The following is a 72,089-nucleotide window of genomic DNA, read 5'->3' on the forward strand; positions in this document are numbered from 1 at the left end:
CAGCCTCACCAAAAGTCACAGGACATGGGCAAAATGCAGACAACTTCTCAGCCAGAACATAATATGAATCACCTCTAGTCCAATTACCAATAGTGTCCTCCTTTTCCATTAAACCCTCTTGAGCCCTCTTTTTACTGTCCTTGGCCCTATTGGCATTCTGGTCTTCTGAGCTCCCACCAGAATTGGCCATTAATCTCTGCTTACAACAATCTAAAGCATTTCCAACTTGTACTGCTAAGCATTGTTGAGAACGGGGTGCCATCCGTGCAGCCCTCTTGTATAAACAAGCTATTTCATGACCTGGCCCCCAGGAAAAGGGCGTGCAAGCACCTAGGATCCAGCAGCCGCAGCGGCACCTTCGAGGGCCAATACAGGTCAAATGGGATGTGCTGGGCCCCAGGTTTATCAAGGCTGTTCAGAGATTTCTATCTGAGGAATGTGCAGCTGTCCGGAGACCCCATCTATCAAGGACAGGGGAACCTAGCCCTAACCCCTCTCCTTCATAATTCACTCCTTCCCTCCTCTCTGCTCCCTCCAGGACCGTTCAGTTTTGGCGGGACCCAATAAGATTCAAATAAGTGGAGGGACCAAACCAAAAGAGGACAAATATTTAGCTATCTGAATTTTAACCAATAATGTACAGGTCCTTGTGTATGAATGCTGAAAAAGCTCTTAAATAGAGCGCTTTCTCGCCACTTGGGGCTGCTCCCCCCCCCCCCCCCCGCAGTGATTGTGACGATCTGAGGGGCTGGGTGCGGTCCAGGCTCGAGCTTGCTTTAATAAAACCTCGTTGTGTGATTTGCATTACTGTGTGTTCACTTTGACTCTTCGGGGATTAGTCGGATGGGGACCCTAACAGCATCTCAAAATTCCTCCCATCAATTCCAAAAAGTTCACAAAGTTTCTGAACCACATGGTCAGCTTAGTCACAGTGAGGACCCCACCTCATGATACCAATGTCTGTTTTAGTTAGCCTTTTTTGCTACTGTAACTAAAGGACCCAACGAGCACAATTGTAGAGGAGGAAAGGTTTATTTTGGGCTCACAGTTTCAGAGGTCTCATAGATAGCGGACTCCATTCCTCAGGGCTCAGGTGAGGCAGGACATCATGGTGGAAGAGTGTGGCACACAGAAGCAGTTCACATGGTGATCAGAAAGGAGAGAGAGAAACTCCACTGGCCAGATACAAATATGTACCCCAAAGTCATGCCCCAATTCCCACATTTCTAGCCACATCCAACCCCTTCAGTTACCACTCAGTTAATCCCTATCAGAGCATTAATCCACTGATAGGATTAAGGCTCTTAATCCAATCATTTCTCCTCTGAACCTTCTTGAATTGTCTCACAGGTGAGCTTTTGGGGGACACCTCACATCCAAACCATAAGACATTGTCTCTCAAATTGAGTTTTGGGGGACATCTCACATCCAAATCATACATATGTCAATTCAGAGCATACACAGACTTTGGTGAACTTTTCCTAAAACCTATAAAGTATTGTCATCTAAAAACTAGTGTTCCTATGTCTTCCAAAAGCTGTTACACCATTCTGTCAAGCCAGCTACCTCAGCATCATGATAAAAATGGTAAGATCAATATAAGCAGGAGCCCATTGATATACTTCTTTGTCCATAAAGCAAATTTCTTCATCAAAAGCAATGCTAAATGGAATATCATGACAATGCATAAGATATTTTTAAGTCCGCACATAATAGTATTGATAGATGTATCAAATACAGAGGATAATTCTTATCCTAAGTAAATATTTATTGCAATAAGAATAAAATATTTCCCCTTTCATAAAGGAAATCATCTAATTTAATGATCCCTTAGGTAACTGGCTGATAATGCCAGAGAATAATCCCATATTGGGACTAAGTGTTGGTCTCTGCTGCTATTAGTTTAGGCACTCAGCAGTGTGCCTGTGTCTGGCACAATGCTATGGCCAAACTAAGCTCATATTTGGTGAGTTGAAACTGCACTGTAAAGTCCATGCACAGGCTCCATCTCTGCCACCATGTCTACTTTATTCATGAAGCAATTAGATGATTACATAGATAACTGGGGAAACTGGCTAATTGTTACCCACAGAATGGATCACCTATTTATTAGATTATTAAATTTCTCCTTTGCTGAGGTCTTTCTTTCATGAATATTCACATTGGGCACAAATGTCTCCATTTCCCTTGACCATTCAGAGATGGCCACCTGCCTCACTCTTTTCCAAACTTTTTGCAACTAACTTTTCTATTATTGTTTTTCAAAGCTTGGCCTTTCAGACAAACCACTTGTTTTTTCCTTTCAGAAAAGGAAGGTATTATTCAGTGTCTATTAAAACACTGACAATGCTGGGCATGGTGGCACATGCCTATAATTCTGACAATTCGGGAGGCTGAGTCAGAAAGATCGCAAGTTCAAGGACAGTCTCAGCAAGATTCTAAGTAACTTAGTGAGATCCTGTCTCAAAATTAAAAGAAAAAATTAATAAAAAAGGGCTGGGGATGCAACTCAGTGGTAAATGCTTCTGGGTTCAATCTCCATTTAAAAAAAAAAACAAAAAAGAAATAAAGCATTGACAGCAAGCCATGCTTTTCTAGTTACTTGTATATTACTTAATCCAGTTCATATGATACCTAAAACCAACCATCTCATACTTAAAACAAACCATCTCACTATGGGTTGATTTTCATTTCTCATTCAATTAAGTAAAAGTTTTTCAATTAAATCAGGGATATTTCAGATATTTTATTGTATACTTTGGATTCAATTTAAATGTTATACTTTTGAAACTAAGCACACATTGTATACTTTTAGAGAAAAGGTTTTGCCTAATTTGTGGGCTATTCTTCCAGTGTAACTTTAGTTTTCACACTCATAGATGTATTTGCGTCTGCTTCATATATGTGCTATTCAGAGTCCACTGAAAATGTGGGTGAAATCCAAAATTGTGATTTTTTTTTTAAATCAAACTTTTGGAATATTAAAACTGGTGAACTTCACATCTGGTTCTTTAAGGGGTTTTCCAAGAAATTCTCATCCTGGCTTTCGATAACTCTTTTCTTGAGGTTTCTCCTCCCTCCCTTTGTCCTTTCACTCTGTCATTTGGAGGGAAAGAGGTATTTCCTTCCAGTGCCAAGCTGGGATGGGAATCGAGTCTCTCCAGATTGCCTTCACTAACAAAAAGCTGTTTAGAAATTGAAATCTCTGAGTCATCTACTGTCTTCAGTTGGGGCCATAAATGGAGCTCCCTTTTTGGTCTCCACAAGTTCATTCAGTTAGAAAATAAGTCAATTACTTAGGCCTTCATATGCTTCGCTGGGTAGGATGTGGGAGTTGGGGTTATTTGATTATTCCTTTATTATAGTGTTAATAGAAAAAGATCTTGCTTTCCCAGTCCTACCTGCTGAATAATCTTTGTCTTTTAAAGATATATATTGAGGTATCTATAGATGGTATGATTATAATGACTAGGATTTGTTTTAAAAACCAGTGCCTAGTTTATAGGAAATAAGACTGAGTAAGAACAGATAATTGTTGAGGATAAAGAATGAATATGCTGATGTCTCTCATGCTATTCTATTTTTGTATGTCTGAGTTTATATATAAGCAAAAGATTTTTAAAAAGTCATTAGATCAAAATTGTGATTTGATAGCTGTTTGATTGTTTTAAATTATAGGCTAATATAGGAATAACTATTTGAAAGGATTAATTATTGATTCTCCTCAGATCAATTTTTCAGAATAAAAATTTCACTCTGATGATGAAAATAACAATTAACTCACACAGGAATATATATACATATGTGTATGTGTATGTGTATATATGTGTATATATATATATATATATATACACATAAATATTTAGATGTAGTTTTTTTTAATTCTGATGTTATAAAGAAAAAATCCTCAAACTAATTTGTTTCCACTGTAATCTCAAAGCATTATGCTGATACCCAATGTGTGGGTTTTTTTCAACCACCACTGAGCAAGCAATGTAGCAGCAGACACCAGTTAGGTGTCCTCTAATTTAATCCAACTCTGACATTATCAACCTGGAGATACCATCTGATCTAACATGTTGGGGGCTCAGTCCTCAAGACATCTCTCCTTCAAATATCAATTTTAAGCCCCAGGTTTTTTATTTGTACTTCTTATTGGCTGCTTATAAATTGCTATGAAGTGTGACTCCCATAAACTCCACCTTGGGTTATTTAATTTCCTAAATCTGCTGTCAGAATTCAGGGAAATACTTAGTCCATTTAAAGGGCAATACAAAGAATAAGAGCAAATACTAGATGAAGTCATTAGCCAAGGGATGTGTAGTGAGTTGCAGCTTTAATGCTCTCTCTGGGTGCTCTATCCTCCAGGAACCTCTACATATTCAGTTATTTAGAAGCTCTTTAAATCCTGTCCCTTTTGAATCTTATGGAAACTTCATTGATTAAACTACTGGTCATCAGCTATGCTAAGAAAAGTGAATGAAGATCAACTGCTTCACAATATCACATCACAGACACTTAATGGCACTTATTTCTAAATTCCCCAATCAATAATTTATGAATCTGAAAAAACTGTCATTGAAGGAAGTTCATGGAGTTCCCAGAGAGGATATGTTCTACTCAAGACAAGTGGGATTTTTGAAAAATTTTATAGACATGAATTTAAGGACATATCATTTAGAAATATAGAAATGTATATAATAAAGCAAGGATGATTTTTGGTGGTTCAGCATTTCTCAGTATCTTAGGCTGACATGGTCTCTATAATCAGTACATAACATTTGAAAGTACCCTGTTTTATTGGTTTCTTAAAATATCCTATCTCCCTTTGCTTAATCTGTTTATTACACAGGCTAATTAACAGTGTAAAAAGTAACCTATATAAGTGAGGGAATGTGTGATAACTCTAAGATTTGCAGGTTTATCAGAAATTTGGAAGTGGCAGATCTTGGAGTAAGCTGACTTGGGGAGTAACCGACCTGGGAGAGAGAAGCGGTTTGGAAAAAGAAGATAGGAGAAACTTTAGTACAATGATCTTATATTAAAGTTAGATTTTCCTTATCCTTTCTTATGTCTCCTTACTACTTACCTTTTATTTCTTAAGTTCTATATCACTATGGCTACATGAGTAAATATATATATATATATTTTTTTATTTTTTTACGTTTACATAGGGTAATGATGTTTATTTTATTTTTCCCCTCCCCCCCACCCCTCCCACCCCTCCCACCCCTCCCACCCCTCTTTTCCCTCTACACAGTCCTTCTTTCCTTCATTCTTACCGCTCTCCTTAGCCTAACTCTAAACCTAATCCTAAACCTAATGCTAGCCCGTCCCACCCCCCATTATATGTCCTCATCCGCTTATCAGCGAGATCATTCGTCCTTTAGTTTTTTGAGATTGGCTTATCTCACTTAGCATGATATCTCCAATTTCGACCATTTGCCTACAAATGCCATAATTTTATCATTCTTCATTGCGGAGTAATATTCCATTGTATAAATATGCCACAGTTTCTTTATCCATTCATCACTGAAGGGCATCTAGGTTGGTTCCACAATCTGGCTATGGTGAATTGAGCAGCAATGAACATTGATGTGGCTGTATCTCTGTAGTATGCTGATTTTAAGTCCTTTGGGTATAGGCCAAGGAGTGGGATAGCTGGGTCAAATGGTGTTTCCATTCCAAGCTTTCTGAGGAATCTCCACACTGCTTTCCAGAGTGGCTGCACTAATTTGAAACCCCACCAGCAATGTATGAGTGTTCCTTTTTCACCACATCCTCGCCAACACCTATTGTTGCTTGTATTCTTGATAATCGCCATTCTAATTGGGGTGAGATGAAATCTTAGGGTAGTTTTGATTTGCATTTCCCTTATTACTAGGGATGTTGAACATTTCTTCATATATCTATTGATTACTTGTACATCTTCTTCTGTGAAGTGTCTGCTCATTTCCTTAGCCCATTTGTTGATTGGATTATTTGTATTCTTCGTGTAGAGTTTTTTGAGTTCTTTATAGATTCTGGAAATTAGCGCTCTATCTGAGGTATGGTTGGCAAAGATATTCTCCCACTCTGTAGGCTCTCTCTTCACATTTCTGATAGTTTCCTTTGCTGAGAGAAAGCTTTTAAGTTTGAATCTATCCCAGTTGTTGATTCTTGCTTTTATTTCTTGTGCTATGGGAGTCCTGTTAAGGAAATCTGATCCTGAGCCAACAAGTTGAAGATTTGGACCTACTTTTTCTTCTATAAGATGCAGGGTCTCTGGTCTGATTCCAAGGTCCTTGATCCATTTTGAGTTGAGTTTTGTGTAGGGTGAGAGATAGGGGTTTAATTTCATTCTATTGCATATGGTTTTCCAGTTTTCCCAGCACCATTTGTTGAAGAGGCTATCGTTTCTCCATTGCATATTGTTGGAACCTTTGTCTAGTATGAGAAAATTGTATTTATTTGGGTTTGTGTCCATGTCCTCTATTCTGTACCATTGATCTACCTGTCTATTTTGGTACCAATACCATGCCGTTTTTGTTACTATTGCTTGTAGTAGAGTTGAAGATCTGGTATTGCAATACCCCCTGCTTCGCTCTTGCTACTGAGGATTGCTTTAGCTATTCTAGGTTTTTTATTCTTCCAGATGAATTTCATAATTGCTGGCTCTATTTCTGCAAGGTACATCATTGGGATTTTAATTGGAATTGCATTGAATCTGTATAGCACTTTAGGTAGTATAGCCATTTTGACGATATTAATTCTGCCTATCCAGGAACATGGGAGATCTTTCCATCTTCTAAGGTTTTCTTGAATTTCTTTCTTTAGTGTTCTGTAGTTCTCATTGTAGAGGTCTTTCACCTCTTTTGTGAGATTGATTCCCAAGTATTTTATTTTTTTCGATGCTATTGTGAATGGGGTAGTTTTCCTAATTTCTCTTTCTGAAGATTCATCACTTATGTATAAAAATGCATTGGATTTATGAGCATTGATCTTGTAACCTGCTACTTTACTGAATTCACTTATGAGTTCTAAAAGTTTTCTGGTGGAATTTCCAGGTTCCTCTAAATATATAATCATGTCATCAGCGAACAGGGATAGTTTGAGCTCTTCTTTTCCTATTCGTATCCCTTTAATTTCTTTGGTTTGTCTGATTGCTCTGGCTAGAGTCTCAAGGACGATGTTGAATAGAAGCGGTGAAAGAGGGCATCCCTGCCTTGTTCCAGTTTTTAGGGGGAACGCTTTTAGTTTTTCACCATTTAGAATGATATTAGCCATGGGCTTAGCGTAGATTGCCTTTATAATGTTTAGGAATGTTCCCACTACCCCAATTTTTTCTAGTGTTTGAGCATGAAGGGATGCTGTATTTTATCAAATGCTTTTTCTGCATCTATTGAAATAATCATGTGATTCTTAACTTTAAGTCTGTTGATATGGTGAATGACATTTATTGATTTCCGAATGTTGAACCAACCTTGCATCCCTGGGATAAAACCCACTTGTTCGTGGTGCACTATCTTTTTAATATATATTTGTATGCGATTTGCTAAAATTTTGTTGAGAATTTTTGCATCGATATTCATTAAGGATATTGGTCTGAAATTTTCTTTCCTCGATGTGTCTCTGTCTGGTTTAGGTATCAGGGTGATATTGGCTTCATAGAACGAGTTTGGTAGGGTTCCCTCCTCTTCTATTTCATGGAATAGTTTGAGAAGTATTGGAATGAGCTCTTCTTTAAAGGTTTGTAGAACTCGGCTGAGAACCCATCTGGTCCTGGACTTTTCTTTGTTGGTAGGCTTTTGATGACCTCTTCTATTTCATTGCTTGAAATTGGTTTATTTAAGTTGTGTATGTCCTCCTCGTTCAGTTTAGGTAGTTCATATGTCTCTAGAAATTTGTTGATGTCTTCGAGGTTTCTGTTTTGTTGGAGTATAGATTTCGAAATAGCTTCTAATTATGTTTTGTATTTCACTCGTGTCTGTTGTGATGTTTCCTTGTTCATTCCGAATTTTAGTAATTTGAGTTTTCTCCCTCTTTCTCTTTGTTAGTGTGGCTAAGGGTTTATCAATTTTATTTATTTTTTCAAAGAACCAACTATTTATTTTGTTAATTTTTCCAATTGTTTCTTTTGTTTCGATTTCGTTGATTTCGGCTCTGATTTTAACTATGTCCTGTCTTCTACTACTTTTGGTATTGGTCTGCTCTTCTTTTTCTAGTGCTTTGAGCTGTAGTGTTAAGTCGTTTATTTGTTGATTTCTACTTCTTTTTTTGAATGCACCCCATGAAATAAATCTTCCTCTAAGTACTGCTTTCATAGTGTCCCAGAGATTTTGATATGATGTGTCTTTGTTCTCGTTTACTTCTAAGAATTTTTTTATTTCCCTCCTGATGTCTTCTGTTATCCATTCATCATATAATAGTGTATATTTAGTCTCCAGGTATTGGAGAAGTTTTCTGTTTTTTATTCTGTCATTTATTCTAATTTCAATCCATTATGATCTGATAGAGTACAAGGTAGTATCTCTATCTTCTTGTATTTGCTAACAGTAGCTTTGTGGCATAAAATATCGTCTATTTTAGAGAAGGATCCATGTGCTGCTGAGAAGAAAGTGTATTCATTCTTTGTTGGATGGTATATTCTATATATGTCCGTTAAGTCTAAATTGCTGATTGTGTTGTTGAGATCTATAGTTTCTTTATTCAATTTTTGTTTGGACGATCTATCCAGTGGTGAGAGAGGTGTGTTAAAATCGCCTAGTATTATTGTGTTGTGGTCTATTTGATTTCTGGAATTGAGAAGGATTTGTTTGACGTACATGGATGAGCCAATGTTCGGGGCATAGATATTTATGATTGTTATGTCTTGCTGATTATGCTTCCCTTAAGCAGCATGTAATGTCCTTCTTTATCCCTTCTGACTAGTTTTGGTTTGAAGTCCACATTATCTGAGATGAGGATGGATACTCCAGCTTTTTTGCTGTGTCCGTGTGCATGGTATGTTTTTCCCCATCCTTTCACCTTTAGTCTATGGGTGTCTCTTCTATGAGATGAGTCTCTTGCAGGCAGCATATTGTTGGATTTTTCTTTTTAATCCAATCTGCCAGTCTGTGTCTTTTGATTGATGAATTCAGGCCATTAACATTCAGGGTTATTATTGTGATATGATTTGTATTCCCAGTCAATTGACTCATATTTGTTTTTGACATGATTTGGTTTCTCCTTTATTTGGCTATTCCTTTAGGCTAGCGCCTCCTGTTGCTGATTTGCATCGTTGTTTTTCATCTCTTCCTCATGGAATATTTTGCTGAGAATGTTCTGTAATGCTGGCTTTCTTTTTGTAAATTCCTTTAGCTTTTGTTTATCATGGAAGGATCTTATTTCATCGTCAAATTTGAAGGTAAGTTTTGCTGGGTATAAGATTCTTGGTTGGCATCCATTTTCTTTCAGGGCTTGGTATATGTTGTTCCAGGCCCTTCTAGCTTTTAGGGTCTGGATTGAAAAATCTGCTGATATTCTTATTGGTTTCCCTCTGAATGTAATTTGATTCTTTTCTCTCGCGGCCTTTAAAATTCTGTCTTTATTTTGTATGTTAGGTATTTCATAATAATGTGCCTTGGTGTGGGTCTGTTGTAATTTTGTATGTTTGGAGTTCTATAAGCCTCTTGTACTTGGTTTTCCATTTCATTCTTCAGATTTGGGAAATTTTCTGTTATTATTTCATTGAATAGATTGTTCATTCCTTTGGTTTGTTTCTCTAAGCCTTCCTCAATCCCAATAATTCTCAATTTGGCCTTTTCATGATATCCCATAGTTCTTGGAGATTCTGTTCATGATTTCTTACCATCTTCTCTGTTTGTTCAACTTTGTTTTCAAGGTTAAATATTTTGTCTTCAATGTCTGAGGTTCTGTCTTCCAGGTGTTCTATCCTATTGGTTATGCTTTCTATGGAGTTTTTAATTTGGTTTATTGTTTCCTTCATTTCAAGGATTTCAGTTTGGTTTTTTTTCAGTATCTCTAACTCTTTATTGAAATGATCTCTTGCTTCCCGTATTTGGTCTTTTAACTGTTGATTGGTGTGATCATTTAATGCCTGCATTTGCTCTTTCATCTCCTCCTTCAATGCCTGCATTTGCTCTTTCATCTCCTCATTAGCTTCCCAGATCATTTTAATTACGTACATTCTGAACTCCCTTTCTGACATTTCTTCTGCTGTGCTGTCATTGGGTTTTATTGATGTAGTATCTAGGTTTGTTTGGGACATTTTCTTCCCTTGTTTTCTCATAATGGTCAGTTGTCAGTGGGACCCTGAGATATTGCAGTTTTCCACTATTGGCTTATAGTGTTCCAGTCGATTTCCAGTGTATCACCTCCCAGCCTTCAGTAGCCTGATGTCTTGGAGGAATCTGATAAAGCAGCTCATTCGAAGAATACTGCCCCTAGCCCCCTACTGGTTCCACGTTTTGGAACTGGCTCTGTGCGGAAATGCTCTCACTGTGGGCCTGCACCGTGCAGCTGGCCGTGTGGGAAGAGCCCACTGCCGGAGTGTGGAAGACTACCTTGGGAAGACTCAAGCTGCCCTGCCCGGCTCCGCTAAGCCACCTCTGTCTGGGCCTGCCATCCGGGCTGAGCTTTACCCAGTGGGCAGACTCACCCGTGGCTCTATTTCAGTCCGAGTCTCTCTATGCCTCCCCCTCTTAGCTCCTGGGTTCTGGAGCGACCGGGGGTGCAGTCTCCCTCTAGGCCGCCATCTTGGATCTCCCCGTGAAGAGAGCCCGCAGCCGGAGTGGGCAGAGCCGCCTGAAGAGGTCTCCGGCTGCCCTGCCCTTATCCCTGAGGCTGCTTGCAGATCGAGGCTCTCCACTGGTTCTTTGCAGGAGTACACTGCGCTGCAGCGGCTCCGGGACTCGGAGCCTGCTCTGTTCAGAAAGGCACTCACTAGCGGGCCAGTTCCGTTCCGAGAACCTGGAGAAGCTGGCTGTGTGGGCGGGGCCCACCGCCGGAGTGCGCAGGACTGCCTGTGGATGACTCTAGCTGCCCTGCCTGGCTCCGATAAGCCACCTCTAACTGGGCCTGCCACCCGGGCCGAGCTTTACCCAGTGGGCAGACTCACCCATGGCTCCACTTCAGTCCGAGTCTCTCAATGCCTCCCCTTCTTAACTCCTGGGTTCTGGAGCGACTGGGGGTGCAGTCTCCCTCTAGGCCGCCATCTTGGATCGCCCCGAGTAAATATATTATATCACAAATTTATTACCTCACAGTTCTGTAGGTCATACATATACTATAATCTCACCAGGCTAACATAAACATGTTAACAAGGCTGCATTTCTTATTGAAGATTCCAAGGAAGGATCCACTTCCAGGATCATATATGGTGTTTACAGGATATTTTTTCCATGTGGTTTAGGTCTTTGGTACCTGTTACCCTTTCCAGATGCCACCTTTGGATCATTGTAAGCTTTAGAGGCCACCCACATTCCTTGAATTCCTTTCCTCATCCTCAAAATCAAGGTTGTACCAGGTGCAGTGGCATATGATTATAATCCCAGTGGCTCCAGAGGCTGAAGCAAGAGGTTCACAAGTTCAAGATCAGCCTCAGCAACTTAGAGGCTCTAGTCAATTCAGTGATATCCTGCCTCAAAGTAAAATCAATAAATAAAAATAAATTTTATAAAGGGATATGGATAATATAGCTTAGTGGTAGAGTGATCCTGGGGGTTCTAGGACACACAAAAAAAAAAAGAAAGAAAGAAAGAAAAGAAAAAAAGAAAATCAATGTTGTGCACAAAATTCTTTTCAACCAAGATTGTACTTTACTTTTAGAGAAGAGACCCTTGGGATTGAAATAGGCCTACTCTAATACTCTAGTGTAATGTTGCTATCTCAGCATCCTGAATATGTCACCTGCAAAGACCTTTTCCATGTAAATTAATATAATTACATATTCCATGGATTAATATATGGAAATATTCAGGTGGGTATCATTTTGTCTACCACAGAAAACAAATTAATATTTATTAAATATCACAATTGGCATTGTGTTAGATGTTTTCCACAATTTTAGCTTCTTTAGCCAATTTGTAAAATATATATTACTTTTTATGCTTTAAACATGAGGAAAATTAGATTTACAAAACAGCTATCTTCTATTCCAGTGGTCTTCCTTCTTTCATTTTATTTTTGAAATTTGTACATTATAGTTATATAGAGGATATAAGTTGTTGTGATGTATTCATACAAGCACGTAGCTTAGTTTGGTCAATCTTGTTATGAAGGGGAGGAAGTGATGGGAGGAGAGGAAGGAAAGAAATAGTACTAGAGATTGAAAAGAAGCTAATTATGTTATATGTATTTGTGAGTATGTCAAAATAAATGACACAATATTGTATAACTAATATACTAATAAAAATTAATACATTTTTCAAAGAGAAAAGATATAATTATCTTTCTTAAGTCCACAAAGTTAATATCAAACCAGGATTTGAATTACTTGAGTACCCATGAATTTGTTCTTATACAACTATCTTTCAAAAGAAGCAAAATAAATAAAAGTGATTGATAGATTAATGGAACAAATGAGAGAGAAAATGAAGAAATAAAGAATAAATTGAGAATGTAGAGGAAAACAAAGCAAGTAAATCTGCTTGAGTATTAATATTGTCTGTGTAAACAAGTTAGTTCTGATAGCTATTGGGCAGGAGGCCTGAGTAGAGTGGATGAATCCCTTCAAGAGCACTATTTCTACAGAACAATTTCTTCAGAGCATTAGACCTTTTCTAAAATTTATTTTTAATTAATTAATTAATTAATTTGTTACTAGAGATTGAACCTAGGGATATTTAATCACTGAGTCACATCTCTGGCCTTTTTTAAAATTTTTTTTGATACAGGGTCTCAGTAAGTTGCTTAGGGCCTTGCTAATTGCTGAGGTGGTTTTGAACTCTCTATCCTACTGCCTCAGCCTCCCAAGAGGCTGGGATTACACTGACACTGCAGTGGGCAGACCTTGCCTTTTTTTTTTTTTTTAATTGTAAATATTCTTTTCTTTCTTTTTACTTTTTTATACCCTTAATGAAAGTCTTCTCATTTTGAAAATAAACAAATCTATTCAGCAACAAAGGTGGTAGAGGAGAGATTTCTCTAACTTCTCAGTGAATTTTATAATGTTACAGTGGCCTCCATAAAGCACCAATTAAGAAAGACAAAAAAGCTACATTTCTTTTAAAATAATTGAAAATACGTTCAATTTTCCTTCTGCAAATTTTGCTTTAATGTGATATACTGATTTGATATATATATATACCACTGAAGTTGAAAAGCATGTCTGAGGAGCAATTACAGTTTAGGGGTAGAGTTGAAATGGGTGGATTCATTTTATGAGCTTAAGAAGCAAAAACAGATTTCATACATAAAAGTGTTAACAAATCCACGGAAAGGCCTTGACTCCTTATGTCAGACTTTCTACTGGTGTTATGGTTTGAATCTTGAATTGTCCCCCAGAACAGCTCATGTTTTTAAAGCATGGTTCACAACAAGCAAGGTTCAAAGATAGGGCTCTTGTAAAAATATTGGGTGATGAGAGCTGTCACCTCAGTGGATTAATCCATTGAGAGATTAATGTACTACTGGATGGTAACTTTAGGCAAGTGGGCATGGTAGGAGAAAGTAGGTCTCTGGAGGGTGTGACATTGAACTACATCTGTTCCTGGCTCCTTCTGTTTCTCTCTGCTTCCTATCTGACATGAGATTAGAAGCTTTCTTCCAACATGCCATTCTGCTGTGATGTTCTGACTAACATCAGGTCTGGAGTAATGGGATCAGTTGACCAAGGACAGAGAGAGACCCCTGAAACCATAAACCAAAATGAACATTTTATCCTCTAAGTTGTTCTTGTGGGTAGTTTTTTCACAGCAGTGGAAAGCTGACTAGCACAACTTGTGCTCAATGCGTCAGACGTTCCTTTCTGCTTTCACAAACACTGAAATTCTTGAGGGCTTGCCAAATATCAGTCTCTGTGAACAAATATTGCTTGCTTTCTCTTGACTGTGCTAACTCCATAGCAGTCTCCATGACAGAAAAAAAAATGGGCACAGGCCTGTAGATGTGTCAATGTAAAGGTAACACCAATACCAACAATAACTACAGCATTAACTGGGGATGCAGTGAATGACAAACTCACACTTTTCCTGTGATACAAAGTCCTCTTGCTTTTGGAAATTTTCCTTATTTCATCCCTGCTGTGTATCTTCCTGTCAACCTAATCAGGATTACTGATCATGACAGCATGACTGACAATGCTGGCATTGATTAATATCTCAACTGGAGCAAAAACCAATGTGCCCACCTGCCAAAAATTTTATGTTACAGGTCAACAGTTTATTCCTCAGAACGTGCCACCAGAGAGTTTTTATGTAATTATGATAGAAATTCTTATTAAAACATGTCCTTCAGTGATATATGACAATGAATATGGTAAATACTTCCGTGCATCTATCTTTTGTACATTCAGTACAAAAAGAAATGACTTATAGCAAAACCAATATTTTAAAATCTATGTTAGGCACTAATTTCACATTAATGCAATTTTCATCCATGGTGTTATTACTCAGAGTTCAAGTTCTCCTTTTTAATGTATTCACTGCTTATATTTTAGAAAGATAAAAATTTGTAATCAATATATCATTGTGATTTGTGCATGACTTAGAGTCATGGAGTTTTAGACTTCTGCTAAGCATAAGTGGCATCTGCATTATTGTGTTATGCAATATTTTCAATAAAGCTGAGACTTGTAGTTATGTCACTGAAAACTGAGTAAAGCAACATGGACAGATTTTATGGAATTTTTATAGTCCAGTTTGTTTTTAAAGGCATATTTAATTTATTTAACTTACAATAGATAAAAAGATACCTTAATGATTTGTACATTTTATCTAATCCAAATTGTAAGGAAAAAACTATTGTCTCTGTTCTGGCATTTATCAGTTTTAATTGCAGTGATTCTTTGTCAACATTACCTCTAAATAGAAGAGATCAGACATAATTTTAAAAAATTATATCTGGTACATTATTTAATACATGGAATAACAACTCAATTAGAGAAGTCAGAGTTTTTGGAGTATGGTTGAATGTATAAGCATTTTTTGTTGTTGTTGTTGTCTTTAGGTATTTTGGATTTAATCCTTATTACCAGCAAAGAGTCAGCAGGATTTCACTCATAATATTATGAATTGAAGAAGAAAATATTCTTTGGTTGGTAATTTGCAAAGAAATTTACATACAAATTTTTTATATTCAAATAGCTTTCTATATAAAACTAACTCTATATTACAACTACATTGAATGAAGTTTCATAGTCAGTTTTCTGTTACCATAATAAAGTACCAAAGACTAGGTGACCTATAAAGAAAAGAAGTTTTATTTGTGTTACACTTCTGGAGGTCCAAGGACATGGTGATGACATCTGCTCAGCTTCTGGTGAGGATCTCATGAATGAATGGCATTGAGCAATTGCAGAGGAGATGAATACATGGTAGAATCTGAGAGTAGGTACTATTTTTACTTCATAAAAGTCAATTTTTGCAACATTAATTTGCATATATTCAGCATAAATCCCATGCTGAACTTTTGTCAATGAGAGATTTCCTTGGCAATTCATTTTTAAAATTCCTTCTTAATTTACAGCTTCGCTTGGAGTGCTTACAGTTAATATATTCTTGCTTAATTTCTGAAGGTTCTGTTGTACTGAATGCCCCTTGCTTCACTTACTGATTATTGATATGAATTAGTCAATCTTCAAGTGATGTTTAGCCCCATTTCCCATCATACACCAAGCATAACTGTTTGTTTTTTGTTTCTGTGACACTGGGGATGGAACCAAGGGCCTCCTCCACTCTGCCACTGAGCTACTGCCCCCCACTCCCCTCTTCTTTTTGTAAACTTTCAGATGCTGTGTCATTAAGTTGCCTATGCTGACCTTGAACTTGTAATCTTCTTGCCTAAACCTTTCAGCTAGCTTTGACTATAGATATGTGCCACCAGGTCACAAATTTAGTTTTTATTGACACACAAACCACACAATAGCACAGCTTAAAAATAGATATATGATGAACCTGTAATGGTGAATATATGTCATTAAACAGTGTGTAAACCCATAGGGTGTACAACACTATGAGTGAACCTTACTGTTAAGATATGTACTTTAGTTAATAATATACCAACACTTGTTCATGAATTATAAAAAAATTACTACACTAATCTGTAAATAACTGGAGAAACTTTGGGGAAAAGAGGGATATATATGGAAATAGTGTGTACTTTTTGATAAATTCTTCTGTTACCTGAAACTGTTCTAAAGAATAGACTACAAAATCAAGCAAAAAATAGGGGTGAGAAACATAACTCAGTGGTAGAGTTCTTGCCTCACATGTTCAAGGCCCTGAGTTCAATCTCCAGTACCACAAAAATAAAAGCCATAAAATAGTATCCAATCACCTGATAAGAAAATTAGTCAATGTTTTAAAATATTTACTATATTTATCCATGTGACTTCAGGACTCTAAATCATAGGATACTGCCAATATATTGTTCGTCAAAATGTATTTCTAATAATAAGACATTCATAAATTTTTTCCAATAAATTAATCAATTATATTGATATATTCTTTGCTTAAAAAGAGTTTTATCATTTTAGGAATGTCTTTAGAATATGGATTCATTAACACATTCTAGGGCTATTTTCACCCTAATCCATGAAAGACAACTATTACTGTTTATGAAAAATCACTAATTATATGCTTCTTGAGGTTAGGGACTATGTTTTATTCAACACCACACACACAGATTAAAAAGAAACCCCATCTAGTACTTGGTTATGATAAAAAGTAGGCAATGGATGAATTTGCATTCTCCAGTTCTAATTCAGAGGCAAACAGCAGTTTCTCAAAATGCCAAGATAATCAGTGAAGATATATTTCCCCACTGAAAAAGTTACCTACACATGCTGAAGACTAGATCGAATGTCCAAAGACATAACAAGAATACCAAAAAAGAAAAACAAAACAAAACAAAAAGACCCCACAGAAAATTCCTTGCAATTTAATTCATGTTATCTCATCAAAATTAATAAAAAGGTATTAACTGGGTGGTAGCCAAAGGCAGACAGGGTGTGGTTGAAGGAGGTAGGTCACTGTGCCTGTGCCTTAGGGGATTATATTTTGTTCCTGATGAGTAGATCATTCTTTCTCTTCCTTTTTGCCATGTCCTGAGCTGCTTTCCCCCTGCCATGCCCTTTTGCCACAATGTTCTCTGGGGCCAAGAGCTAAAAAGTCAGTCATCATTGCACTGAGACATCTGAAACTGTGAGCCAAAATAAACTTTTCCTCTTCTACATTGTCCTTATCAGGTCCTTTGGTCACAGTTACGAAACGCTGACTAAAACACTTCGGAAAGACAGAGAGTAGATGATTTTCTTTGGAAAATACAACAAATAAAAATAAAACATTCTATGGTGGACCCATATTTTTTTCTTTCCTTTAGTACCAAAAAAAAAGAAAAAAGAATCAAATATGCATGACCTCATTCTTAAGTAGCTCGAGGAGGTGATCAATTGCTGAATAGTCAATTTTTTAAGTAGAATATTTTTTAAAATTTATTTTTATTGTAAACAAATGGGATACATCTTGTTTCTCTGTTTGTACATGAAGTAAAGGCATGCCATTTGTGTAATCACACATTTACATAGGGTAATGGTATTTGATTCATTCTGTTATTTTTTCCTTCCCCCCACCCCTCCCACCCCTCTTTTCCCTCTATACAGTCCCTCCCTACATTCTTGCATTTTTGCCCTCCTCCCGTCCCCTACTATGTGTCATCATCCGCTTATCAGTGAGATCATTTGATCTTTGGTTTTTTGAGATTGGCTAATCTCACTTAGCATGCTATTCTCCAATTTCATCCATTTGCCTGCAAATGTCATAATTTTATTATTATTTATGGCTGAGTAATATTCTATTGTGTATATATACCACAGTTTCTTTTTCCATTCATCAATTGAAGGGCATCTAGGTTGGTTCCACAATCTGGCTATTGTGAATTGAGCAGCTATGAACATTGATGTGGCTGCATCACTGTAGTATGCTGATTTTAAGTCCTTTGGGTATAGGCCAAGGAGTGGGATAGCTGGGTCAAATGGTGGTTCCATTCCAAGTTTTCTGAGGAATCTCCACACTACTTTCCAGAGTGACTGCACTAATTTGCAACCCCACCAGCAATGTATGAGTGTACCTTTGCCCCCACATCCTCGCCAACAACTATTGTTGCTTGTATTCTTGATAATCGCCATTTTAATTGGGGTGAGATGGAATCTTAGGGTAGTTTTGATTTGCATTTCTCTTATTACTAGAGATGTTAAACATTTTTTCATATATCTGTTGATTGCTTGTACACCTTCTTCTGTGAAGTGTCTGTTCAATTTCATGGATTTCAGCTCTGATTTTAACTGCTTCCTGTCTTCTACTACTTTTGGTGTTGCTCTATTCTTATTTTTCTAGGGCTTTGAGCTGTAGTGTTAGGTCGTTTATTTGTTGATTTTTTCTTCTTTTATTGAATGCGCTCCATGAAATAAATTTTCCTCTAAGAACTGCTTTCATAGTGTAGTAGAATCTTTTTTAAAAAAAAATGTTTAGTTGTAGGTGGACATAATAGCTTTATTTTACTTACTTTTTATGTAGTGTTGAGGATCAAACCCAGTGTTTCATACGTTCTGGGCAAGTGCTCTACCACTGAGCCACAACCCTTGCCCTGTGTAGCCATTTTGATCACACCATTTAATTATGGCTACAGAAAAAGATGTAAATTAAAGATAAGAAATTATTTTTCATACAATTCAATTGAGTACAATTTGACAGAAATTAAATAAGTATTTTTAAGGTGATGTTCTAGATTTCAGTGAATGAATAATGAATATGATGGAGTATCAGCCCTCAAACTAATCTCAATATGGTAGCACAGAGTTATTTTAACCAAATAAGCACATGACAGTGTTATTGATAATAATAACAATAAAAAATATTGATATGAATGCTGCATATAAAAGCAGCACAGAGAAAGGAATAACTAATTTGAATGTTGAATGTTGGGTCCACAGAAAATTGTCACAAAGAAACAGTTTCACAAAGGGATAAGATTTAAGAAATACTGTAAAAAATTAACAGGAATTTGCCAGGCAGATATATGTTTCAGATTAATACTGTTGCTACAATGTGCACAAGCATTTTAATTGCTTTTATAAACATTAAGAATTCTTATGTTTAAAAATTCTGCTTTCTCTTGACCAATAGTCTATCCTCTGATTTTCAAACTCTACTGACATTTTGGGCTGAGTAAATATTTAATATAGGTAATCTATTTAATATAAAATGTTTAGTAACATCCCTGGTTTCTACCCACTGGATATTAGTAATGTCATTCCCAGTGTGATAACCAGAAATGGCTGTAAACATGGCCCCCCTAGCCCCCCCCATTGTCAGTCACTTGTCCTGACACATTGTTAATCCTTTATTTACCAGATTATTATTTATAGAAATTCTGACACTTTAGTCTCTTATGGTTGAATTGCATTCTTTTATCTGAATCCAATGACTGTGTACTGTAGGGATACAACTGAATGTTCAAATGAATTTCATATAAATGATCAAAAAATTTTCTCTTTCTTTCATTGACAACAATTGCCATCGTGATGCAAGAAGTCAATTAGCAATATGTGTAGTTTCTCATCTTGTCGACTTCAATAAAAAAATGGACTTAGAAATTACATTTCAGACACAAAATAGACAATGAGAGCTCTCTCTTTCTCTCTCTCTCTCTGCTTTCCTTCAATCATGAACTGAGCAGCAACCCTCCACCTTGCCCCTCTGCCCTGATGTTCTGCTTCATCTCTGGGCCAGAGCTTTGGAGTAGCCCACCATCTACTGAACTTCTCAGTCAGCACACCTCAATCTCCTAATAAGTCTTCTACAGAATACACTAAAGAATTAAGTAAATCAGAGGAAATGTCACCATTTTAGGTCAGGACCAGTTCTTCTGCTCATCAGGAAGGAGAATTATGCTGCTGGTTGCCTTTGGCCAGGGGACTGTGTAGCACGAACACATCCCTGTGCTCAATGGTGGTGTGACTGTGGGGACCATGACCTGCTCTCTCTCACTGCCTCCACTGTCCTCTCTGTCCATTGTTCCACTTGAGGGCCATGCCAACCCACAGAAATAGAAACCTCTTGGTGGTTTCCTTGTGGGGGTTTGTGTTGGAGAACTAGTGGATGTGTGCCAGGAGGAAAGACAGTCAACATCAATTTCTGCAGTTTGTTTATTTTCATTTTATTTGTTTTTTTAACATTTTTCATAATGTATATCAGTGACAGAAATAATAGCAGTTGCATATTACTCTGGGCTCAAATTGGAACTCACTGAGATGCATACATACCCTTTATATTACATGTAATACTACATATACCCTCTTGTTAGTAATTTTATTTTAAATTTTTAATTTGTGCATTATGTTTATACATAATAGTGGGATTCATAGTGACATATTCTTAGATGCACATAACATTATTTGATCAATTTATTCCCCCAATACCTCCCATTGTTCTCCCTTGTTCCCTACCCCCTGATTTTCTTCCTCAATTCTGTTAGTTTTTTTGTATTTTCATGAGGTCCCTTTTTAATTTTTTTTTCAAACTTCCATATACCAGACAATGTATATGAACCTTGGTTTTCTGAATCTGGTATATTTCACTCAACATGATGCTCTCCAGTTCCAACCATTTTTCTATAAACAACACAATTTTGGTCTTCTTTAGGACTGAACAAATATTCATTATGTATATATATCGCATTTTGTTTATCCATTCATTTTTTGACAGAAATCTAAGCTGGTTTCATAATGTGACTATGGAATGGCACTCCTATAAACATGACTTTGAATATTTTGCCTACTTGAATACTTATTTGACTATTTTATAGTATGCTTACTTTAATTCTTTTAGAAAAATATTGAGATGTCCAGTTGGATCATCTGGTAGTTCTACAACTAGACCTTTGAGGAACCTACATAATGTTTTTCCATAGTGGTCATATTAATTTACAATACCATCAACAGTGTATAAGAGTTCTTTTTTTCCCATGCTTATATCAACATTATTATTATTTATATTCTTGATGTTTGCCATTCTGAACTGGAGATGAAAATTCAATGTAGGTTTGATTTGCATTTCCCTGATGTTTAAAGATGTTGAACAGTTTTTTCCATATATTTGCTGTTCATTGGAATGTCTTCTTTCAAGAAAGGTCCATGTAGTTTATTTGCCCATTTATAGGTTGGGTTATTGATTTTCGATGTTAAGTATTTTGGATATATATATTAATCCTCCATTGGAAATGTAGCTAGCAAATATTTTCTCCCTATTATAGGTTATCTCATCAGTCTTCATTGTTTCTGTTGGTACCATCACATTTATTAATTTGTGGTATAAATTTCTGAGATTTAGTGTCCTATTAAGGAAGCTATTGCCTGCAGCAGTATGTTGAAATATTGCCCTGTGTCTTCTTCTTACAATTGAAAGTTTCTAATCTAATTCCTAGGTTTTTGATGCCTTTTGAGTGGATTGTTATACAGAGTGAGAAATTTTGATTTAATTTCATTTTTCTACATGAGGACATCTTGTTTTTCTTGCACTATTTGTTAAAAATATTGTCTTTTCTCCAACATACGTCTTTGGCAACTTTGTCAAAGATGAGATGATGGTATCATGTGTGTTTATCTTTGTGTTTTCTTCTGTACTCCATTGGTGTGTCCTTATGCCAGTACCTTTTTTTTTTTTTTTTTTTTTTTTTTTTTTTGATAGCGGAGATTGAACTGAGGGTTTAAGAGCTACATTCCCAGTCTATCTTCCCCCTTTTTATATGTATTTTATTCAGAGACAGGATCTGGCTAAGTTGCTGAGACCGGCTTTGAACTCATAGTCCTCCTGCCTCAGCCTCTCGAGTTGCTAGGATTATAGGTGTGAGCAACCTCGACCAGCAGTTGTGTTTTTGTTACTATAGTTCTATAACATAATTTGAAACCTAGTTTTGTGATGCCTCCAACTTTTCTCTTTCTGCTCAAAATTTTCTTGACTATTCTGGGTCTTTTGATGTGTCATACAAATTTTAGGTTGATATTTTCTAGTTCTATGAAGAATGTCATTGGTATTTTGATGGGAATTTCATTGAATCTGTAGATTGTTTTGGCAATATGACCATTTTGACAATATTAGTCTTGCCTAAGAACATGGGAGATCGTTTCACCTTCTAGTGTCTACTTCAATTTTTTCCTTTTGTGTCCTACAGTATTCATTGGAGAGAACTTTTTTTTTTAATCACTGTGGTTAGATTTACTCCTATATATTTAATTTTTTGAGACTATTGTTGCTCCCTGTCGGGTAACAAGGTCTGATGTACCTCCTCAGGGCCCGCCTGAGGAGAATACGGGGCAAGCAGGATGATGAGTGTCGGCGGCAAAGGAAACACACAAGAGCCGGGAGGTCTGTCATAGGACTATATGGCAAGCACGAGCTGACCACGTTCTCGGAACTGTTGTTAACCAATCCCTGACGTGGTCTGATTTATTGTCATTAACTATGGAAACCGCCTTTGCGGCCTTGATCTTGCTCACTCGCCAGGGAGTAAGGAGTCAGCCTGAGTTAGTTAACTATGTCATTAGTCACAACAGACTATTGTGATGGAATTATTTTCCTGATTTAGTTTCCAGTATATTCATTATTGGTGCATAGAAAAACTATTGAATTTTACATGTTGGTTATTTTTTACCCTGCTATTTTGCTTAATTTGTTTGTCAACTCTAGAAATCTGTGGAACTTTTGGATCTCCTAAGTATAGCATCATATCATCTACAAACAGCAATAGTTTGATTTCCTTATTCTTTATTCATATCCCTTTATTTCCTTTTCTTACCTAACTGCTTTAGAAAAAATATGAAGTGCTGTATTGAATACAAGTGGTGAGAATGGGCATCCTTGTCTTGTTCCTGATTGTAGAGGAAATGCTTTCACCTTTTGACATTTAGCGTGAGGTTGGTTTTGCGCATAGCCTTCATGATGTTTAGGTGAGTTGTTTCTATTCCTTACTTCTTCACTTTTTAATATGAATGAATGCTGGATTTTGTCAAAGGACTTTTCTGTATCTAATGAGATCTACATAAAATTTTTGTCCCTAATTCCATGTATGTTATGAATTACATATGTTGTTTTGCATGTATTGAAAAATGCTTTCATGTTTGGAATGAAAGAAGCATAATTATGATATACGATCTTTTTAATGTGTTTTGAAAATGAATTACAAATATTTTATTGAGAATTTTGCATATTCATCATACACATTAGACTATAGTTTTCTTTACATGGTATGCCCTGATAATTATTATGCTTCATATAATCATCTTGGAGTATTTCTCTTCTTTCAACTTAGTGAATAATTTTAGAGCATTAATTCTTTATTAAAAGTTCTTTATTAAGCTGAGAATACATCTGGTCCTCAACTTTTCTTTGTTAGATGGCAGATTATTATTCTTTTAATTGTGTTGGTTTCTATTTGTCTGTTTCAGTTTTCTATATCTTCCTGGTTCCGTTTTGGTAGGTCTTATGTGTTTAGAAATATCTCCATTTCTTCTATATTTTCCATTTAATTGACACATAAGGTTTCAAAGTTTTCCCTAATGATTCTCTGTATTTCAGAGATGTCTGTGGTGCTATCTCCTTTTCATCTCTAATTTTTTGACTTGAGTCTTCTCTATTTTTCTTTTGATTATGTAGACTAAGAGCTTATAGATATTATTTTTTTTTCTTTTCAATGAACAAAGTTATTGATTTAATGATCCTTTGCAGTATTTTATTTTTTTCCAGTAATTTTAGCTCTTATTTCTTCATTATACCTAACTTGAAAATAGTTTGTTCTTCATTTTCTAGAACTCTGAATTGCATGATTAGAGTATTTATGTGGAATCTTGCTAGTTTTTAAAATACAGGCACTCATAATTATAAACTTACCTCTTATAATTGCCTTCATTGTGTCCCAGAGTATCTAGAATGTTATATCCCTGTTATTTGAGTCTGAAACTTTTTAAATTTTTTTGAATATTTCCTCAATTATTCATTTATTGTTCAAAAGTATACTGTTAATTCTCCATGGTTTTATGTAATTCCTGTGGTTTTTCTTGCTGTTGATTTCTAATTTTATTCCAAATCATCTGAAATGATGTAAATGTAACATCATTTCTTTATTTACTGATACTTGCTTTAAGTCCTAAAATATGATCTATTTTGGAGAAAACTACATGAATAGCTGAGAATAAAGTGAATTTGGCTGTTGTTAGGTAAAGTAATCCATGGATATTTGTTAGGTCCATTGATTTATAATACTTTTTAGGTCTGAGGAGTCTTTGCCAATTTCATAGATAACTTATCTATTGGTGATACAGGTGCATTGACATCACCTAGTACTGTATTGGGGTCTATGTAAGTTTTTATATTGAATAATATTTGACTTATGTAATTAAGTAGACTTGTATTTGGTGCATAAATACTATCTTTTTATCTTCTTGTCCTATTTCTCCCTTTACCAATATGAAGTGACCTTCTTTGTCTTTTCTGATCAGTTCTGAAGTCTGCTTTCCTGGATATGAAAATATTTATACCTTGTTGCTTTCAGTCTCCATTTTCATGAAATATATTTCATCTGTATCAATATTTATGAACTCAGTTATTAGTGGGGTTATATTTTTGGAGTCATCTTTTTATGTTTCCTTATATTTCTTGATAACCTGTTTGTTTTTACAACTATTGAGATGTATCTTCTTCCTCTTTTATATGTGGGATCTCCAATGAGCATTTTTCTCTTAATTATAAGCTCTAGAATAGGGATATATCTTAGTTTCAATGCTCACAATTAGTGTAATCTAAGTGTTAATTTTAAGTGCCACCACTCCATTGCATGGAAAGAGTAACAGCCAGAAGCAATAATAATTTCAGAGCACACTATATATCAACATGTACTATGCAAATTTCAAAGACAAACATGAAAATTGACTTAGAATAGGCTGAGATGATTGAGTATTAGTGGTATTTCAATAAATTTTATAGGCAGAAGCATAAAAACAAAAAGAAAATACAGCAAAAAATAGGAAAAAGACAAATAAAGAAAGTATGGGGGAGGGAAGGGAGACAAATTAAAATGAAGTGAGTGTGAAGGATGAAGAGAAAGGAAGGAAATGGAGATGGAAAGAAGACAAAACCATTGAGAGAGGGTCAAATTAATTGACAAAATACCTCAAATTATATACAATTCTGACAAAACAGAAAGCATTGGGAGATTGGGAGACACTAGGCATCAGTTAATATCTAGCATTTGATGACATTCAGTTTACATTTTTCTTGCTGAGATTATTAAAACGGTTGTTTTGTTCTGGGGTTTTGATATCAAGGAGTTTGTCCTCAATTCTGACTCAAAAAGATCCAACACTTTAATGGAATCTGTATTCAGAATTTCCTGCCTTCTTGCTTGACTAGCTCTATTATACCCCTCCTTTGATAGCCTCAGTCTCATGCTAGGGGAAGGTGTGTGTTGTTCATCATCCTATACTTTAGCCCCTTCTAGGATTGGAAGATTTGATTTAGGAGTTACCAATATGTTCAAGGTTGCCAGCCTGCTTATCAACCAAACTCATGCCAGGGCTCAGAATGCCAGTTTAAAATAAGTGTCCTTTGCTCTTCTCAGGTCCGTAGGCTTACTTTGTCACTGCAGAACTGCTGTTTTGATGCATTCTTGGGGATTTTCTATGACATTGTGTGTTCATCTGATCTGACTTCTTTTATTCCCCAAAGGACTAAACTAAACAGATTTAAAATATGCTAAAATACAGTCCATTAAGAGAAAAGAAAATAGTGTAGGAAGGCCACAGGAAAGTTACAATATTCAAAGGGTGAGAAGAGAAAGCAGAAGAGATTTTGAACATGAAGAACATAAAGAAGGAAGAGAAAAAAGGAAATAAAATGAAGACAGAGAGAAAAAGAACATGAAAATTTGACTATTAGAGGGAGAAGGGAGAGGAAGAGAAACAAAGCAATCAAAAGAAAGACAAAAAAGTAAAAACAATCTCACCATAAAAGAACAATAATGGCAACAATATTACTCCTTAAAAATCAAAACAAAATAAAAGAGAAAAGGGAAATAAAAAGAAAAATAATGTTCTATACCATTGGTTTATGTGTCTGTTTTAGTGCCAATACCATGCCATTTTTGTAACTATGGCTCTGTAATACACAGAGACAAACCCATATAAATACGGTTATCTCAGACAAAGGCACTGAAAACATTTGTTACACAAAATATAGCCTCCTCAACAAATGGTGCTGGGAAAACTGGAAATTCATATATAGCAAAATGAAGTTAAACCCAGTCTCTCACCCTGCACAAAACTCAACTTGAAGTGGATCAAAGACTTAGGCATTAGAACAGAGACCCTGAACTTAATAGAAGAAAAAGTAGGCCCAAATATTTACCATGTTAGCTTAGGAAATAACTTCTTTAACAAGACTCTTAAAGTGCAAGAAATAAATCAATAGAATTGGTAAATGGGATGGATTCAAACTAGAAAGCTTCTTCTCAGCAAAGGAAACAATCAACGTGAAGAAAGAGATTATAAAATGGGAGAAAATCTTTACAACATGCACTAATCTCCAGGATATATAGAGAACTCAAAAAAATGAACACCAAAAAAACCAAATTACCCAATCAAAAAATGGGCTAACGAACTGAACAGACACTTCACAGAAGGAGAAATACAATGCATCAACAAATACATTAAAAAAAGTATTCAACATCTCAAGAAATTAGAGAAATGCAAATCAAAACTACTCTATGATTTCATCTCACTCCAGTCAGAATGGCAATTATCAAGAATATAAGCAACAATAAATTTTGGCAAGACAGTAAAGAAAAAGGAACACTCATATACTACTAGTGGGACTGCAAATTGGTGTAACCATTATGGAAAGTGATACGGACTTTCCTCAGAAAACTTGGAATGAAACCACAATGACCCAGCTATCCCTCTTCTTGGTTTATACCCACAGGACTTAAAATCAGCATACTACAGTGATGCAGTCACATCAATGTTTATAGCAGTTCAATTCACAATAGCTAGATTGTGGAACCAACCTAGATGTCCTTCAACAAATGAATGGATAAAGGAAATGTGGTATATATACACAATGGACTATTACTCATTATTAAAGTAGAATGAAATTATGGCATTTGCTGGTAAATGGATAGAGCTGGAAACTATAGTGCTAAGTGAAATAAGTCAATCCCATGGCACCAAAATAGACAGGTAGAACAATGTTACAGAATAGTGGGCACAGAGACAAACCCACATAAATACAGTTATCTTATACTAGACAAAGGTGCCAAAAACATACAATGGAGAAAAGATAGCCTGTTTAACAAATGGTGCTGGGAAAACTGGAAATCCACATGCAGCAAAAAGAAATTAAACCCATATTTCTCACCCTGTACAAAACTCAACTCAAATGGATCAAGGACCTAGGAATTAGACCAGAGACCCCTGCACCAAATGGAAGAAAAAGTAGGCCCAAATCTTCATGATGCCAGCTTAGGACCAGACTTCCTTAACAAGACTCTCAAAACACAAGAAATAAAAGCAGGAATCAATAAATATGATAGATTCAAACTAAAAAGCTATTCAACAGCAAAGGAAACAATCAACAATGTGAAGAGAGAGCCTACAGAGTGGAAGAAAATCTTTGTCGTGTGCACTTCAGATAGTGCACTAACCTCTAGAATTTATAAAACTCAAAAAAATTTACACCAAGAATACAAATAACCCAATTAATAAATGGGCTAAGGAACTGAGCAGACAATTCACAGAAGAAGATTTACAAGTGATCAACAGATACATGAAAAAATGGTCATCATCTCTAGTAATAACAGAAATGCAAATCAAAACTACCATAAGATTTCTTCTCACCACAATTAGAATGACTGTTATCAAGAATATAGAGGGAAATGAGAGGGAGGTTGGGGGGTATGAAAAATGGTGGAATGAGACAGACATCATTACCCTATGTACATGTATGATTACACGAATGGTGTGAATCTACATTGTGCACAAGTATAGAAACGAAATGATGTACCCCATTTGTGTAAAATGAATCAAAATGCAGTCTGTAAAAAAATTTTAAAAAATAATTAAAAAAAAGAATACAAGCAACAATAGGTGTTGGCAAGGATGTGGGGGAAAAAGGTACACTCATACATTTCTGGTGGGATTGCAAATTGTTGCAGTCACTCTGGAAAGTAGTATGGAGATTCCTTAGAAAATTTGGAATGGAACCACCATTTGACCCAGCTATCCCACTCCTTGGCCTATACCCAAAGGACATAAAATCAGCGTACTACAGCGATGCAGTCACATGAATGTTTATAACTGCTCAATTTACAATAGCTAGATTGTGGAACCAAACTAGATGTCATTCAATAGATGAATGGATAAAGAAAATGTGGTATATATCACAATAGAATATTACTCATTCATAAAGAAGAATAAAATTATGGCATTTGCATTTAAATGGATGAATTTGGAGAATATCATGCTAAGTGAGATAAGACAATCCCAAAAAAGCCAAAGGCCAAATGTTTTCTCTGATAAGTGGATGATGATACATAATGGGGGGGGGAGGGAAGAATGGAGGGAGACTGGATTGTTTAGAGGGAAGTGAGAGGGATGGAGAGGGTGGGGGGAAGGAGAGATAATGGAATGAAACAAATATCATTACCCTATATACATGTATGATCACACAAATTGTGTGACTCTACTTTTTGTACAGAGAAATGAAAGTTGTACCCCATCTGTATACAATTAATTAAAATATGATAATAAAAAAAATTTAAAAATAAGCCAATCCCCAAAAAACAAAGGCCAAATATTTTCTCTGATATGCAGATGCTAATTCACAATAGGAGTGGGGATAGGGAAGAACCAGAGGTACTTTGGATTTGGTAGAGGGGAGGGAAGGGAAAAGAAGGGTATAGGGGTAGGAAAGATACTAGAATGAGGAGACCATTATTACCTTATGTGCATATATGACTACACAACTGGTATGATTCTACATCATGTACAACCAGAATAATGAGAAGTTATACTCCATCTATGTATGATGTATCAAAATGCATTGTATTGTCATGAATAGCTAATTAGAACAAATTAAAAAAGAATGAATATATATATACACAGGTAGTACACACATATACAAACATACACACACGCACACACATACATATGTAGATACACACATATCAACTTTCAAATACAGCAAAGTCAACCCAAAACTTATCAATTAAAAATAAAATAATATTCTCCATTGATTTAATTGAAATTACAGACAAGGCTGAGTATTCACTACATATTCTAGACTCCAATTATTTTTGTTTCTTCTTGAGTTGTGTGCCCATAATAAGGAGAAGTTTCAGAGGTTATCATGCCCTTCCACCCCTTTGCTTGCCAACCTGTTAACTGGAGTGGCTGGAGACAGAAACCGGTTGAAGCGGCTTTTAGCTTCCATGTTCACAAATATAATGTAGGATAGAATGAGAAGTACTCTCTATAGGAGTCTTTTCCTGATTGACCTCCAGGGTAGTGCTGATGCAGAGTTCTATCTGGAAGTTCTGATGACTGGAGCCTAGCTCTATTCTGAGCTTTGGAACTTTGGTGCTATCTAATTTGGAGAGATAGAAGAACACACTCCTAGGGCTGGGAAGATGCTGATTTCTGCTGATCTTTTGGGTGTGTTTTACCTCTCCAAAATTCTACATGTAGAGTGGGATAACGTGCTTCCCTGCGTGGAGAGGGCATGGAAATCTTGTGCACTCCACCACCCACGAATGAGACCTTCCAAGACCCCATTACTGGATGCAATTATGCTCAACTCTTTGGTTTCCTGATTCTCTACAGCTGGGTGAATGAGCACAGACTAAGGGAAAGAGCATTGCACTCCCATCTCTATCTCTGCCCTGAATTCCACTGAATATGATATTCTCTGTGCCTGTTTCATCTGAATGCTTCCAAGTGCTCCATAAGCCACACAATAGATGCTGGCTTGGAGAGTGTGGAAATATTTGATATTATTTTGGAAATTCCCATAGCAGTAAGCTCCATCATGACCTCTACAAGATGGATTTCTGCCTCAGTTCTCTGCACACAAATTATAATATCCAGAGCAGTTTTCAGAAATTACTTGTTCAGTGTGCAATCTCTGTGTCAGCTAAGTTCCAACTGCCCCTATGTTCCTCAGATTCTTCCTTATCAAATGTGTCCGGTTTCTTTCTCTTATCCTTTGTATTGTCCCTCCCCTCTGTGGTAACCCAGTGCAGCTGCTGCCATTGACCTGGCTCTATGTTCTGTTTGTTCTTCCTTCCTTCTTTCTTTCTTTCCTTCCTTCCTTCCTTCCTTCCTTCCTTCCTTCCTTCCTTCCTTCCTTCCTTCCTTCCTTCCTTCCGTCCTTTTTCTCTTTCTCTCTCTCTTGCTTCCTTTCTTTCTCTCTCTCTCTCTCTCTCTCTCTCTCTCTCTCTCTCTCTCTCTCTCTCTCTCCCAGGGACTGAACACAAGGGCACTTAACCACTGAGTTACATCCCCATCTCCCCACCTTTTATTTAGAGACATGGTCTTGCTAAGTGGCTTAGGGCCTTGCTAAATTGCTGAGGCTGATTTTGAACTTGAAGATCCCCCTGCCTCAGCTTCTTGAGCCACCGGGATTACAGGCCTATGTGACTGATGTACTCTTTCTTATGATCTCCTTGTAAAATCAGATTTTCCAAGAATTTCTGAATCTCTGACTTTCCAGTATTAAATTACAGGGAAATCTGTCAGTCACCTACCTCACTGAGAAGCAGTATTCCTATTTTAAAATTCTAAGCCATTGAACAAAATGCACCATCTTTGTTTCACCTATTAGTCTTTTTTAATTACATCAGAAAATGCATTTGAATGGCCAAGATATATTTTGAGAGATACTTGGAGTCTGTCTCTTCTGTCCATTTGCAAAAAGACACTTTCCACAAAGTGATCCATAAATTATTATAAGAATCACCATACTGCTTGCTTTGTCCATGATAATCTCAGTTTATTTCTATTAACTAGAATCCTAGCGTTTTCTTTCTCATATTCTCTAGATTTAGAAAGAAAAATTTAAGGTCATCTTTATACCTATGACATATGTTTACACAAAGTCCATAATTAGCAAAATCATTGATTGGAATAAATGTAAATTCATAATAATGGAATTTGTAAAAGTCTGTACCCTCCAGTACCTTGTCTCAAATATATATTTAATGTAATTTTCACTTTTACCTCTATGTATGGTCTCCAATATGCCATTTTTTTTTGTCAGTATCTCAAATATCAGCATCATCTATCATTAGTATAAAAGTGAGGGGGAGCTGAACTTAACAGTCAAGTTTTCCTCAATCTTTATTAAAAATTATTTTAAAACACCTAGTTTTCCACCTGGCATGGTGGTGCAAGCCTGTAATCCCAGAGGTTTGGGAGGTGGAGGAAGGAGGATGGTGAGTTCCAAGCCAGCCTCAGCAAAAGCAAGGTGCTAAGCAACTCAGTAAGACCCTGTCTCTAAATAAAATACAAATAGGGCTGGGGATGTGGCTCAGTGGTTAAGTGCCCCTGAGTTCAATCTCTGGTACCCAAAGAAACAAAAACAAAAACAAAACATTGAGTTTTCCAGTTTATTCCTTTACTATTTAGCCTACAATTGTTTCCCTAATAGTAATAGGAAAGCTCTTGATTATAATTTCTACCAATTGTAACAATTAAGTATTTTTGAAATTATTTACCCTACATAAAAAGGTAGGATGATTAAATTTACTTATTGAATTAAACAAAATGATTATTACTTCATTAATAACTACTTTACTACTATTTGCTTTGAGATCCTTAACAGATTCTAAATTGCTATTACATTTTATCTCGTTAAAACTCTTTATAAAGACTGGGGAAATAGCCCAGTTGGTAGAGTGCTTGCCTCACATGAACAAGGCCCTGGGTTCAATCCCCAGCACCACAAAGAAACAAATAAAAAACTCTTTACAAAATCTAAGAAAAATATAATTACTTTTTACCTTCACCATACAGGTCACAGTATAATATCTAACAACTACAATTTTTTTGAAAATTACATCTAAAGTGAAAGAAGTATCTATGGAGAAATTTTAAAAATGTAGAATGTAGAAAGTCAATAAAGAGAATGATGTATTCACATGTGACACAATTAAAATTCTATACACAACACAGATCAGCAAAACCATCAACAAATCATTGAAATAAAATAACATGAGCTTTTCACTCATCTGTAAAGCAAATCAAATTAATTCTTAGTAGTAAGACAGATGGGAAATATTAGCATGTACTTTGTGATACTAGCATCTCTAAAAATATAAACAGCAAAACAAGAAATAAAAGGGCACAGGTGTGAAAAAGGATGCAACAATTAAATAAGTGTATTAGAATCCTTTAAAATATTAGTGGGTTCAGTTTGGCATAAATCAGAAGATAATTCTGAATAGTAAATATATTTTATACTCTGCTAATATTTTTAGAAGTTATTGATAGTTTTAATTTTCTTTTATATCTGTGTATTCTTAAAAGTTTGCACGTACTTGATAGTATAATATTCAAGTGTAAATTTATTATTTATTTTTACATTTCATGAAATGAAATCTACCATGATATTTTTGGCAACATAACCAAGTGACAATCCAGTAATTTTTCTACATAATGTAGAAGCTTTTATAAATGTAGAAAACAACAAAATTAAAGTGTTATTATTAACTAGTTCTTACTACAATAATTTTGAATTATTCCATGACTTTTTTTTAATCATTCCTGGGATATTAGGATAGAAGTTACATTTTTTTCCTTTAGTTGTTTTCTTTTTAAAGTTGAATTCTCTACAGGAGCCCATGAGAAGTGTTGATGGGGTTGTATTTTTTTCTACCTTTTCAGTTGATAAAATTTTAGAAATACAGGATGGATAATATAATGTTTATTCAATATACTTTTACCTTCAAGTGTTGTTTGTTTCTGAGAAAAATTATTTGATCAATTGACTCTTTGTATGTGACTAGGCAATAATATCCAAGATATTTAATAATACAACCACAAAAACCTATACAATATTCCTGAAAACAGTTGATTTTCCTACAATATTGAAGGTAAATCAAACAATTTAAAACATTTACAGAAGTAGCCATATTAAATCCATGAATAGAGGTGTTTCTTATATAAAATACAAAATATACTACAGAAAATATAATGAAAAATATATCCCATCAGGCTAATTTATATGAACCAACAGCATCTATTCCTTCGTTCATATTATCATCACAATTAGTGTTAAGAAATTGATCAAAGGAACATTTGGCAATCTTATGTGATCATTCATGAAGTCAGAATGACTAGATTAGCCATGCATATCTTCAGAATTTTGAGACAATCCCAAACCATAACTTTTGCTTAAGGTTCTAAATTTAATTCTAAGTAAATGTAAAGCATGACATAAATAAACAGCTGCAGAATATTATCTAAAGTGATTTCCTTCATGTTTTCTTTTTATATTACAGGGGACATTGTTCATGTTTTACTGCACAATATTCATTTACTCAATTCACTACTCTACTCACACAAGTACATATCTATCTTGTTGTACGAATTGAGTTTTGTCTTTCCCCATGGCTATTATTTGTTAAATTTTGGAGTAATCAATTTGTTTTCATTTTAAAATTACATTTATTTATTATATTTTTAATTATAATTATTCATTTATTTATTTTTGTTTTGTTTTTTTATTAAATAATTTTTTTATTTAGCTTTTAATATTTTACAGACTGCATTTTGATTTGTTGTACACAAATGGGGTACATAATTTCATTTCTATGGTTGTAAACAATGTAGATTCATACCATTCGTATTCGTGTAATCATACATGTACATAGGGTAATGATGTCTGTCTCATTCCACCATTTTTCATACCCCCTCCCTCTCATTTTCTTCTACATATTCTAAAGTTTCCCCATTATTCTCTCATTCCCCACCCCCACCCCCATTATATATCATTCTCTACTTATCAGGGAAAACATTTGGCCTTTGGTTTTTTGGGCTTGGCTTATTTCACTTAGCATGATATTCTCCAATTCCATCCAATTATTTGCAAATGCCATAATATTATTCTTCTTTATGGCTGAATAGTATTCCATCATGTATATATACCAGAGTTTCTTTATCCATTCATTTGTTGAAGGGCATCTAGGTTGGTTCCACAATCTAGCTATTGTGAACTGAGTTGCTATAAACATTGATGTGGCTGTGTTACTGTAGTTTGCTGATTTTAGGTCCTTTGGGTATAAACCGAGGAGTGGGATAACTGGGTCAAAAGGTGGGTCCATTCCAAGTTTTCTTAGGATTCTCCACACTGATTTCCAGAGTGGCTGCACCAATTTGCAACTCTACCAGCAATGTAAAAGTGTGCCTTTTTCCCCACATTCACGCCAACATCTATTATTGTTTGTGTTCTTGATAATAGCCATTCTAATTGAAGATGAAATCTTAGAGTTGTTTTAATTTGCATTTCTCTAATTACTAGAGATGTTGAACACTTTTTCGTATATTTATTAATCACCTGTATGTCATCTTCTGTAAAGTGTCTGTGCAGTTCCTTGGCCCATATATTCATTAGGTTCTTTGTATTTTTGGTGTAAAGTTTTGTAAGTTCTTTATGAATTTTGGAGATAAGTGCTCTATCTGAAGTGTGTGTGGAAAAGATTTTCTCCCATTCTGTAGGCTCTCTTTTCATATTATTGATTGTATCCTTTGCTGAGAAAAAGTTTTTTAATTTGAGTCCAACTCATTTATTGATTCTTTAATTTCTTGTGTTTTGGGGGTCTTGTTAAGGAAGTCTGATCCTAAGCCAACATGATGAAGATTTGGGCCTACTTTGTCTTCTACCATTACTCCTCAAGGGATTCCAGGAAAAGAAAATGACGGAACCCTTCCAAACTCATTCTATGAGGCTAGTATCACTCTGATACCAAAACCAGACAAAGACTCATCAAGGAAAGAAAACTTTAGACCAATATCCCTGATGAACATAGGTGCAAAAATCCTAAACAAAATACTGGCAAATCGCATACAAAAATATATTAAAAAGATAGTGCACCATGATCAAGTGGGTTTTGCCCCAGGGATGCCAGGTCGGTTCAACATCTGGAAATCAATAAATGTAATTCATCACATAAATAGACTTAAAGTTCAAAATCACATGATTATTTCAATAGATGCAGAAAAAACATTTGATAAATACAGCACCCCTTCATGCTTAAACACTAGAAAAAATAGGAATAGTAGGAGCATACCTCAACATTGTAAAGGCTATCTATGCTAAGCCCATGGCAAACATCATTCTAAATGGAGAGAAATTGAAAACATTCCCTCTAAAAACTGGAACAAGACAGGGATGCCCTCTTTCACCACTTCTATTCAACATTGTCCTTGAAACACTAGTCAGAGCAATTAGACAGACCAAAGAAATTAAAGGGATACGAATAGGAAAAGAAGAACTCAAGTTGTCACTATTTGCCAATAACATGATTCTATATTTAGAGGCTTCAAAAAACTCCACTAGAAAATTTTTAGAACTAAAAAATGAATTCAGCAAATTAGCAGGATATAAACTCAATATGCATAAATCTAATGCACATTTCTATTCATAAGTGATGAATCCTCTGAAAGAGAAATTAGGAAAACCACTCCATTTACAATAGCCTCAAAAAAAAAATTTAAAATACTTGGGAATCAATCTAACAAAAGAAGTGAAAGACCTCTACAATGAAATCTACAGAACACTAAAGAAAGAAAATGAAGAAAACCTTAGAAGATGGAAAGATCTCCCATGTTCTTAGATAGACAGAATTAATATTGTCAAAATGGTCATACTACTAAAAGTGCTATACAGATTCAATGCAATTCCAATTAAAATCCCAATGATGTACCTTACAGAAATAGAGCAAGCAATCATAAAATTCATCTGGAAGAATAAGAGACCTCTAATAGCCAAAACAATCCTGAGCAGAAAAAGTGAAGCAGGAAGTATCACAATACCAGAACTTAAACTATAGTACAGAGCAATAGTGACAAAAATGGCATGGTATTGGCACCAAAATAGACAGGTAGACCAATGGTACAGACTAGAAGACACAGAGATGAACCCACATAAATATGGTCACCTCATAGTAGATAAAGGAGCCAAAAACATACAATGGAGAAAAGATAGCCTCTTCAACAAATGGTGCTGGGAAAACTGGAAATCCATATGCAGCAGAATGAAATTAAACCCATATCTCTCACCCTGCACAAAACTCAACTCAAAATGAATCAAGGACTAAGGACTTAGACCAAAGACCCTGCACCAAATAAATTTATTTTTAAATTGACAAATAAAAAGTAAAATTTCTACATATCAATACTGTAACATGTGATACTTTAATATGTATATAGTTTAAATATGGTTTAAGTCACATTACATATATCTCTCTTCTCTAACATTTATCATTTCTATACAGTAAAATCTTTCAAAATCCTTCTTCCATCTTTTTAAAATATACATTTTTGTTTTCTTTTTGACCTTTGTTTATAATAGCAAATCAGAATAACTTGTTTCTAACTCACTATAAATTAGTGCCCATTGATCAACCATTTCCCATTCCTCCCCCTCATAGTACTCTCCCAGACAATGGAAACTTCATTCTACTTTCAGCTTCTATGAGGTCAACATTTTAAGATTTCATATATGAGTTCATGAGGTACTTGTCTTTATTTGCTTGGCTTATCTCACTTAACCGATTAATCTCCACTTCCATCTTGTTGTTACAAAATACAGAATTTTTCTTTGTTTTTCCATTGTATTAGTTTATACACAGTTGATAATATACACTTTTGACACTTGTTGATATTTTTTACATTTTCTGTGAGCTACTATTGAAGAAAAACTGTGCATGGATCTTTATTATTGTCATTTCAAAGCATGATTATTAGAAAGCGATGGAATGATAGCACTTTCATTCTGAGGAAAGAGGTTATCAAATGAGTATGCATTTTATTTTGTATCAAGCTTTAAATATTCACTGAAATTCATTTCTATTTAGAAACAGGATTATCTTCAACCAGAAAACCATAAAACTTCAAGTTATTTCTGAAAAATATTCTTTAATAATGATGACATAACTCATAAAGGCCTTTTGACCTTGGCTTTTAAGTTATTTACATTGTGTAGTTTAAAACCACACACTTTAGGAAGGATATAAAAGCTAAGTGACTTGCTACCTTAATATTAAAAAGCAGGCTTCCCAGCAAAGCTTATGTGCTTTGTGACTTTATTTCCAGTAAAAGCTTTCTTTATTCATATCACATTAATGAAAATGAAAATTCATTTACACAAATAAAACATAAAAATAAAATCGCTATTTTGACCTATACCTTATACTATATTTTGAAAGTAAAATATAGTACATTATGCTTTTTAGTATAACAGTAGGTATAATTTGGTTTTATTATCAGTTTGATTCATGTCATATGAGTGATGGCTTTTTGCCATCATAAACTTATCTTTTAAATTATTCTTAATTTCAAATTAAAAAAAAAAAACTGGCCAAGTAGAACAGAGTTTAATTTTGGGGAGCATACAAAAAGCAACTATGAAAATTATCTAAATCTTACTGCTATTGTTAATAGCACTCAGCTTTTTATAGTTTGATTACAAATGTTTTCCTATGAAAATAATTGAGAAAATATGGAAGGATGAGAATTTTATACTTTAAAAAATAAAGTATACTAAAGTGTTCTCTTTGTTAACATATTGCTTTCATGTTGAGTTATATGACTTTCTCAAAGCCTTTGTTTACTTATTTATATTGAAAACACCTCAGTAGAAGTGATTTTTATTACTCACAACTCTTCTAACAAAACCTTATATCCATTCAAATGAGGCTTATTCCAGATTTAATCGATATATTTCCTGAAGGATAACAAATTTTATAGTATTGGACAAATAATGAGGTACTTATTAACAATTCATTTAGTATGCTAAACATGTTACTTCTACCTATGAATACCAGACATTTAGGTATGTATTTAATTAGTTTTTTTACTTGAATTTGTATCAAATGACCTCGGTGTAAATTTAATAGCTTATCATTGAGGTAATGAACTCTAAATTATGATTATCCTATAAAATATCAAAATTTTGATAATGTATAATTGCTAATTTGACTTATATAAACTATAAATACTATGCTAATTCAGAAATTAGGGAATTTGTTGAATCAGATTACTATTTCACACAGAAGCTGGGCATTGAGTTTGGCATTTCAGAAAACAGAAATTGGAAGTTCAAAAGACATACAAGTTTCTCTAAATATAATGATATAGTCTAAATTTAAATAAATAGTAAATGCAATTTAGCAGTAGAGGAGGCTTTAGTATAATATTCATAAACCACAGAGATGAATTTTACTAAAATTCACATATCAAAAATATAAAGTCTATTTGCTTCTAAAAGTGTGAGTGTAAGGTGGGTAACAAGAAGATAATACATAGCAATTTTCTAAATTTCTTTTATCAAATATTTACTTTGCTTTCATACAAACATGCATGTGTACAGATAGATAGCTACACCTATAGACTGTTTGCTAGTACTGTGCTTCTTTAGGGACTGTATTTATGCCTATTCCAATTCTGTTAAAATAAGGGTGTGAGATAAAGGATGAATGAGATTGTTTGCTAATGAACTGTTTTCTAATCCCCCCTCAAAAACAACAACAAAAAAAACAGGCACAGACTAGTACAGAAATAGTCACTGGTTAGTTACTGTGATGGCAGCCAGTTCTGTTTTCATAGCAGAGCCCTGGATGTCAGCCCAAACAGATTAAATACTTTTTGAATGCTGTACAGAGGCATTCTGTTTAGAGTAGATCTTAGAACATGTAGAAATGTTGGGTTTGTGGATTTAAGAACACACATATGCTCATACCATCAAGAATATAATCACGCTATGATTTCATGGATTTTCTAACAGGTCAGCTGGTGTCCTAGGAGAAAAAGTTAAAAGCTAATGACTGAACCTTTTCCACTCAGGTGGACTTTTCTCTTAGATCACAGTTATTGACATGAAATTCTCATTTTGTTTTCAGCCTTAATAATCAGCTCATCGTGAGAGCGAGAGAGAGAGAGTGAGAGAGAGAGAGAGAGAGAGAATATCAGCTCTTTATGATACTCACAGATGAAGCCTATTGAATAAGTTTTGTGTGAGATTATAGAATAAACCAATAAGCAGATATTTCTCATGAATTGTTTATACAATTACATTATTATTCTAACTTTAAAAAGGGATAGAAAACACATAATTTCTTACCTTTATTACTTCATTAACTATCCTATCATATTCTTTTCCTCAATTTAAAAACAGATGTCAACACAGTCGACAAACCTTTAGTAGGTGGCTTCTTGAATTTCATACTTCAAGCAGCCTAAATAAACCTATCGGTTTGTGTTAATTTGCTTTTGCTAGTTTATTATTCAAATGGTTACATTCTCTAATTTTTATTTATTCTTTTTACATACACAAGATAGAATAGTTTGATATATTATATATTCATGGACTATAACATTATAATTAGGATCCCATTCTTGTGGTTGTACATGATGGGAGTTTCACTGTGATGTATTCATATATGAACATAATTTTTGATGGAGGTAGTCAACCTTCAAATATTTTTATATGAAGTACTTTTTATACATCTTGTCATGTATGCTAATTAGTGTTTCAAATATTTATAAAGAAATTTACAAAACCTATACAGGTACAATAATTTGATCTTTGATAAAGATGCCAAATACATATGTTGGAGAAAAAGATAGCCTTTTTATCAAATGGTGCTGAGAAAATGGGATATCTATATGTGGAAGAATGTAACTAGATTCCTATCTCTCAGCCTGCACAAAAATCAACTCGAAGCACATCAAAGACCTAAGAATTAGAGCAGAAAAACTGAAGCTGCTATAAGAAAACATAGGATCAACATTCCAACATATTAGCATGGACAATAACTTCCTTAGTAAGACTTTTAAAGCTCAAAAAATAAAACCTTGAATCAGTAAGTGTGGGATGGCATCAAATTAAAAAGCTTCTGCACAGCAAGGTAAACAAGAGCATGATAGGAGATCCTGGAGAACTGAAACAAAATCTTGACCTGCTTCTCTTTTGGCAAGGAGATTAATATCCAGAATTTTAAACAACTCAAAAAACTTAACACCAAATAAGTAGACAACACAATCAGTAAATGGGAAAATGATCTAAACAAATTTTTTTTTCAAAAGAAGAAATATAAATGGCCAACAAATATACAAAAAATATTCAACATTGTTAGCAATCAGGGAAACGCAAATCAAAACTACAAGTAGATTTCATCTGACTCCAGTTAGAATGGCCATCTTTAAAAATTTCTTACCTTTATTACTTCATCAACTATCCTATCATATTCTTATTTTACAAATAATTTCTGACTAATATGTGAAGTAAAAGTTACACTTGTTGGAGTTACACATTTGTATTCAAAAGTTATACATTGTTGGCCAAAGTGCAAATTACTACAACCACTTTGAAAAACAATATGCAGGTTCCTCAAAAGACTAGGAAGAGAAGTTCATATGACCTAGCTATTGCATTCATTGGAATTTATCCAAAAGAACTAAAATCAGCTGACTATAGTGACACATGCCCATCAATGTTTATAGCAGTACAATTCAGAATAGCCAAGTTATGGAACTGGCCAGGTACTTGTCAATAGGTGAATGAACAAAGAGGATGTGGTGTGTTTATCATATATATATATGATATACAAACACACACACACACGCACACACACCATGTAATTTTACCCAGTCAAATAGAAGAAAAAGTCATGCAGTTTACTGACAAATGAATGGAAATGGAGAATACCATGCTAAGTGAAATAAGACAGATGCGGAAAGACAAGGGTTACATGTTTTCTCTCATATGTGGAAGTGAAAAGTAGGGGAGAGGGAGATAAGGAAAAAAGTGGAATTCACAAAAATAGAAGAAAAAGCCAAAATGTAGAGGAAAGTTATCAAGGGGGAAGTAAAAGGGAGGATGTAGATATAGGAAACAAAATATCCCGATTATACTATACCCATGTATGCCTATATCACAATGAATCTTGCCTTTATGTATATATTTATACTGCACTAATTACAATGCTACTAATAATAATAGAAGTGAGATCAATAGATTAGAACAAGTGAAACAGGGGGAGGGAGAAGGGGAGGAGGTACTGGGGAATGAGACTGATCAAATTGTGTACATGTATAAATGTGGCATAATAAATACCATTATTGTGTATAATTATAAATAACTAATAAAAATAAATTTAAAAATACCTATTTTAAATCTTGGCACATATGCTATTTAGATAGTTTCAAATACTTGTAAGCATTTTGCATATTTCATTTACATGCTGCTTATACAGTGCAATGTCAAACAGAAGTGAATGTATAACAAATGCTACATAGAATTGGAAGTCTGTTTTTTTAAAAATTGTGTTACATTAAGATTAGGAGATCTATATTTTCTATGGTCACTTACTTCAGACATTATTTATAGAAGCTAAATCCAGTATTCCTTAATACCTTTTTCAGTATAAAATCTGTCTTGTTCCAATAAAATTGTATGTGATCATTTCTAAGAAATGTAATAAAGTGATAGTAAGATACATAAATTTTAGAAAATTAATTCATACAGATTGTAACTGTACTAAAAGATGGACACGTCTTTTCTCAGGAATCTTATTTTTACCTTACCACATTAATTCTACATGACATTTGACATTAATCCAGTCTTAATTCCCTATGATCCCTTGCAAAGATCTTAAGATTTTTCAGGGCTTTTTGGTTCTTAAATGGCTATCATTCACACTTCATAAATGATACAGTTATTCTTACTGTGATTGAGATGCACTTAAATGCACCTTGTGCTTTTGGTACTTTGCATATCCTTTAGATTTTCTTTCCTGATTCTGGTTAGCTTTAATTATGAGCAGATATTCATTCAAAAAATTTCTCTGAATCAGATACTGTATTTTGTTTTTTTTTTTCACTTCAAGCTATGACTGTCAAAAATATTAACAAAGAGAAACTTTCTGAAAGCTATTTAAAAAACATTAGAACTTGAAGTCCAGATATAATGATGTAGACTCAGCTCTCTTTGCTCTTTCCTGTTAAATACAACTATGTACCCTGGAGGTAATACACCAAGCAATGATAGGAGGATGTTGAAAGGTGGAAATGCTGAGGTAAACTAGCCAGGTAGCTCAGGACTAAGGAACTATATATAACATGTATATATATTCCATAAATATATGTATATATATAGTCCATATATTTTTATATATATTCCACATATATTATATATATTCCATATATATTATATATATCAGGACTGAGGAACAACATATAATATATTTCCATTAAAATAAATGAAAAAATAAATTTTCATTAAATTAAAATAAATATGTACATATGACATCCCTGCTGGAACCAGAAGATTAGATTCTTCTAGCAACAAATGGCTCAAGCCAGGAAAATATTCTCTTTCTCATTGGGTAGAGGCTGCAATGATTCACCTACAAGTACCAATATCCTGGTTCAGTCTTGGAATGTATCTCCCACCTAGAGATGACAGGATGGAAAATTCCACTGGAAACAAATGGCTGAGTGGAAGGGCTATAGTATAAAACTTCCTTTCTGAATTCAGAGATACCAGGTATACCAATAATTCAACCAAAAAATTTTAATGGGATCACCTAGGACAAGAAGCAGCTTAGAGATACATTTTAATAAGATATAAAGAGTCCTTAGTGAACATAATTAAAAAAAATGTTTAGGATGCAGTAAAAATCACTCATCGTACCAGAATCATACTAAAACAACTCTAATGAGAATAAATTAATATTATTACAAGATGATCAAACATGTGAACTATCTGAGAAGGATTTTAAGTTAGCTATCATAAAATTTCTTTAACCATATTTATGAACTCCATTGAAACAAATGACAAAAATTCCAGGAATTGGGGAGGCTGAGGCAGGAGGATTACAAATTCAATGCCAGTAGTAATGTAATGAGGCCCTAAGCAACTTAGTGAGACCATTTCTCAAAATAAAAATTAAAAGTGCTGGGGATATAGCTCAATGGTAAGCACTCCTGGGTTTAATCCCTGGTACCAAAGGGGGAAAAAAATAAAAAGAAAGAAAACCTTACCAGATATATTACTTGCCACAAAATCAGGCCTACAATAACAAAGAAGAGGATGAAGACTATTACTATCACAAAATTCTATCATCTAAAATTTCACAACAAAGTTGAAAGGAACAGATTTTTGCCAAGGAATTATTTTTAAAGAATATGAAGAATTTCTTTAATTATGTGTATACAGATATACATATATAAATATATGTATATATATATGTGTGTGTGTGTGCAAGTTGGCTGTAGTAATATTGAGACATGATTTTAGTATTAGGTAAAATGTAAAGAACATGAAGGATATAAATAGGACATAAAAAGGTGAACAAAAATTGAGAATCTGATGAACATAGAAAAGAAGAGAACAGAGCACTGTTATAATTTTAAGGTTTAAGCAAGTTTCAAATATTAAAAATGGAATGAAATTATGGCATTTTCCAGTAAGTGAATGGATCTGGAGGCTATCAGTGAAATAAGTTAGTCCAGAAAAGTCAAAGGTCAAATGTTTTCTCTGAGAGGCAGAGGGGAATACAATATAGTGGGAGAAAGAGAGAGAAAAAGGGTAAAAAGTGGGAAAAAGGAAATTCCATCAAAATAGAGGAGGGATCAGTACAGTAGACAAAGGGGATTGAGGAGGAAGAAGGAGGGACAGAATAGGGGAAGAACAGTGGAATGAATCTGACTGAACTTTCATAAGTGCATACATGAATATACCACAGTGAATTTCAACATCAAATACATCCACAAGACACTAATTTAAAAAATTGCGAATAAATTGCATAAATATCGGCATGGAGAGAGAAGGGGGAAGTGCTGGGAACTGAATTAGAGCAAATTATATTCTGTACTTTTGTGATTATGTCAACATGTATCTTAATGTTACATATAACTAAAAAAAATAAAAATTAAAATATTAGAACCATCTAGTAGAGGGCTGGGGTTGTAGCTCAGTGGTAGAGCACTTGCCTAGCATGTGCAAGACACTGGGTTTGATCCTTAGCACCACATAAAAATAAACAAATAAAATAAAAGCATTCTGTCCTTTTACAACTACAAAAAATAATTTAAAAAAATAAATGTTCAGTAGATAAGAAAAACAACAAAAATACAATAGTGGAATAAATGTCAATTATCAAGCAAGAGTCAAATCAAACCGAAACACTAAAGACTGATGTATTTTAATATATATGATTAATTACTTTGACCCTAAAAGTTAAAGCAATCTTGAACACAAAAAATAAGATGGAAGAATAATAGTTCCTGATGTTACATTATATTACAAAGGTATAGTGAGCAAAACAGTATGGTACTGGAATAAAAAGAGACACAGATCAATTTAACAGAATAGACAGTCTAGAACAAATGCACATGTACATTTAACTGATCTTCAGAAAGTATGTCAAGAATATACACAGGAAAAGGATAGTCTTTTTAATAAATTCCAGTTGGAAAAACTAGATAATCATATGCAAAAGTTTTTAAATTCGATTTTTTTATTTTTACACAAAATGACCTCAAAATGGATTAAAAAAATAAATGTAAGACGTGAAATATAAGAAAGCAGGGGGAAAATTCAATTACTTTGGGCTTGGCAGTGATTCTTTTGAATGTAACATCAAAAGCAAAGCAACAAAAGCCAGTATACAAGTGGGAGTACAACAAATTAAAAAGTTTCTGAACATCAAAGCAAACCACAAGATGAAAATGAAACTTATGGAAGAGGAGAAAATATTTGTAAACCATGTATGTGATGAGGAAATAACAAAACAAAATATAAAACCTAGCAAGGACACTATAGAGGAGGAAAACTTTATTTGGGGATCATGATTTTAGTCCATAGATGGCACAGTCCATAGACAGCCAACTCTTAATTCCTCTGGAACCCAGATGAGGAAGAATTTAAGGGCAGAAGAGCATGGCAGAAGAAAGCAGCTTAGGATTTGACAATTAGAAAGCAGAAAAGAGCAAGCTCCATTGACCAGGGACAATATATAAACACCAAAGTCACACCCTCAGTGATCTACTTCCTCCAATCTTAATCTACCTGCCTGAAGTTAACACCCAGTTGCTCCATTGAAGTGGATTAATTCAGTGATTAGGTTAGGGATTTTATAACCCAAACAAAGTTCACCTCTGAACTTTCTTGCATTATCTTAAACATGAAATTTTGGGGGGACATCTGATATCTAAACCTTGACATATCTATACATAAGCATGCATGTATATGTACACAAGCATATGTGTATCCTTTTTATTGTTTTATATCATAGTATGCTAATGGGGAAATTAAAATATAATAAGGCCAACAGATCAGGAAGAAATTGTCATTAAAGAGATAATTTATTACTCACAGTTTCCAAGAAGAAAAAATAGTCCCTAGGTGAGCAATACTTGAAAACACTGAGATCAATCTGAAGGCAGGGGGAGAAGGAAGCAGTGTCCAAAGAACCTTCATTATGGTTTTCATGGAAAGGAATTGCAAGCAGGCTTATAATTGACACATTTTAGTAATTTCAGTGGGCTTTGAGACTTACAACCGTTCCCTAATTGTCTGGTGTTTGGCCCTGGGTTGATAAGGGCAAGAAGAGTCACCTAATAATATGATAGCCTGATAAAGAGGTTGTTGGGAGTTTGGGCTCTGGATTAATTGGTGTATTTGAAAAGCATGAACCCAGAATGAGTACTCCTACCAAGGAGAGGGATCAACAGGGAAGGTAGAATGCCAAGACTGGTGACTTTGTCACCTCTTTTATCAGAATAAGGTGTGCCAGCATATGCATGTGGGGCAAATGATAAAAATTCAGACTTATAAAAGATAGAAACATGGTGAATACACAAATTCACCTTGAACTCTTTATGTTATTTCTTATTTGTCTTTCATTGATCATTGAAACTCGAGCCTGGAATGAATGAATATTCACCTTAAAATATATGTGACTCTCATCTTGCCTACATCCTTAATTCATTTTCTCCCCATGTTTAAATGACAAAAACTTCAATTCTCCTGGATTATCAATTTTTATTTTTCCTTTGTCCTTCTTGTTACAGGATAACTTTGGAAATGATTATAATGAAGAGATTAATGAAGTAGAAGCAAAAATTGTTAATATAAAATAACAAAAATGCCCTTCAACAGATGAATGGATAAAGAAACTGTGGTATATATACACAGTGGAATATTACTCAGCCATAAAGAAGAATAATATTATAATATTTGCAAATAAATGGATGGAATTGGAGAATATCATGCTAAGTGAAATAAGACAATCCCAAAACACCAAAGGCCAAATGTTTTCCCTGATAAGTGGAGAATGATATATAATGGGGGTGGGGGATGTGGGGAGTGAGAGAAGAATGGAGAAACTTTGGATTATGTTGAAGGAAATGAGAGGGAGGGGGCATATGAAAAATGGTGGAATGAGACAGACATCATTACCCTATGTACACGTCTGATTACACAAATAGTATGAATCTACATTGTGTATAATCATGGCAACAAAATGATGTACCCCATTTGTGTACAATGAATCAAAATGTAGTCTGTAAAAAATTAATAAAGAAATAAATAAAAAAAGCAAAGATAAATACCTCTTATAATTAATATATTTAATGAAAGGATTTCTATTTATGAAAAATATTGTACATTGTTCAGAGATATGAACTTTAAATGTAAGGTTTAAATAAAAACATCTAACCTTATAATTCATCATAAACTTTGAAAAGAAATCAGTCTAATCATGTTTGGATAAAGAAAGCCTGAGGTAGAACTACATTTTTAAAGTGAGAACCAAGCACTTCAGATTACTTGTCAACATTAGTATCACTACACTACTAGGCAGGAACATTAACACTACTTTATTATTCTAATTATTTCCCAAGAGGACAATACAATAACTATTGTTTCGTACAAGAACATTCCTTAATCTATATGAATCTCATCATTTTTTCAATAGTTAGAAACAAATTCTGCATTATTTTAATTTTTCACCTCAAAACTCTCACCTCGTATCCATTAATCAATAACTTTTAGCAACATAATCCTTAACCAATCTAAATCAAGTACACACTTTGAAGGGACCCTAAAACCTCAACAATATTGGGATATTATCCTTCCCATTCTAGACAATATGTTTTATCACAATAAGCAATAAATTCAGTTTTACTTGTGATTTTTAAGGAAGCTCGATTTGAAAAATATAAATGTATCCTGAAACATAAGTATATATGCGTGTGTATACATACAGAGAGATATTTCTTTCATTGCAATAGATTTTAAATTCCTTGTTTTCTTTGTCCCATCCTTTCTTTAAATATTATAATGAGAATTCTACAGAGTAAAACCTGAAGAGGATAAAAATAAACAATCCATATTCAAATATCAAAACTTGTTATTTTGTACTGCTGCCTGTGAAGCAAGTTCTCTCCCTGAAACCTTTTATTATGTATATACCATATGAAGAACCTCACAGTCTCATTTTTGGAAAATGTTTTCTACCACATAGCTTACTACCCAGATAGAATACATACAGTCAGCTACTTTTCAAAACAGTTTAATGTAGTTAAAATGCAGAAAACAAATAACAACCCACTATTTTCTTATCACACAGCATTAACAAATTAGAATTCTTCCATTGGCATAGTTGCTTCAAATGACATAAAATGGCATATCATCTGGAAATATACTTCATTTATCTCATCTTATTTCCCATATTCCCTCTCAGAAAGCAACAAATATGAAATGAGCACATAACCTCCTGTTCAACTTTTTAGAATATGGCTTCATTATACATTAAGATCTATAAAATATATATTTGTGCATGCTATAGTTTTATATGTGCACCTATGGCATCGTACTATCCATTTTTTAATTTAACATAACTTTTTAAAGTTTTTTGTTGTTGTTATTTTAATTTTGGTACTGGGGATTGAACCCACTGAGCTATATCTCCAGCCCTTTTTGTTTTTTATTTTGAGACAGGGTCTCACAAATTTGCCCAAGTTGGTATTGACTTGCAATCCTCCTACTTCAGTCTCCTGAGTACACCCGATGCACACCACCATGTCCAGCTCATACTCTCCATTTTTGTCAAGTTTTCTTTAATTTACACAAATTATGTCCTGGGAAACCTTTTTTTTTTTTTTTTTTTTTTTACACAAGTAGTTAGAGTTCAGTTGTAATTGCTTGAAATAATTTATTTCTATTGAATATGTTAGTTTTATTGTTTTGGTTGCTTTTAATTCATTCATATTCTTACTACTTGACATGTTTGAGAATTCTGTCTCCTAAGTTAAATCCTGTGTGTGATATTTAGGTACAATTATATGCAATTACAAATACCTTAGCTGTCAGAACTCGAAGGGAAAGTTGCCCTCCTCACACCAGATTTGGGGCCAGCAAGTGCATTGCAGACATTAAATAGTTACAGTCAAGGTTTCAGGTTCCCTTGCCTGTCATGTTCTTTATATATTTGCATTTTTAGCTTCAGTGCCTTCATTTCTAGGTCTCTTTATCTGAATCATTTGACTGAGTTCCTTTTTAAGTAACACTGTCAACACCTCCTTGTTGGGGACTTGGGGTGGGGACGTCTACAAGAGTCTCAGTACATTATACCTCAATTCAAACTCCTGCTCTAAGAGACTTGCCCAAATGCTTACATGGCTTCTGGCAGCATTAAGCCATGTCCTTAGGATGAATCCAGCCCACCATCAAAATGTCTGCCTAAGAAGTTCAGTGATGGCAAGAAAATGTACTATTTTAGTCAAGGCCTGATGATGTGCTCTTGATCTTTCTTAGTGCACTCACTAAAAAGCACTTACGATTCTGAACAAAAGCTTCTTGTAACTCAGAAGCATCTCTCTCAAGGATCTGAGATCTGTTCCTTTGAAATGTAATCATCAAGAAGAACAAGACATCTGTCTACTAGTCTCTTTGGAGGATAAAGTCTTCAAGAACTACCAGCTAGCAGACACACCTGCCCTAATCACACACTGACCATTCCTTTATACTTTTTCTACTTCTCTGATTCTACAGTGTTTCTGAACTCCTTTCATCACTTTCTCTTTAATAGTTTGTTTCACACAATAGGAAAGGAACTCAGTTCTTCCCATTACTATCAATAGTTATAGAATAAAATCTGCTTATAACTTTTAACTAATATCTAGCTATGCTTATCTTTAACAGAGAGAAACACTGAAGACAGTTCTTCCTAATTTGAATTAGTACTCAGTGGTTTCCACTCTTAGCCCCCTCTTCTTTTCTTCCTTTCTGACCCTGAGTTAATAAAACTGCCAGGGCCTTTTGTTCAGAGATCTCTGATTTGTGCTGATTCACCTAAGCCTCAACTAGTGTGTTGGTCCTGGTGGTAAAAGAACAGGTGAAGACAGCACTTTCTCTAGTTTCTTCTTTTGCCTGAACCATTGCAGCAAGTAATCAAAGACTAAATCCTCATTTTTATGTTGATTTATACAGCTATTCTGACACCAGATAACTCAGGAATTTTTCTTGGCTCACCTGAGCTTCTGATGGTGTTAAGTGCTATAACTTTTCATTCTTTGAAGAACTAATAAAATGGCTATTACTATTGCCACAAAATGAATACCTTATTTGTATCCTTTTGTGTATGTTTGAGCTTCTCTACTAGAGATGATTAGGAAAGAAAGTAATTATATACAATTTTTTCAATTGTACACCAAGAGAATTGTACTTCCACTAATAGTGGGTGAAAATTCTTAATTCTCCATATTGTCATCATCACTAATTATTTTCTGTTTTATATAATTCTGACAGTTTGACAAGTGTGAAATAGTGTATCATTTTGTTTTAATTTTCATTTACCTAATTATTAGTGATTTTGAGCATACTTAATATGTCATTCCCTTCAGTTTTCCACTGTGGTATATTTTTATGTGTTTTTTTAGATATATATGACAGTAGAGTATATTTTGACATATTTTTGCAAATATAGAGTGTATCTTATTCTAATTAGTATCCCAGTCTTGTGGTTATACATGATGTGGAGATTCATTGTGGTGTATTCATTATGTTCATAGGAAAGTTGTGTCAGATTCATTCTCCTGTCTTTCCTATTCCTATTCTCCATTCATTCCCTTTTGTCTAATTCACTAAAATTCTACGCCTGCTCCCTTGTTGTGTATTAGCATCCACATATTAGAGAGAACATTTGACCTTTGAGTTTTTGGATGCAGCCACATCAATGTTTATAGCAGCTCAATTCACAATAGCTAGATTGTGGAACCAACCTAGACGCCCTTCAATTGATGAATGGAGAAAGAAACTGTGGTATATATACACAATGGAATATCACTCAGCCATAAAGAAGAATGACTTTATGACATTTGCTGGTAAATGGATGGATCTAGAGACTATCATGCTAAGTGTCATTCCCTCCTGATATCCTTTTTCACCAATTGTTTGATCATATATCTGATCATTTGTCTGTTTAAGGTTGTTTTTCATTGGTATCTTGAAATTATTTAATCTGCTGTGTCTAAGTCCACTTTCTTTCATTGTGACTAAAATACCTGAGAAGAACAATTTAGAAGAGGAAAACTTGATTTTGGCTCGTGGTTTCAGAGGTTGCAGTCCAGTCCATGTTCAGTTGACTCCATTGCTCTGGGTCTTAGGTGAGGCAGAATATCACGGAGGAAAGGAGTGGTAGAGGAATACTGCTAAGATCATGTAGCCAAGAAGGAGGAGTTAGGGACTAAATATGAGATCAAAGGGTATACTAGTAACCTAATTCCTCCAGCCACTCCCCACCTGCCTATCATTACTACCTAGTAGTCCACTCATATTATTAATCCATTAAATGTATTAATTCATTGATTATGTTATAACTCTTATAATCTGATCATTTCACCTCTGAATGTTCCTGAGTTGGCTAACACATGAGCTTTTGGGGGTTCAGTTCATATTCACACAATAACAGAATTATGAAATCTTTTTCCATATTTAAAGAGTCAATCTATAAGAAAAGCCAGAATGTAACAAGACTATGATTATTAACAAATAGTATGTTTAAATTTAACTTTCATCCAAGAAGTATACATAGGAGTATATATTCTTTTTTTTCTCCCTATGTTTGAATCTGAATGTCAAAACACACTGCTTTAATACAGAATGATTTTAATATAAAATTATATAAAGATACTTATGCTAATCTTAGCCATTCCTGATATCATATATAGAAGTCATAATAAACACTAAACATCACAAATTAATGCAGCATTTTGTGACATTACTTAAAATTCAACAAAATCTTGTAAGACAAGATAGATACTTAACCACTCTAAGACTTCCTTTGCAAACTAGAAATCTATGTAGTGGTGGCAAAAAACTTCATGAAGGAAATGTTTTTGAGAGTTAAAAGGAAAAATTCCATAGTTTATCCATTTTAATTGTTTACCTATATTTACCAACAACTATAGAATTTTATAAAGGATCAGTTTTGGAAATGCTCTTTAATACTATAGTTGGAAAAACTGAGGACACAAAATTGTTAGTAACATGATTAAATGTGAACACCTAATTAGTGCAGAGTCAGAACTGAGATACTACTATATATGAACTGGAAGATATAATTAATATGTTTATAAATTTGTGTTAAATACATACATATATGTACAGGTTGCTTAACCAATAGATTATAGCCAAGTCCCATATATCCTTTTTTGATATATTCTATTAAAGTTGTAACAAATACATTATTGTTTCCTTAGTGAAATATAATAAGATTTTCAGTTCTAAACAGTTATACCATGCTAACTTTCATCAAAGATAACAAGTGAGAAAGTCTGTTAACAAGGCATAATTTATATTCCCATGTAACACAGAAATTCTGTTCTATCATCTTTCTTATTCAGTTGTTTACCAGTAAGTCACAAGTCCTAGCCCAATTCAAATGGCAGAGAATTACACAAAATGGTAAGCATCAAGAGTCTTGGACAATGGAGGCCTATCCTAAACTTTTTTCTATATGATACAGAAATAAGTTTTCCTCTAACAATATATTATAGTTAATAATTTTCTGCTATGTAATGATATTTATATTTTTGTAGTGCTGGGATTGAACCCAGGGCCTTGTGCATGTGAGGCAAGCACCCTACCAACTGAGCTATATCTGAAGCCTTGTAAAGATAGTTCTAATGTATAATTTATTTACTTTTCATCTCTGTTCCTCACAAACTAAGAATATAAGTGTATCTCCAGCAAATAGCAGAGTACCTAGCATATAGTAGATGCTAAAAACCTGCTCATGGAATGTATCATTAGAGAATTTTTGAAGAAATCAGTGTCCTATTTGGGTTGAGATTAGGTGCTATAACTAATAGGAAATTAATAAATATGATTTTCTTTACTGTGCCACATGGTTCTCCCGATATTTTTCCTTTGATTAATTATTATTTATTACATCATCTAAAATGAGACTGATTCTTCACTATAATGAAATAGCAACCTTATACTTCAATAGACCTATTCTTCTTAATTGATATCCCATATATCATATTTATTCCTACCACTGTCCTTTGTTTCACTTTGCTCAGTGAAATTTTCTTCTTCCTTTTTGGTAATCCATATATTATAGTTCTTTCAGTGTCTAAGCTATGTTTTACATCTTCAGAAGCCTATCTTAACTAATTTGATTGCTAATGTTATTTCACTTTTCTGAATTACTGCACTCACTGCATTAGTCAACTTTCCATTAATGTAACAAATCACCTGAGAACCCGAGATTAGCAACCTAAAAAAGAAAAGTTGTTTTGTTTTGTTTTTTTGCCTCACAGTTTTGGAGGTTCCAGTCCATGGTGAATTGGCACTATTCCTCTTGGGCTTGTGAAGATGCAGGGTATCATAGGTGTGCATGGAGGGAGAATTTGCTTACCTAGCAGCAACTTGGAAACAAAGAGGGGGAAAGGAAGAGACTTCTGTCTTGCTATCCCTTTCAAGGGCATACCTCCAGTAACTTTGAACCTCTTACTATGCCCCACCTCTTAAAGGTTTCTACCATTTTCCAATAGCACAATCTGAAAGTCAAGACTTTAACACATGGGTCTTTGGGAGGCATTCCAGATCTGTACTATATAATATCCACTAAAGTGCTCAGTACTCAGCTCTATTATGTCCTGTGCTTGGCATGTGGATTGTCAATCAAGCATGTTTGGCTTTCTAACTAAATTATTTTAAAATCTTAGACTGAGAGATTGCTGAAGTTGAAAGGAAACTTAGATTTCATGATGTTTACTTAATAGATAAGGAAATTGAGCCTGAAAGAAGTGAGATGATTTTCTCAAGGTATCTAGCTAATGAGTGGCAAGTTTTAGGATTCAAACAATTATGTATTGAATTCCATGCCATACTTCCCATTTCAATATTCTTCAGTTTATTTGTCATATTCATGCAGGATTGGAAATTGTAACAAAGAAAGTAGTGTCAAATTGAGACATGACCTGCATTTTATATCTTAAGTCTGGTAGGGGATGAAAGAAGCACTAGATTGACCTTGATTTTGTGCTACAACTCCGCTCTGGAAATGAGAATGGAGGAATTGAAAAGCCTGCATTATCTAAAAAGCAACATATCACAAAGGAATATGAAAAAAAGAATGGTATAGATTGGATAGATACAGAAGTGTGTAAGTTGGTGGTTTAGGTGGTGGTAGGATAAGGGCGTTTCTGATTTCCAGAATAATAAATAAGAATCTTTTGCATAGAGTTTTGAGAAGGCCAAGATTCAGAAGGCTCAAGCAAGTGATAGTGTCCAACCATCTACTCCAGCCAAGATCTTGGGTAGATTTTATTTCCCAAGGACTCCTTGTATGTCTTTGATACGTGTTCTTTTCATAATAGGACCGGCTGATTGTTTCAGGAATGTGGAGAGGATGGAGAGCCAACATTTTTTTTTCCTCATCTGATTGTTTATATCACCAAGCATATTGTTGCTTCCTTGTGGTTATGTTTTCCAGCAAATAGCAGTAATTTACTAACTAAAAATTGTGCTTTATATTGTCCAACTGTCATATGTCTTATCACCTAGTCACATTATCATTCCAATTTCATGAATAATTATCTTAAAGTTACACTAGAAATTTTTGGTTTTCTTTGTATACTATAGCATAATGTGTGTTTTAAAACATGGATAGATTTAGTGCAGAAATATATTCCTATTTCTCCAGTCAAATTATAATATAATTTAACTTATATATATAACAATAAATGAAAATATAACCTTTCTGCCCATAATATGATACTTTTAAACCTAGCATCATACCCAGGTTGATACTACATTATTTTAAAAGTGAACATTTAAAGTTAAAACATGTCATAAATCTTATGGAAGTGTGAAGCACATGGGAGAGCATTTGGATGTCTTAGGATTTGGTAACTGCATAGTGAGTAACATAATGAACTTAAACAGTTATAAGGTCAAGGTAAGTCTTTTATCTGGATGGAAAAATGTTAATTAAACTTGAAAGATTTATAAATCAGTGAACTTTGCTTGAATGTCTGGTCCCTAACCTTGAAAATAGGTTGTTACAATGAACTCATAATTTGCATTTTCTTCCAGTGTACATTTAGAGAAGTCTAATTATTGTAATGATGTGTTAGATTTTGGAGGTAACATAAGTAAGTTCGAAAGAAACTTACTTACCAGTTCTGAGTGAAGAGGTAATAGTATTATAAGCCACAACACAGCAAAGGAATCCCCAGTGTCTTTTAAGGACAAGTTAACCACATTAGTTTACAATTAGGTCAATCAGGGAGGATTAACAATAAATACTTTTAATTATCTTTATAAGATCTATCCAGTTGATCATTTCCAAGCATAGAAATTTCAGAGAGAATCTGTGAACAGTCCCTGCTGTTGTGAACTCCAGGAAAGCTTCAATGAACTCATCTAGCCCTCTTTATTGTATGTTAAACAGTTATGAAGGAAATAGAAAAGAATACATAACCCAATGTCCTAGCAATGGGGCTCCTCCTTGTTCTCAAAAAACACTCCAGGAATCAGAGAAGGATGAATAAATGAAGGTTCTAAGAAACAGGACAAAGGTGATAACTGAATGGAAGTTGCAACAGGCTTTAAATTTAAAGTATTAAAGAAAACTATTCTGCTGAGTTTTGGTGACAATATATGTGACAGAAGCCTGAAGTAAGAAAAATCCCTAAGGTGTTGGAGATATAGAAAGGCCAGATTAGAGGTCCCATCTTCTCCTTCCTTCAGAAGGTCTACTTCTTTGTTAACAGTGTCTAGTACTAGCATTTGTCATAAAGCCTTTGACTGACAACTGAAACGTGTCATAGGGAAATACAACAAAGCACAAACTGAAATGTGCTCTCCTAACCAAAATGTTATTCTGAAAAGGTAACTGTGACTCTAGTTTGGAGTCATTCGAATAACCACTCCTGATTTTCTTCTCTAGAGTTAACTAAGGAATTTTAAGCTCTGCTTTTCCTGGAACTGGACCTTTAGAGCTATTAATAGATTTTATAAAACAAATAAGATAAAAGTATTTTTCTCTATTTAAGAAAAATACTCAGAATGGGATTTGCGTTTGGTCAGTGTCTTTTTCTTTCCTGTTTCTGATATACTTTTATTTTTTTTTCCTTTTTTTGTGGTGCCGGGGATTGAACCCAGGGCCTTCTGCATGCAAGGCAAGCACTCTACCAACTGAGCTCTTTTCTGTTTCTTTTTGTATTTTTCTGAGCATACCTCACCCTAGGCATCTGTAATGGTTAATTTGAATTGTCAACTTGATTGGATTAAGAGATGCTGATGATTAAGAGGCTTCTGGGTGTATCAATGAGGGTGTGTCTAGGAATGATTGGAATGTGGGATAGTGAACTGAAGTGGAGATCCTCCCTAAGCGTGGGCTGCACTGCCCAATAGGATGAAATAAAAAATGGAAGAACAAGGAAGCAGATGCAGATGCAAGCTCGGCTCTTCTTGAATGGGTTCTTGATAGCTGCTTCTATCATCTGAGGATATCAGATTCTCACATCTTCACTCTTCCAAACTGGACTCTACCAGTGATTCTCCAGGTAGTTTCCAGAAGCCTTCGTCTTGGACTAGGGTAGCCACTGTTGATCTTTATTGTTCTGGGCTTCTGCATCTTGGATTGTGTGGTTGCTGGTTCTTCCAGCTCTCTAGCTGCAGACTGCCATTTGGACTATCAAGGTTCTGGTTGTGTAAGCCAATCTAATAAATCCCCCTTTTATAATCATACTTCCTGTTGATTCTTTTCCTCTAGAGAACCCTGACTAATACAGCATCCAATATTCTTATACTGACCTCTATGTTCATAAATAGCATATTTCACTCTTTTCAGACTTAACATTTCACAACAGTTCCCTTAAGTTGTGTCTGTTTTCCTTCTTCACTATCCAAACTTGTCTTTGTGAAAATGATGCAAAATGAAACATTTCCCCCTGCTTCAACTATTTTCCCCATTAATCTAGCAAAACCAAAATGACCAACTAATTAATGTCTGCTAAACTGCAACTCCAATTTTGCTGCCTGCCCTGTTTTCCATTAATTTGCTCAATAAACAATTCTTAAATAAAGGTGAACTATGACCTTTCTTAATCCATCCAATGGTATTTTTAATGTTCTTAGTCCTCCCAGACGGGTCTTCTTGAACTGTTCTCAAATCAAAATTTTTAAATAAAAACTTGAGTTATCAACATTTAAATTGTCTTCTTCTCCATGTGTCTTTCTCCTTTTTGCCTTAGAACATAATTCTTTATTCAATATTATAATTTGATGAATCAATCTAGGATGTGCCTTAATGATTTCCAATAAATGAATGTGCTCTTATTGAAGTAACACAACATTATGTGAATAGGTGCTTGCTAGAAACAGAAATTTATTCCAAAGTAGAATATGGAATGTAAAATAGTTTGTTAAACCAAAGAAAGGAGATAGTTGAGGGATAATCTGTATTAGTCATTTATGCCAACATCAGACTAGAGTTACATACAAGTATGCATTTATTATAGGACTCTAACATCTATTTCAGTCTATAATAGCATATTCCCTCTAAGAAAGTGTAGAATTAAACAAAACAAAACAAAGCAACAACAACAAAAGCTAGAGCACAGAGAGAGTTTAGTTACTTCTCATTGCCTTTTGCTGACTCTCTCTCTTTTTAATTGGTTCTTTTTAGTTATACATGACAATAGAATACATTTTGACACAACTATACAAGCCTGACCTAGATCTTGTTCTAATTTAGACCCCAGTACCTCTCAAACTTAACTGAGGTGTCTGTATTATTTTCTTTTCCTCAAGGGAATATCATTACACACATAAGATTTAAAATCCCTCACAATAGATATCTAATTAAAGATCATTTTGTTCTCAGAACTCATACCTAAGTATATTTTATAAATGTACACTTTTAGTGTTTTATTCATCATACATGAAAATAGGTTGATATGAAATATACTGCAAATTTGTGTATACTTTAAATAATGGACTCATTAACTATAGAAAAAGTTGTCTTTTGTGTGAATTTGTCACCTACTTCCTTAAGGTTGCATTCCTTTTTATTCCAGTTTTCAGTTGCCCTTAATAAAGAGAAAAATATCATGTCTTTATTGCATGTAATTTCCCTGACTTAGCCAGTATTTAGTAGCATGTTATAGTAAGTTGCTTTATTGCACATAATATATTTTTAAAATTTTAAAGGATAATATTAAATCAAAGTTTAAAAGTAAATAGAGCGCAGACGACTACAAACAAATTGTGAAAAATTTCCTCCATTGGAAGCAGTGTAAAAACTTGTTTATATTTCCACAGGTATTGTGATAAATTGCAATAGTCTTTTCTGATGACACACAGCAATATGAATTTACTCTTTTATCAGTTCAGAGATGAACAGGTCTCCTTATAGTCACCAAATTCTCTATTAGAAATGCAAATAACTATCATTGTAATTGCAAAATGGGATTTTCGAATGTCTATACCCACTACATTAACTGGTTTGAAAACATTACTAGAAGTTATTTTTTAAAACATCTTAGTAGCCAGTTCTCTGAATTAGAACACTTCTTTTCAAAGTAATTGTTTTGTGACTAAATTACACTTTTCCTCACTATGCAAATTTAGTAATGTGATGGGTCTTTAATGACCAGAAAATATGTAAGACTCACTTTTAGCCTGTGATCAAACTATGGCAGTGATGAAATACTGATTTACAATTTAAAAATCTTGAGGGAGGAAAATGTCAGTTCCTATCTAGAATTAGTCTGGCAATATCTCTGTGTCTTTACATGCAATTAACAGGAAACTATTTTCCCTTTCTGGATAGGGAAGGAGAAGAGAAATAAAATACTGCATAGTAATTGACCTTTGGATTCTGTTTCAAAAGTCATTTTAATACTTAAGATAATATTTATTTCTGATGGAAAATTTAATTACATTGTTCAACAAAATATCTATCGTATAAATGATAAACTTATCAATTTTATCATAATTTATTTTAGGAAATATTTTTCATATCATATACAAATTAGAAGAAAAAATTGGTGCCCAACTCCAAAACCAGTCTTAAAAAAGAGATATTAAAGAGATCATTGAAAAACCAGACTAATATAGATATATAACATTTGGAGAGAACTCTAAAATTTTGAGCATATTTCTTTCTTAACTTTATTGAAATAAAGTTTAAAAATTGAAATAGTGATACATCATATTATAGCCAGGTTTTATTTAAAGCACACTTTCACAATATATGAAGAATGCTGTTTTGCAGAGATTTGGAATTATAATTATGTGCTACTTTATGAAGGTCACGTGAGGTATCAGGAAAAGACTGATTTTTAGAGACAAATTGTCTTGAAAAATAACCATTCGATGTTTCATTTAACATGTGTAATTCCAGTGGCTGGGGAGGCTGAGGCAAGATGATGGCAAGTTCAAAGCCAGTCTTGCAAAAACAAGGCACTAAGCAACTCAGTAAGATCCTGTCTTTAAATAGGGCTAAGGGATGTGGTTCAGTAGTGGAGTGTCCCTGAATTCAATCCCTGGTACCCAGCCCCCCCTCAAAAAAAGAAAAGAGAATAAAGGGGAGAGGAAAATTTTATTCCAAGTGTTAGTCATTTTTATTGACTCAAAAATATTATTTACTTTATAAAAAATTTAACCAGTTGAAGTGCATTGTGGATCAGGAGTAAATATGTAATATATTTGTTAATTATAAATCTTGATTTTCAATCCCCAAATTTCAAAATTTGTTTATAATTATAATTATTTTTTTAACTAGTTACACTAATTCCTATTTGGGGATTTGAGTAACTTTATGGAATACTCTCTAAACTACTGACAATTTAAAATTAGATTATTTATTATAAATCCACAATGAATTATGATTTTTCCATACAGAAAGTATTTTTAAGTTCTTTTATTACTGTAAGGAAGACTATTCTAGGGTAATGATACAAAGGTCTGAGAGGGGGAAGAAACCTTTAAAATCTTAAACCACAATTTCTTTATCCATTCATCTGTTGAAGGGCATCTAGGTTGGTTCACAATCTAGCTATTCAGCCATAAAGAAGAATAATATGGCATTTGCAGATAAATGGATGGAATTGGAGAATATGATGCTAAGTGAAATAAGCCAATCCCAAAAAACCAAAGGCCAAATGTTTTCCCTGATAAGTGGATGATGATATATAATGGGGCTGGGGAATGTGGGGAGTGAGAGAAGAATGGAGTAACTTTAGATTACATAGAGGGAAATGAGGGGCAGGGGTATGAAAGATGGTGGAATGAAACAGACATCATCACCCTATGTACATGTATGATTACACAAATGGTATAAATATACATTGTGCACAACCATAGAAATGAAAAGATGTACTCCATTTGTGTACAATGAATCAAAATGCAGCCTGTAAAATAAAATAATTTTTAATTAAAAAAAAATCTTAAACCACTGGTTAATACTATCAACATACCATTAACATATGTTTAGCTCATATATGAGAAAATGCAAGAAAATTCAAAGATGAAATGATTGGGTTTTGAAAGATTTAACCTAATAAATATGTTAATCTACTTGAATGTATTAAATTCATAATAACTGTAGGCAAGTAAGTTGTGGCTGGAGGAGGTGGGTCACTGGGGGTGTACCTTTGGGTTTCTATTTTGTCCTTGCTGAGTGGAGCTCTCTGTTTCTTATGTCCTGAGCTGCTTTCTTCCTCTACACCCTTCTGCCATAATTTCCTGCTCAATTTAGAACCTGAGGAATAAAGTCAACTGGCTATGTATTGACACCTCTGAGACTGTGAGTGCCAAATAAACTTTTCCTCTTCTAAAATTGTTCTTGTCAAGTCTTTGGGTCACAGTGATGAAAAACTAAGTAAAACATCATATCATTGGGATATGATAAAAAAATAATCCAAATTCTTTAGTTACATAATGGGGTATGTGGGATGGCATTTTGTCACAGTGAAGCTTGCAGTGTCAGAAGTTCAGTCTATGGTCTACTGATTCCATTGTTTGAAGACTTGGGTGAAGCAGAACACCATGGTAGAAAACCAGGGAAGAAAAAAGCTATTATCTCATGCCATTCAGGGAGCAGAGAGAAAGCAAACAGTCAAAATGAAGATGTAATCCAAGGCTACACTCCCAGAGACCTACTTTCTCCAACTGAGTTCCACCTGGCTATAGTTATCACCCAGTAGTCCATTCAAATCATTAATCAAATAGATTAAATTACTGATGATGTTACAGCAGTCATAATTGGATCTTTTCATCCATGAACATTGATACATTGCCTAGCTTGTGGGTTCTTTGGGGGACAATTTTTGAACAAAATCATAACAGTATGTAAATAAACATTAACGTCCACAAAGCTTACAAATCACTACATCTGTCTTCATTGAAACTAAAATCACAAACCATGCCCATTTCTCATCAAGGTTCATCAAAAGCCTCATATCTGATTTCTCTGTACTCAGTCTAATGGAAATGTTTTTAAATTTGTTGTTTTAATCATTTTAACTAAATGGTGAAAAAATGAAAGCATTCCCCCTAAAAATTAGAACAAGGCAGGGATGCCCTCTTTCACCACTTCTATTCAACATTGACCTTGAAACTCTGCCAGAGCAATTAGACAGACCAAAGAAATTAAAGGGATACTAATAGGAAAGAAGAACTCAAACTATCCCTGTTTGCTGATGGCATGATTATATATTTAGAGGAACTGTGAAATTCCACCAGAAAACTTCTAGAACTCATAAGTGAATTCAGTGAAGCAGCAGGATATAGGATCAATGCTCAAAAATCTAATACATTTTTATTTGTAAGTGATGAATCCTCAGAAAGAGAATTTAGGAAAACTACCCCATTCACAAAGCCTCATAAAAAGTAAAATACTTGGGAATCAATCTAATAAAAGAGGTGAAAGACCTCTACAATGAGAACTACAGAACACTAAAGAAATTAAAGAAAACCTTAGAAGATGGAAACATCTCCCATGTTCTTGCATAGGCAGAATTAATATTGTAAAAATGGCCATACTACCAAAAGTGCTATAAAAATTCAATGCAATTCCAATTAAAATCCCAATGACGTACCTCACAGAAATAGAGCAAGCAATTATGAAATTCATCTGGAAGAATAAGAAACCCAGAATAGCTAAAAGAATCCTTAGCAGGAAGAGTGAAGCAGGGGGTATCCCAATACCAGAACTTCAACTATACTATAAAGCAATAGTAACAAAAACAGCATGGTATTGGACCCAAAATAGACAGGTAGATCAATGGTACAGAATAGAGGACACAGACACAAACCCAAATAAATACAGTTTTCTCATACTAGACAAAGGGGCCCAAAACATGCAAAGGAGAAAAGATAGCCTCTTCAACAAATGGTGCTGGGAAAACTGGAAATCCATATGCAGCAGAATGAAACCAAACCCTTATCTCTCACCCTGCACAAAACTCAACTCAAAATAGATCAAGGACCTTGGAATCAGACCAGATACCCTGCACCTAATAGAAGAAAAAGTAGGTCCAAATCTTCTTCATGTCAACTTAGGATCAGACTTCCTTAACATGACTTCCAAAGCACAAGAAATAAAATCAAGAATCAATAAGTGGGATAGATTCAAACTAAAAAGCTTTCTCTCAGCAAAGGAAACTATCAGCAATGTGAAGACAGAGCCTACAGAGTGGGAGCAAATCTTTGCCACTCATACTTCAGATAGAGCACTAATCTCCAGATTAAAGAATTCAAAAACCTTTACACCAAGAACACAAATAACCCAATCAACAAATGGGCTAAGGAAATGAACAGACACTTCATAGAAGAATATTTACAAACAATCAACAGATATATGAAAAAATGGTCAACATCTCTAGTAATAAGAGAAATGGAAATAAAATCTACCCTAAGATTCCATCTCACCCCAATTAGAATGGTGATTGTCAAGAATACAAGCAACAATAGTTGTTTGTGAGGATGTGGGGGCAAAGGTACAGTCATACATTGCTGGTGGGATTGAAAATTAGAGCAGTCACTCTGGAAAGCAGGGTGGAGATTCCTTAGAAAACTTGGAATGGACCCACCATTTGATCCAGCTATCCCACTCCTTGGCCTATACCCAAGGGACTTAAAATCAGCATACTACAGTGATGCAGCCACATCAATGTTCATAGCTGCTCAATTCACAATAGCCAGATTGTGGAACCAACCTAGATGTCCTTCAATTGATGAGTGGATAAAGAAACTGTGGTGTATATATAAAAGGGAATATTACTCAGTCATAAAAATAATAAAATCATGGCATTTGCAGGCAAATGGATAAAATTGGAGACTATCATGATAAGTGAGATAGGCCAATCCCAAAACACCAAAGGACGAATGATTTTGCTGATAAGCAGATGATGATACATAATGGGGGGTGGGAGGGAGGTAAGAATGGAGGAAGGAGGGACTTTATAGAGGGAAAAGAGGGGTGGAAGGGGTGGGGGAAAGGAAAAATAACAGAATGAATCAAACACCATTACCCTATGTAAATGTATGATTACACAAATGGTATGCCTTTATTTCATGTACAACCAGTGAAACAAGTTGTTCCCCATTTGTTTACAATAAAAATATTAAAACAACAAAAGCAAAAACAAATACAAAAGATCTAAATAATTTCAAGGTAATTAAAAGTGAAGAAATTCAACTTATATTGAAGTTGAGAAAGAATGCAAAGCCTACAAGGGCTATGTTTCTGATACAAGATTTTAAAAAGTGAATACATTCAAAAATGTCCATGAAATGAGTTTCAGGTAAGTCTTGATGCAGATATTGAGTCTTTGGAAACAATGCATTTATCTGGATGCTTACAAAGGGCAAAGGTGGCCAGAAATTCTTATTCCAAAGTAGCAGGTTGATACATACATAAGTCCTTCTTCCTTAATGACTTTTCAAGTCCTTTTTAGAAAAGGCTTTCTTTTATATTTTTTATCTCTTCATAAATATAAGCAAAATAAATTGATATTTTGGTATAATTTTTGTGAGAATAGTTTGCTATATTGATTAGGGGAAAATGTTAGAAAAAGACATATAGAGTAGTAGAATGGGAATAAGGGGAGGGAGGAGAGAAAGAAAATAGATGTACTGGGGACTGAAATTCAGCAAATTATATTCCATGCATATATGACTATGTAAAAATGAATACCACTATTATATATACCTCTAATGAACTATTAAAAATTTAAAAATTAAATATATATCTTTGTTTTATAAATCATTCCATTTTAAATATATATTCTAAAAAGTCAAAAGTGCTTATAGATAAATGTACAAAGACTTTTCTTACTGTATTTTTATAGCACATAAATTTAGAAATACTTTAATTATTCAACTACTGGAATTATATTTTTAAGCTAGTTAATTCAAGAAGAACAAAAAACCTTAGTAGTGGTATAATATCATGGGAAAAATAAATGGGAAACATAACAAAATATTGTCTGAGGAAATTACCAAAAGACTTCTAGTTGGATCTCTAGCTATCTCCTGTTACTTTACTAATTCTGAGGACTTTAAATATTTAACAGTTAATTCACATTGTTTTGGAAAATACTAAAATATCAATAATATTTACAAATATTCAATATCTATTGGGTATTTAGACATTTATTTGCCAATATGTAGACTTGGGAAGAATGTATTTGTTTTTTAAAAAATTGATATAGTATCTTATAAGCTTAATAAGTTCTTTATCTTCTGTTGAGATGAATAAGTACTGGAATATATTATCTACAGAACTCTATAAATGAACGAATATGTGCATACAGCTGAAATTCAACAATATATTTTTAAAATTTATGTTTATATTTTCAATTCTTCTTGTTTTTGCTCTTTTTTGTATTTTTATCAGGTTGGGAGAATGAGAGAAATCCTGTGATTTGGCAGTGTTCCCATCAGAGCAAAAGCATTAGCAGCTGAATATTTATTTAAAATTTTCATTCCATATAATCCAGATACACCATTCTTTAGTATATGCTCAAAAGAATTAAAGTCAGGCTTCTATATGGATACCTGCATACTCATGTTTATTGTGGCATGATTTACAACAAACAACCACGTTATGGAATTACTCTCTTTCTCTCTCTCTCTCTCTCTCTCTCTCTCTCTCTATATATATATATATATATATATATATATATATATATATACACACACACACATACACATATGTATATGTATATATGTATACACACACACACACATACACACACTCACAATGGAGTCTTATTCAGTCATATAAAAGAAGAATGAAATCATGTCATTTGCAGGACAATGTAAGAAACGGGAGATCAACATGATTTATGTAAAATAAACCAGATGCAGAAAGGCAATCATTGCTTATTTTCTCTCATACATGGAATCTGGAAAAACACTGAAGACATGAAAGTAGAGAATATTAGAGAAGGAGAAACAGATCAGGTAGAATAGAGAGAAGGCAAGAGACAGTTAATAGGGACAAAGAATGATTAAAGAGTGTTATATTTGTGTATAGAATATGCCTCCATGAAACCCATAACTTTGTATAATTAATATGTACTAAATATATATAACATAATGATTTTAAAAAGATTGCTTCCAGTAATCAACATCATTTCTATCGTTCTGGTCATCAAGACAAAAAAAATAATAGCAACAAATTTCATTGTCTCAAGTTTTCCAAATTAACTGATTTCTCAGCTTGTCTTTGCATAGACAATTTTAGTTTCAGAATATAAATCAAAGTGTTGGAACAGAAGAAAAATATTGACTCAATACATTGGAAAGAATGGACAGATTTTTCTTTCTGGTATCGGATTCATGAGACTGTTTCTAAGTCTATGCTATACTGCCTCTTTGTATCCAATTGTTGATAATGTTCAACTATATTAAGAGGTTGACAAGGAGAACATGAAAATAATATAAACATTAGTGTTATGGTTTGAATTTGTGTATTCCCCCAAAGTTCACAAGTTGAAACTTAATTCCAAAATGTAATAACATCAAAAAGTGGGGGTTTTGAAAAGTGATTAGATCGTGAAGCCTCAGCCCTCATTAATCAGATTGGTTCTCTTATGAATGAGGTTTGAGGAAGTTTGGGGACCTTTGGCTTTGTAAGAACTCAGCAGCAGGCATCACCTATGAATCTGAGTGTAAATCTTTATCAGGCACTAAATCTGTTATTACCCTAGCCTTGCACTTCCTGATCTTTAGAACTATGAAAAATAATTGTTAATTATTTGTAAATTGTTTAATCTAAGGTATTTTGTTATAGAAGTTCAGATATTCTAGACATAATAGTAAAATCATTCATATAAACATATTCTTAGATTTGATCTAGCTAAAAATTCCTCCACTATATATAAGAGAACAAATGAATATAAGGTATATATACACCAAGTTACCGAGAATGGAATTTCATTATAGAGTTTGTTAATTTCAAGTATGGGGCTGTCTCAATGAAATATAAATGAAAATTAAAAATACCTGTAGATAGTTTGTTGCATTCCAATTCTCAGTACTTCTTCTTTCCTTCCCATCCTCTCTTCCCAGGGTCCACTTCCTCCATGCTATTGTTTTACCTTGTTTTTATTTTTTAATATATATAATTAGAAGGTATTATAATATATTGATGCATGCATACAACTTAATTCGATCAATTGAATTCCTCTATGCTATTGCTTTACCTTCTTTTTATTTTTTAATATATATAATTGGAAGGTATTACAATATATTGATGCATGCATACAACTTAATCTGATCAATTGAATTCCTCAGGGTTTTTTTTCCTTTCCTTCCCCTACTCCTTTCCCTCTAAGTTCCCCATCTCCATTCTACAGATCTCACTTCTATTTTTATGAGGTCCTTTTTTAAGTCCTTATTTTTCTCTAGATTCTTCATATGAAAGGAAACATTCAATTCTTGACTTTCTGATTCTGGTTTAGTTGCCTTAGTATGAAGCTCTCCAGTTCCATCCATTTACTATAAAATGACATATTTGTATTCTTCTTAAGTCTGTTTATTATGTATATGTACCATTGTATATAAATACCACATTTTTATCCAAAAAATATTTGTAGAGAATTAAAGAAAATTATACTTGAAAAATACATCAAAACTTATAGCAAGCTAATTAATATATTCTCAGAAAGACAATGTTAAGTAACATAAATGTCATTTTGTTTGTTTTTGATTTGGTTTACTCATGCATTCCCACATAGAAAAAACACAGATTTGTTGTTATCCATTGTCTAAGAGCTGATTTTTTTCCAACTGGCAATACTACCACCTTTATAGTAATTAAATAATATTTATATAAAGATAAATCAAAACCAGTGCTATAAATTTTTTTAAAAAAGATGTTGGGCCTTAGATATAAAAGGAGAGGGAATATGTAGAGCCTAGTAATATGATGAACAGTCATATAATGTTATTAATTTCAAAAAATATAATCTTTTCTTAATATAAACAGATAGGTAGATGAGATATGTGCTTTCTTTGCTTCTGTTTTCATGATGCAGAACTCTCAAAAACAAGCCTTCAAATGTCTTTGGAGCCTTGCCCATTGAGAGTGAAACTGGAAGCAAGGAACATCAAATATTCCCACAGACTGCCAGCCTCCATCCTTTCAATTCATCCAATACAGTTCCTCAGTGTTTACCTTTCTCTCCCCTCGGCCGTCCCCTCTTAGTTCCCCACCTCTGTTGTGTTGTACAGTTCCCTCTTCTATGTTTATTAGATAAAGAAGTCCTGTGAATCAATTATTACTTAAAATTATTGTTAGAATACCAAAATTATTTGAATAACAATCAATATATCATTATCTTCAATTAATATGACATTAATAATCATAATTATTTCTTCTTGCCATTACTGTTAGCAGTTACACTTTGGGTTCTTGGGAATCCAAAGAAATTATATTCTTTATAAAGTTAGCTTATATTCCCCTCATTTTTTTAGATTAGTACTACATTTGCAAGTGACTTTCCTTCAGAAATCCGTTAAGCATTTTAAGGAACACATAAATTAGGCTTTGTGACTATCTAAAGTAGAGTTTCAATTATCAATGTAATGAAAGCTAAAATAAATAAAAATGTAAATTCATTACTGAAATTTAGTTCAATATAAATACTTCAGAGCTGATACCTGCATCTATCAGAAAAAGTAGAAAAATAATTACAAATCAACTTTTAATTATAAACAGAAGACAAGAATAATGCATAAAATTAAAAATAAATTTAATTGCATAACTGAATTTTCACAAGGACAAAAATTGGTACTGAAATCCCCCCAAATATCATTGACTATAGATCGCAATCCACCAGTCCATGATTCTATCATCATAACAATTTTGCACAAAGTAAGCACTAGTAATAAATATAAAAAAGTACCATTCAAGTGTGATACATTGTTGTATTATAATATTTGGAATAATTAGATTATAAAATATTTTCCCAAAATGTCATTTTCTGTGGTTTGGTCAAAAACATAGAGTGAATTTTAATATTTAAAATTATATTTTTTCATAATATTAAATCATTTGTGATACTGTGATGCTACCATACCAGGGTGCCCTAAAGTAAAGCAAAACAGAACAATACAAAATAAAAACATACAGATAAAATCAGCCACATTGCTATAAGGAAATATGGTATGTTCATATTTCTAATTGCTGAGGTAATCATGCTTGCTCCAATCATTGCTAACATTAAGTGCTGCTCCAATCATTACTATCATTAAGTGATTTTTAATATTTCTTAAAATTTTGCCATTTATGAAGAGTATATGAGGTACAGATGAAATAAAATCTTAGTATATGAATAATTTTTGAATCTGGGTGAATGGAATATCTATGCCAAAACTTTATATATATTTGAAATTTCCTGAATAATTATTTTTAAAGATCCAGAAACAAAAGGAAAACACCATAAACTAAAAAGACAAGTAACAGGATGAACAAATGTTTTTGTAATACAGATCACCAAAACATGACTAGTATGCAGACTACATAAATAATTATCATAAATTAAAAGGAAATAAAAAAATTCACTTTATGATAACAACCCATGTTCAATGATTCTTGGTAATCGAGGGAATTAATTTTAAGATCACGGTCACTTAAAATACAGATGATTGGCAAACTACTAAGCATAGTGATAGAGTATGGAGATCGAAGGTAATCCTTTAAAAAATCCACTTTATCTGTATGTAGTTCAGTTGAACATGTTCACATATTTTGGTGTATTAATCCCATTCCTCCATGTCCAAACAGAGGGAACACTAGGAGATATAGACATAATTACCATAATACAGTATGTTCACAATAGCACAAAAATAAAAACAGTACAAATATTTGACAACCAGAGAAAGGATAACTTAATTAAAATTTTCTCACATATTAGAATATTGTCTAACAGAAAATGAATTATGATGGCATGGAACACCAAGAAGAATTTTAGAAAAATAATTTTGAGTGAAGAAAAGAATACATCTATTTTCCAAGTTTTCACAGAAATCATTTAAGTAATACATTATTTAAATCTGCATACATTTATAAGAAAATCCTAATACAAACAACACTGGAATGGAAACTCAATATTTAGGATAGTGGTTATCTCTGGTGGGATCACAGATGATAATTATATTGCTAAGGGTTATAAGCAACATGTATTACACATTAGATTTGTATCAAATATTATATTAAGAAATATATCAACATGAATAAAGAAAAATTGTCTCTCTACAACTCTTCTCCACAGAGTTTCTGAGTACAAATTTTCGCCTGATGTGCCACATATGGGGGCCTGTTGTAAAATTGAAAGCACTCTTTCATTTTATCATGTATTCCCTTTAAAATATAATGACTTCTTATATTCAAGGATGTTGTTCATAAATTCGAGTTGATAAGCCTACACTGAGTTGCCTATTTAATCAATGCTTTTTGATACTGGAGTTCAGAAAGTACATTCTTTTTTCATACCTTTATTTTATTTATTTATTTTTATGTGGTGCTGAGGATTGAACCCAGTGCCTCACCAGACAAGCATTCTACCACTGAGCCACAACCCCAACCCCCAGAAAGTGCATTCTTATCAAAGCATTCTAGTTAATTTTGATGGTGAGTCATTCTGGCAATAGCAGGAATAGAACTCAACTAAATATGTGCCGTGTTGGTTTCTCTCTGGATCTTTACTATAATTGCTTCTGTGCATGTAATTGGGAAGGACACATTGCTCTCTTCCCTCTATCAAAGTGTTAATAGAGCTAAAGTTTCTTTTATTTTTTAAAGTAAACATTTTTTTGAAATATGCTATGATTTGGATGTGTGGGGTCCCCCAAAAGCTCATGTGTGAGACAATGCAAGAAAGGTCAGAGGAGAAATGATTGGGTTGTGAGCATCTTAACCTAATCAGTGAATTAATCCCCTGATAGGGATTAACTGAGTGGTAACTGAAGTGGTAGGGTGTGACTGGAGGAGGTGGGAATTGGGGATGTGGCTTTTGGGTACATATTTTGTTATCTGGAGAGTGGAACCTCTCTCTGCTCTTCATCACCATGTGAGCTGCTTCCCTCCACCGCACTCTTCCATCATGATGTCCTGCTTTACCTTGAGCCCTGAGCAATGGAGTCTGCTATCTATGAACTGAGACCTCTGAAATCGTGAGCCTCCATAAACATTTCCTCCTCTACCATTGTCCTGGTTAGGTTCTTTAGTCATAGCAGTGAAAAAGTTGACTAAAACAAAATATTAGATATTACTCCAAATATGGGAACAAGTTAATGTCTGTTAAAAAATAATTAAAAGCGCATTAATGTGGAGGTATGTAGTTGATTGTTAACACACCATCTAATTCAACATTACAGAGTTGACAGTGGAGAAAAATAGATGGGTTGAATGACAGAGAATTCCATTAGAGCAAAGATGAATACAGTGTGATAATGGAGTTTGAATCTATAAGACTTTCCATGTTTTATAACTTCATAAAAATATAATTATGACATGGTCAGATAATTCAGAAAACTATATACAAGGAAGAGTGTCAGAATATAGATAAAAATTTTGGCATAATTGTGCCAGATTTGTTAAATTTACCTTTGTGTTACTGATTTTGTTTTGAAACAATATAATTTTCTTTGTGTTATAGTTCTTTTTTCACTAACTCTCATTTCTTTGTTGGTGGTGATATATCCAATCAACTTAGTAACTCCAAGTCCTGAGGTGGTCATGGTGTTGACTTTATCTTTTCCCAGTCAAATATACTACAGGGGTGACTATGCCAAATGGAACTAACTCCTAACAAAACAGTTCATGGGGAATTTTAAATACATGTAAAATTAAGAAGATTAAGCCCCAGCAAATACTACTGATCCACTATCTACCATTAACTTGTGAGCACTCTTGTCTCATGTATACCCACATTGGTGTTGCCACTTCCTTGATTATTATTAAACCAATTTTAGACATAATAATAACACATCAATATTTTTGTGTATACCTCAAAAAGATAAGGACTCCCTCAGAAAAATGTAACCAAAATAACATAGTCAAACTTAAATTTAAAATATTTTTGAGCTGGGGTCGTGGCTCAGTGATAGAGCACTCACCTAGCATGTGTGAGACACTGGGTTCAATTCTCAGCACCACATAAGAAATGAATAAAATAAAGATATTGTGTTCATCTACAGCTAAAGATAATTAAAAAATACAATAAAATATTCTTGCTCTGGCAACATGGTTCTGTGGTACAGCACTTTCCCAGCATGGGCAAGACACTGAGTTCAATCTCTAGTACTGTGAAAAAAAAAAGAAAAACACCCTCCAAGAAAGAAACAAATAACATCCTTAAATTTTGAAAACAATAAAAACTTTGGTAAATTTTGCATATCTAAATCTTAAGAGAAGATTCCTCTGGAATTACTCAATTACTGCAGGTCATTAGAGGTAATTAAGAGAATGGTTACATCACATGATATGAATTATTTTCTTTGTATCAATTCAAGAAAGTGGCCTTTCAAAGGGCAGATATTGTCTTTGGTAATGCCACCACTGAAAACAATGTGAGTGTTTTCTAC

The sequence above is a fragment of the Sciurus carolinensis genome, chromosome X (genome assembly GCF_902686445.1).
Source record: "Sciurus carolinensis chromosome X, mSciCar1.2, whole genome shotgun sequence".
Taxonomy (NCBI): domain Eukaryota; kingdom Metazoa; phylum Chordata; class Mammalia; order Rodentia; family Sciuridae; genus Sciurus; species Sciurus carolinensis.